This window comes from Eucalyptus grandis, chromosome 2 (assembly GCF_016545825.1).
Source record: "Eucalyptus grandis isolate ANBG69807.140 chromosome 2, ASM1654582v1, whole genome shotgun sequence".
Taxonomy (NCBI): Eukaryota; Viridiplantae; Streptophyta; class Magnoliopsida; order Myrtales; family Myrtaceae; genus Eucalyptus; species Eucalyptus grandis.
In genome coordinates this window covers 26206555-26278643 of record NC_052613.1, presented here as the reverse complement: position 1 = coordinate 26278643, position 72089 = coordinate 26206555, and the positions used below count along the sequence as shown (strand labels likewise).

Here is a 72089-nt window from a genome sequence, read left to right as displayed (position 1 = left end):
CTTTTTCTGATCCACAATCTGAACCGAGCTTTCCACGTACGACACTTTGTCATCCACGTCCAATTTCTCAAAATTAAGCATGTGGGTTGGGTCAGGCTCATACTTCTTCAACATCGACACGTGAAAGACGTCGTGCACTTACGCCAGTCTCGACGGCAATACAAAATGATATGCTAGGATCCTGATTTTCTCTTGAATCTCAAAGGGACTTACATACCTCGTACTCAATTTTCCCTTCTTGCCAAAGTGCGAAGTACCCCTCATTGGTGACACATTCAGAAAAACGTGATCACTAACTTTGAATTCCAATGTTCTCCGGCGCTTATTTGTGTAGTCTTTCTGGCGGCTCTGAGCGGTCTTTAGTCTACCTCTAATGATTGCGACTGCATCCAATGACTGCTGAACCAATTCGGGCCTGTGATCTTTCTCTCCCCGACTTCATCCCAACACACTGGCGTTCTGCACGCTTTGCCATACAACTCTTCAAAAAGAGCCATCTGAATGATCTGCTGGTAGCTATTGTTGTAGGCAAACTCGACAAGATGAAGCTATTTCTCCCAGCTTCCCTTGAAATCCAACACGCAAGCTCGCAGCATGTCTTCAAGGGTCTAAATCGTCCTCTCAGACTGACCATCCGTCTGAGGATGATATGCCATACTATACTGCAACTTTGTCCCTAAGGCAACCTGCAAACTCTTCCAAAAAGTAGCAGTGAATCTCGGGTCTCATCTGAAGTTATCGTCACCGGCACTCCATGCAGATGAACAATCTGATTTACGTATAACTTTGTGTGCCTATCCAAATCAAGGTCCTTTCGTATTGTAATGAAATAAGCCAACTTTGTCAATCTGTCGACCACTACCCAAATGGAATCATTACCTCTTTGATTCCTCAGTAAGCCTATCACAAAGTCCATCATGATATGTTCCCATATCCACTTTGGAATCTCAAAAGGTTGCAGAAGTCCTCCCGGCTTATAATGTTGTGCTTTCACTTGCTGACACGTCGGACACTTGGTGACATGCTTGGCGATGTCTGCCTTCATACCGGACCACCAATAGTGTTGACGCAGATTCTGATACATTTTTATACTGCTAGGATGAATGCTGTAATTGCTACATGAGCTTCTGATAAGATCTCCCCCTTAGCTTTGCATCATTAGGTACACACAATCGTCCTCAAAACCTCAATGTTCCGTCCTCGAAAATCTGAAAGTCAGGTTTTCTCTTTTCTGCATCTTCTTGCGGAATCTTATGAATTTCTAGGTTTGTCGGCTGAAGCGTCTTGATTCTGACCTGCACTTTCGGCTCAGTTTTGAGGGTGACCATAAGATTTGAAAGGTGGTTTACCTCAAACTTGAAAACCGAATCTCTAGCCTTCTAAATTATAGTCCATTTCTTAAGCACTATCTGTGCAACTGAAGACTTCTGACTCAGCGCATCAGCGACCTTGTTCGCCTTTCCTAGGTGATACAAAATATCACAATCGTAGTCCTTCAAGAGTTCCATCCAGCGGCGCTGTCTCATATTCAACTCTTTTTAAGAGAATAGATACTTGAGACTTTGATGGTAAGTGAAAATCTAGAATCTTTCTCCACACAAGTAATGTCTCCAAATCTTCAAAGCGAAAATGATTGTTGCGAGTTCCAAGTCATCCGTCAGGTAATTCAGTTCATGAGATCTCAACTGACGGGACGCGTATGCAACGACCCTACCATGCTGCATCAGCACGTAACCTAGTCCTCTGAACGACGCATCACTATAGATCTCGTATCCTCTAGGACCAGATGGAATCGTCAGCACAGGTGTGGTAGTCAGCTTCTGCGTAAGCTCTTGGAAACTACACTCACATTTGTCTGTCCACACAAACTTTTCTTCATTCTTTAGCAGTCGAGTCAAAGGCGAAGCTAATGCTAAAAATGCTTCTACGAATCTTCTATAATATCCTGCTAAACCCAAAAAGCTTCTAATCTTTGTCACTATCGTCGGTCTTGACCAGTTGATCACTGCTTCAATATTGGACGGGTTCACGGAGATTCCTTCACCTGAAATCACGTGGCCTAGAAAAGTAACACGAGTTAACCAAAACTGGCACTTGCTGAATTTAGCGTACAACTCATGAGTCCTTAGAGTCTGAAGTACCATTCTCAAATGCCTCTCGTGCTCCTCTGGACTTCTTGAGTACACCAGGATATTGTCGATGAATATGATCACGAACTGATCCAATTATTCCTTGAAAACTCGGTTCATCAGATCCATGAAAGTAGCTGAGGCGTTCGTCAAACCAAACGGCATTACAGTGAATTCATAATAGCCGTATCGAGTACAAAACGCTGACTTTGGTATATCTTCCTTTCTAATCCTCAGCTGATGATATCCCGTCCTCAGGTCAATTTTCGAAAATATCGACACTCCTCGTAGGTGGTCAAACAAGTCGTCGATCCTCGATAGTGGATACTTGTTCTTGATCGTCACCTGGATGAGTTGATGATAGTCGATGCACAGATGCAATGGACCATCTTTCTTTTTCACGAACAGAACTGGTGCTCCCCAAGGTGATGCATTGGGACATATGAATCCCTTATCCAACAACTCCTGCATCTACACCTTCAATTCTTTCAACTCAGACAATGCCATTTGGTAAGGAGCCTTAGAGATTGGCTTTATCTCAGGGGCTAACTCAATCGCAAACTCTATCTCTCTTTCTAGCAGCAGACTTGGCAATTCATTCGAGAATATATCTGGAAATTCTTGAACCACCGTAATATCTTCTATTTTCAGCTCCTCAACTGTTGTATCCACAACAGTTGCTAAGTAACCTTGGCAACACCTGTCTAACAAACGGGTTGCCTCAAGTGACGAGATCAAGGTAATCGAGGGTCCTCCTCAACTCTTAATAAATTCGAAACTTTCACCCGCTAACGAGTTAAACTGAATCGCTTTACGATAGCAGTCAATCTTAGCTCGTTGCTTGGTAAGCTAGTCCATGCCAATTATTACATCGAAATCATACATGGTTAGGACTATCAAATCTATCATCTCCTCTCGCTCACCAATCGCTAACTTGCATCTAGGACAACCCACTGTAGCTAACACCTCATCCTTTAACGATGTAAATATATTGATCACTAACTCCAACAACTCAGGAATTAATCCTACCAACCTAACATACTGCTCAGTTATAAATGAATGAGTAGCTCCAGGGTCAAATAGAGCATAAGCAGTGTGGTCATTCAACGAAACAATACCTGTAATCACATTAGGCGCATCTTCAGCTTATCCTTTGGTGATGGCGTACGTCTTTCCTTGAGCTGGAGGTCTGATTAATCCACCCTACTGTGCATTTGATGGCACGACTCCTCGAATATGACCCATCGGTGGCGTGGCAGCAACTGCGGTCCCATTTGTCTTTTGGGACAATTCCTAGCTATGTGACCTCGCTGGCCACACACAAAACAAACACTCGTCCTAGAAAGGCGCGGGGTTGATCCATGTCGTCCTCCGTAGGAACGACACACTCTATTCTAGCTCGCTGACTTTCCTATTCCACCCTTTTTGTTGGGCAGAACAAGGTACCTTTCTCTAGTCATCGGTCTCTTCCCAAACCAATTTCCATCCCGGTTAGAACTAAACCGCGATCCAGATGCGACGGCTCGTTCGTTCTGGTCTCTCTCTATCATATGGACCCGTTCATACAGGTCGTTGTAATTCCTCAAGTTGAGTAGTATCAACGGACTCCTCAGTTCCAGTCTGAGTCCATTTCTGAACCTTCTAGCTCGGTCTATCGAATCTTTGACTAACCTAGGGGTGTACTATGACAGTTCAGCGAACTTCGTTTCATATTGATCTACTGTCATCGCACCTTGGCGAAGGCGCTAGAATTCTGCCATCTTCAATTTTCTAGCAGTCTCATATAAGTATTTTTTGTTGAAGACCTCGACAATGGCATTCCACTTCGGAACCACACCTTTAGGAAATACCGTTCTTCTGGTGGCTCTCCACCATGTACTTGCAATTCCCTTCAATTGATAGGTTGCAAGTACAACCTTCTTTGCCTCGGTGTACATTAGCAGTGCAAAGACATTTTCCAATTCCTAGATTCAGAGGGCTGTAGTCTCGGGATCTCCTGCGCTAGTGAACTTTGGCGGATTCAACTTCAAAAACTGTTCCACTAGTTTGTGCATCGGCCTGACAGCGATCACATTCCTAGGTGGAACCTTAGCGAGTGCGGCGGCGGCGCGCAGCGATAGCGGCGGCGGCAGCGGCAGCGGCGGCAAAGAGCGCGGCGGCAAGCATTGGCAGCGGTAGTAGTGGCAGCTGTAGCAGTGGCGATAATGGCAGTAGCTTGATTCTGGGCCTATTGCCCCATCTGTGCTCCCATAACTTTGAGTGCCTGCATGATTCCCTCGATCCTGGGATTACTAAGGGCTACTACCCTAGCATCGACTGGAGGCGGTGCTACTCCACTTGCACTGGCTTCATCTTGCACTTTACTATGATTACCTCGGGTATCGACCATTGTCGGCGTCCTACCCCAAGTCACAGCTGCTATGGTCCTCTTTGTAGGAGTCATCTACTCCTGATCACTCATGCTGTAGACTTTCTACAAAACCTATTCCAAATTCCATATAGAATTAGAAATTGAGTGATCCCCATAAGCAAGTTACCAAATAGCTATCAATCACATGCATCTGTATGAAATAAAGGCTTTTCCTACTAACTATCCCAAGAACTCATCGCACCTTATCACTCCAAACACTGACCTACTCTGATACCACCTAAATGGGGATGTCACGCCCCGGTCCTCGAGCGTGTGCCCATCCCCTCATGGTCGATAAAATTTTGCGACTTCCCAGGATGAGTTGCCAACCCTTTCATTTTATTGCATATGCGGAAGCGAATAACAAATCCCCTGACAGTAACCATCTTAGGATAAAAAAGCAAGACAACACATTCACAAACAAACATGATTTTATAAACATATTGAGTCATGTACAAAAGTCTATACCCAAAAGATTTCAAAAGACTGACTCTTAAAAAAAAACTGTCCTATTTGACATACACTTTAGATCTCTTCAGTTTGGCTCCAGGTCCTCCCTATACGGTCTTGAAAATTTAAGCCAACGATGGGGTGAGATATGAATCTCAGCGAGTTCACTCTCTAAGCCCCAATTAGGAGGGTAATATGCCTAGAAGTGTCCTAACCATACAATTACACAATCACAGAGACTTACCTCGACTTAGATCCTTCCTGCACGTCAGCACAGTTCGTATCACAATGCATATAATTAATGCATATAACAATTGAAATGCCTCATCAACTCAATTAATCACAAGGGTCATGATTATAAGGCCAAACTGTTATGACACGTCCCATACCGTGCCACATAATTTTGTCTCATAATCAGGTACATCTAGCTCGATCAATCATGCATTCAAATTGTTAATTTCGCCCCTCGAGGGTACGGCCGACTTCCAAGTTCGGCGGTCTACTGACGTAGCCAGGTATCATCTCATCACCATTGAGCACGGCTCCATCTCTCAAAGATGACTTTTCTGAATGAGCGTAGGTCCAGAATCTACTGCGACTTGATACGCTAACGCATGGGTAACCCGAAAAGGGATTTAGTAACGTCTTGTGTAATCGCTCGAGACGGATTCTCTTAACTAGCACACGACCAATCAATCTCGACCTAGGACACTGTGCATTGCACTCAAATGCCTCAATTAAAATAGTGATCCGGCCTATTTTCTTTATATTAAAAATACCCGATGAAAATAGTTGTATTTGAGTACACGATCAAATTGGACCCAGAAAATTCATAACCTCCAATTTAAAAAATCCCACTATTTTATATAGTATATAAAACCATTTTGGTGTTAAAATCGACACTTGAGATTTTATGAATAAATATTGAAATTCACAAATTTCAGAATTAAATACTCAAAATTCCAATTAGCACTTAATTTGCACCGTTAATATCTAATTGCATAAAATGAACACACCATTGCAATCGAGCACGAAATTCCGATCATCGACTATCCCGATCTAATTTCCGAAAAATAATTAATAATTAAATAAATTACCGGCAATTAAATAAATTATAAAATAAATAAATTAAGCACTTAATTAAATTAACCTAAAATAACCAGACTAATTAATTGAACTAACAATTACATCTAACCATTCTACCTAATTCAATCTAATTACACTAATTATATAAACTAACTAATTCATAACTAAATCCACCTAACTATTCTAATTGAACTAACTAAATAACCAACTATCTACTTACTCTAACTAAATCATCCTAAGCTTAATTAACTTAACTAACCCACTAATTAGCTAACTAATCCACTTCTAAGTGTCATTAGCCTACTAATTAGGGATTAGAACACGAACTCACCGGTTTAGCATGAAAACCGGTTCACGGCGATAGCGGCGCGACGATGGCCGAGACTTGAGCTCACGGCGAGGCCAAGGGAAGCTTGGACCGGGCTGAAATCGGCCTTGCAGTCCACGGCCAAGGACTGTCTTGGCTCTACGGAAGGCTGAAACGTTGCTGGGCTACTCAGTGGGGGTGGGTTGACGAAGATGGAAGGATCGGTGGGCTAGGCTGCTTCGGTGGCAGAAGTGGAGAGGTTGAGGCGGCGCTGGATGGCTTCGGTGGATGGAGAGGCTAGCGCACGAAGAGGAGTCAACACCAAGAAATTCTATGGGACGTTGGTGCTGATTGTTGACTCGGTGAAAGGAGGAGGTGTCGTGTGGCAACGTGAGATGAGGGAGGGAGTTTCGGTGGAGATTTCGGGCAACGGCGTTGAAGAAGCTGTTGGTTGACTCGAACGTGGCGGCTTGAAGGAGTGTGAGTGGAGGGATGGAGCTGCCGACTTCGAAGGAAACAAATGAAAGCAAGGCGGAAGCAGATGGGGGATTGTGGAATCGATGAAGCGGACGCACGAAGAAGACCGAAGCAGCTATCTTAGCATGCTGAAGAAGCTGTCGGCTGAGGGGAAACAAAAGTCAACAATTATCCAATCCATTAAATGTTTGATCCCCCTTAAAGTCATCAAGTATATATTTAATGTCCCCCCATTACTTTCTTGTAATTTATCTCACAAATTACTCAATTTTGGTGCTAAAATTGCAGCCCCCAACCATAGCTCCGAATTTCCTCAAAATAAACTTTGATTTCTTCTCCGATTTTCCCAATTTGATGTCCAATTTTGCTGAAGAAAAAGCCCACAAAATTTATATAAGTTCCCATCACCAACAAGCTCGATTTGGAAGCCAAAATTCCCTCAAATTTGGCCCATCCGAATTTTCGTTCGTTTTCCAAATTGTCCAAATTGATTTTCCGTAAAAATCCTGGAATCGCCGAAAAATTCTTGAAGGATGAGTCGATGTTCCCAAAATGAATTGTGACACGATAGAACTTTCAATTTCTGAGATCGAGTTCAAATTCGCGGTTAATTTCAATCTGACGCGATTTTAGCGCGTCCTAATCTACCGGTAGATTTTAAGAATTTTTAGTACAATTAACCCGTGGTTGATTATTTTCGAACCACAATGTACATTTTCAATTTATTGGCAACTCTCGGTTATCGCGAAAATCTCGAGATTTCAAATATGGACATACGATACGAAAATGACAGAAAAATCGGTCTAGTGCCGTTCAACATAAATTTTGCAATTAGGTGGAATCACCCGTGCACTAATCACATACTCCTATCGAATCGACCTATCTTCGGTCTCTGATCAATTTTGACAGTGCCGTAATAACCATTGCAGATTAGCACGGCCGAGCAGTCAATTCTTGGTCGAATTCTCAAGTCTATTGCGTTTAGATTCCTTAACGGCTTCACTTGATAGGTTAGTTAACTTATGAGTGGCTAACTCAAAGAAAAGGCTATAGGCACGTCAATGAAAAACCCATTTCATCTCATCGAAATCATATTTGAAAATTAGGTTGTCACATGTTGTCTAGTCAAGCTTGTGCTCGAACCAAGCCATCTTGTGAAATTTCTGCTTTGTAGGTTTGTTCATCGTAAGCACCACCACGAGCAACATCGAGCACCACCACATTGTGTCGCAAGTAGCCGTTCGAGGATCGGAATTCGGAAGCCGATATTCGAATTAGGTAAAATTTTTGTCTATTTTGATTTTCGAAAATTCGTTTCTTTATTTGAAATATTTGTTGATGCACATGATTGAAATTTCCAATATGCTATCATGTTTATAATCTCGAGTAGCCTTTTAAATTAGGAAATCTTCATAATTTCACAATGTGCATACGATTGATAGTCTAATTTCACGCCCGAAATATGACTCACAATCACATGAAAAAATTGCCAATTCGATCTCACGCTCGAGATACGATTTGTGATTTTGTTAAAAATTAGCCAATCCGATCTCATGTGCGAGATACGATTCGTCAATTTATTAGACGGATATCAATCATACTCTGCCTGGTTTGCTGTCATATTGTTTGAACCGATTTTATTTCCGTAAAAGAAAACCCAAAAAAAAAAAATATTTGAGTTAGATTAGGTTCATGTTAGAATATCGCTTGTTTTAGGGCAGTTTGCATGTTCAAGATTAGGAAATTTATTTATTGCGATTTTTTTAAATAAAAATCCCAAAAAAACATTAATTTAGGATGTTATATTTTCTTTTCATTAATTTACATTGCACGTTTAATTATTGGACAATTTTAATTTCGAATTTTATAAAAAAAAAACATAAAAATTATGATGCATATGTCATGTAGAATTAGGCCATTCATTGCACGTCATCTAAATGTGTATATGTTAGAATAACTGCATTAATCTTTTCCTATTATTAGATTAGGTCACTTAATAAATGTCGCGTGACATATAGTTTGCATGTTAGACAGCACGTTGCATGTCATTTTAGTTTAAAATTTTGTACGTCATTGTATTGCATTGCACGTAATTTTCTATATTTCATTTAAAATAAGAGAAAATCTCAAAAAAAAAAAAATTAAATGATTGCATGTTAATTAGAAATCATATCTAGGATTGCTGATGTGAATTCTGATTTAACATTGCAGATGCTTTGTTGCTATGGGGTAAGTCCCGTAATTTATTCATTGTTTTCTTGGGTGTTAAATTGGTGATTTGCGCACCCACATGATCACTTCACATGTTATGGAAGTAAATTAAAATCAATTCAAGTTATGTGCAAAACATTTTTTTTCAAAATAAAAGAGAAAGGTACCGAAATGGCGTTAGAAAAATTTAGCGTAACCAAGTCCCGAACTCACAATCTCTGGTTCGCGGGAGTAAAGTAAATCTCCCGTTACTTTACTTGGGTTTCTAATCAACCCACAAAAAATAGTTTAGTGGCAACTCTTAATTAAATAAAATCAATCGCATATTAAGAACTTGAACCTAAGTCGCCAATTGATATGGTCTTGGGAGAGCTTGAGCTAAGTTTAGGCTTAGTAATTCATTAGCCAAACCTTAGGTGGTTCACCCGAGGTTAGGTCGTAACACCAATTGAGTCATAAACTTTTTATATTTGTATCAATTCAATCCATTTAGCTGATTTTGGCCGGTCGGCACTAACATGGACGCTAACCATCCTATGTGGTGCGACTAGCCTTGACCTAGATAATTTTAAATAATATTTCAATATTTTATTATTATTATTTTCCTTATTTTTTCTTTTCTTTCTTTTTTTCCCTTCCATTCATCTTCATCCTCTAGCTAGTTGTTAGAACTCGGCAACCAGGCCAAAGGTGAGGGCCGACAAGGTCAACCCAGCTGGCTGCTAGCGAGGCTAAGTCTCACCCATCTGTGGCGAGGCTCGACCTCACCCAGCCACTTGAGGCTCACCCATTCGGAGGTACTTATGTTCCTCGTCAATTCCCAAATCCTTAGAAAAGTTTGGTTGCATCACCTCACCAATCCCATGTCCGATTTCGTTTCCAATCTCTATACCCAACTCTTGATCGCCCTCGGCTCTTTTCAAGAGTGAGTTTCTCATCTTTAGTCCCGCTTTTCATGGAGCCCAGGTTTCTCAAAGTTTGAAATCTCGACCCAGTTTGTCAAAAGTGCATCCTTTGTGCGTTCGAGCGATTGAGCATCTTTTCCCTCTTTCAAGTTTCACCCTCCAATTGTAGAGGAAAGATGGGCAAATGGAGTTCACTGCACTCGGTGAGGATACTTTGGCAAGCCTTGCCCTTGTCTCACCCTGGCTAGCCTTTGCCTCTAGCCTATCACCGGGAGGGCTAGAGGAATAAGGGAAGAAAAAAAATGAAAAATCACTAAATATTATTAAAAATTATTTATATCAGCACTGGCCTCGCCACATAAAATGCTTGGTGGCCATGTCAGCGTCGACTGACCAAAATTTACTGAATATATTTAATTAACACAAATGCAAATGATTTATGACTCAATTGATCAAAAAAAAAGAAAAAAGATTCAGGACTAAATCGATATAATTGACTTTTTTTTTTTTTCTATAATTCTCTTGGTACAAACCATATAAGATGGGTTACAACTTGTTCATTGAAAATTCATTGCGAAAGTTTTCATTGACAAACAACAAAATGGACATAATTAGAAAGAGAAGTTTAATTACAAAATAATTTAGAAATCGAATAATTGATGCTGATTTATTAAAAATAAGATTTGACGGCACACGATTCAATTAAAGCTAAAGACAACCCACATTTGCAGGCGAAAGAGAATTTTTCTTTTTTTTTTATTGGTTGAAGTTGACGATTGAGAAAATATTGTGACAATCGACAAGTGAATTTGATTGACGCGGACGTTGAGGAGTACTCAATATTTATTTTTATTTATTAAAGGAGTGCTTATGCAGATTATTATTATGTCAAAATTATTTCTATTTATTTCTTTCAAAAAAAATGCACACCAAAGATAATGTGGAAAAACTTGAATAACTATAGCAATGATGAAGCTAATGAAACAATGAGAAACCTGCCATATAATTAGAAGTTATCAATCATTTTTGCATCAAAAAATGTGCAGATGAAGTCATTTTGGTGAGAGATTGATGCTAATATGCAAGTACATTAGACAAGTTGGATCACAGTAATCATTTTGTTTTCCTTCCATGCATGCACGAATTTTGTAGCTAATGCAGTATAAAAATTTGCATTAAGCTGGCCCCTTAATGAAAATTTGCATAAATTTGCATTGGCTAATTTTTTAAAACAATACAAACGATCATTTTGAAAAAAATATTTTTAAATTAATTATTTTTCGCAAAATACTGAAAAAGGTGATGTAGAAATAGGCGGATAATAATTGTACCTTTTCTAGAACCTACGAGCGGTTTACACAGCACTCCATCATGAGGGATCAAAGAGCCTTAAATCTCTCTATCCTTTTCTTTCAATCTATTTATCTTTTCAAACAGCTTAAGTGACAATTCTTCACATTTTCTCCAACCTCAATTGATATTCTTCCAATCAAAAAATAAAAAATAAAAATCAATTCACATACCTCCAAATAATTTCAAGAAAAATCGTTTCTTCACCTCATATTTTTCACGTAAATTTTCTCCACCTCCATTTTTCATCCAAAGAATTTGGGCAATTGAAACTTGTGATGATGATTTTCGTGTCACATTGCATTGTGCCAAGAAAAAGAACAATCATAACTATATTTATATTTATATTTAGGATTGATACCTTGAAAATCCTCAAACTAATTTTCACTAAAATCCCTAAACTAACATATTTCTAACAAATTTGCCATCCATTGGTTTTCATAAAATTAGATTAATATCATAAGGATAAATTCAAATCGGTATTACAATTGTCATCTAACTCAACAATTTTACAATTTTTTTTTAACAAAAGCTGATAAATTTATTACAAAATTAATTTTTTAATTTGATAAATTTATCGTAAGTATGCCGATTTGAGATTTTTCTTGATATTAAACCTAAATTTAAATTTAAAACAAATAGCTACTATCATCGTTTCAATAATTTTTCATATTATATGTTACATTAAGTTAATTTATAATGTCATCAAAAGAGTCCAAACTATAATCTATTTACATATTCAATTAGATTCATTTTTATTAAAAATTTTAAAACAATGATTTATGCATCAATTGTGACATATTATTAAATGTTTGAGATGGACTTCTCTGATACAATTCATGTGTGTGCCACAATAGATATATTGAACCATGACATTATTCTACAAAGGATACATAGGTGTGTTTGTATGTCCTACTACTTTTTAGTTTTTTTTTTTTTTTTTTTAGTTTTTTCTTTTTGCTTAACTAAATCTCACAATAGATGCAGTTTAATTTTTCTTTACCTCATGAGATCTAAAATTTGCACAATATATAATTTTTAGCATGTGAATTCACATGCAATTTTTTCATAATTTTACAAAATTCAAATAGTATATACAATTTTGATAGGAAAGTAAAAAGTTATTATTAATTTTTATCTAAAGACAAGCATGCCCTCGATCTCTTAAATGAAAAAAACCACAAATAATGACATGTCTTCTTTACAAAAAGAAAATCTTCCCCTTGTTGGTTATAATATAAGTTCATAAAAAAAAAAAAAAAACCTTTGCCATTTGCTAAGAGTATCAATTCACCAAAAAATAAACCCAATTGAGTATCAATTGCTCTCCCTAAACTAAACCAACCGAAATCGACTTAACTCTAGCAACAACCAGCCAATACAACCTAGCAATAAGTAAATATAATGTCAAAATGATAAGGAGACAAAACCACAAACAACACTAGGGTTTTACGTGGAAACACAATGCAGGAAAAATCCTGGACCACCCAAAAACTTCCATTAATCACTAAAAATAGTAGGATACACAAAGTGTTCTTTTTAGTCACATGCTAGAGGCTCACATCAATAATACAACCATATTTTCTCACCACAAAGGTGGATTAATGTAAAATAGTAAAAAACCCTCTCTGTAATTAGAGAATTCGAATAAGGTTCTCAATGAATGAAACCGATCAACTTGTAACCCTTGTCTCACGAACAACATACTTAAATTTGAGCAAATTCCATCAACATTTGGCCTTCAAATCGAGACCACAAAACTTTGCCCCCTTTCTTTTTCTTCTTGGCTTCCTCTTGGTGTGATTGTTGTCTGCACTGTTTGTTTTCCTCTCTCTTTCCCCTTGGGCTCTACTCCACGAACAAAGCAGCCACTTGCTTTTTCTTCTTTTTACCTTTTGACCTTTTGACTTTTTTTTTTAATTTTTTTTTTTATTTCAAGTTAATGTGATCTATGCCCACAAAAGGTGGACCTAGCCAATAAATCTTTCTCCACCTCATGTGGGAAGTTCCTCCATTAACAATACAATCATATTTCCTCACCAATATAAAGGTGGATTAATACAAATAGAGTAAGAAACCCTAATTGCAATTGGAAAATTTGGAGGAGGTTCTCAATGAACGAAATCAATCAACTTGTAGCCCTCGGTTTTATGAACAACATACTTAAATTTGAGCCAATTCCGTCAATGTTTGGCTTTCAAATAGGGACCACAAAACTTTGCCCCATTTCTTTTTCTTCTTGGCTTCCTCTCGATGAGATCCTTGTCTCTCAATGCACTCTTTTTTTGTTTCTCTCTTTCCTCTTGGGTTCTACTCCACGAACAAAGCAACCATTTGCTTTTTCATCTTTTTGCTTTTTTACCTTTTGACTTTTCTATTTATTTTTATGTTAATGTTGGAAAGGCCCACAAAGGTGGACCCAGCCAACAAATCTCCCCCTCCGCCTCATGTGAGAAGTTCCACCATCAATAATATAACCATATTTCCTCATTAATATAAAGGTGTATTAAAATAAACAGAGTAAAAAAACCCTAACTGCGATTGGAGATTTTGGAGGTAGGTTCTCAATGAACAAAACTCATAACCCTCGGTCTCACTAACAACATACTCAAATTTGAGCCAATTCTATCAATGTTTGGTCTTCGAATCGGGATCACAATACTTTGCCCCTTTGCTTTTCTTCTTGGCTTCCTCTCGATGAGATCCTTGTCTCTTGATGCACTGTATATTTTTCTCTCTCTCCTCTTAGGCTCTACTCCATGAACAAAGCAACCACATGCTTTTTCTTCTTTTTGCTTTTTGACCTTTTGACATTTTTTATTTTGTTTTTATGTTAATATCAACTAGGCCCACAAGAGGTGCACCCAACTAATAAATCTTCCCCTTTGCCTCATGTGGGAAGTTCCACCATGACCGCTTTGTTTCTATAGGAGTCAAATTTCACCATGGGCAAGACTTTAGTTATCATATTGGATTCATTGTTGTCGATATGGACTTTTCAAGTAGGAAGAGCTTCCTTTCTAATTTCTCCTAGATCCAATGATACTTCACATCAATATGCTTCAATCCTAAATGCAATACTAGATTTTTGCTAAGATAGATAATATTCATGCTATCACAATACATAACAAATTTCTCTTACTTTAAGCCCAACCCTAGTAGGAATTTTTGCATCTACAAGAGTTCATTTCCTCCTTCAATGATAACAATATACTTAATTTTGATCATGGACAAAACAACAAAGTAACACATTTTTGCAATCTTAATTGCCACGAAACAGCTCCTCCTATAAAGGTCATCATGTAACCTAATGTTGATTTTCGAGAATCAACATCACCGACATAGTCCGCATCCAAGTAGTCACTTAATTCAGGCTTCGCATTTCCATAACACAAAGCAAAATCTAAAATTGCCTCTAAAATACCTCAAAATCCAATTAACAGCGATTAAATGCTCCTTACTTGTATTTGCGAGAAACCTACTCACAACACTAACTACATGACAATATCATGTCTTATTCAAACCAATGCATACATCAAACTACCCATAATCAATGCATATGGAATGTTCATCATCTCTTCTTTCTCTTTCTCATTTATAGGACACTCTTCACTACTCAACTTGAAATGGCCTAAAGTGGAGTACTTACTAGTTTGTATGTATTCATCTTCAATCTCTCTAGCACCTTTTCAATGTATTTCTCTTGAGATAACCAAAACTTCTTGTTCTTCTTATCACGAGTATTCTCATGCCAAGGATTTGCTTAGCCAGTCCAAGATCCTTCATTGCAAAAGCTCTACTCAACTTATGTTTTAAGCTCTTAATCATGTTAGTATCATGCCCAACAATCAACCTATCATCTACATAGAGTAGGATGATAAGATAATCATTATCTAAGAATCTTTAATGAAGACACAAGAATCGGAGTTGGTCTTACCATATCCATAATCTTCTATGAATGATTCAAACTTTTTGTACTACTGTTTTGACGCTTACTTGAGATCATATAAGCTTTTTCTCAACCTATGTGCAAGATGATCCCTACCTTCAATTTTAAAACCCTCTGATTGTTCTATATATATTTCTTCTTTTAAGCCTCAATGAAGAAAAGTTGTCTTTACATCAAGCTATTCAATTTCACTAGTTGTAAAAATGTCTTTCAAAGTTGATTCAATTATTTTGACGAAGGCTCTTCAGAACAAGCCTAGCCATGTATTGTGGTTGCAAACTACTTTCTTCCGTTTTCAACTTGTGCATCCACTTATTTGTGAGTGTTCTCTTATCCTTAGGTAACTTCACCAATTCAAATGTATTGTTATCATGCAAAGATTTAAGCTCCTCTTGCATGGCTTTATGTCGCTCATTTTTTTAATTGCATGACATAGCTTATTCATAAATTTTTGGCTCTTCTGCATCTGTGAGTAACATATGCGGTTGATATCTTTGTGAAGGTCTATGCTCTCTTTTAGATTTTCTAACTTGAGGAAGGACATGTTCTTACTCAACTATCTCAATGGCTTGTTCTTGCTCAACTGATTGTTCTGGTTAAACTATTTCACCTGTCTCAACCAAAAAATCAATATTATATGAGAATTCACCATCTTCATGATTTCCATGCACTTCTCCCCATGATTTTTTTCCCAATACAATAGGAAGATTTGGGTTGAAACTAATAAAATATTGAGTTACATTCCTTGGCCTCCTTGACTTGTTGATGTGTTCAATGGTTTGATGTTCAAAAAACACTACATCTCCGCTTCTAATGACTTTTTTTGTAACTGGATCTCATAATTTGGAAAGTCTTCATAATTTGTTAGACTTATCAAAGTTTTGACTTTTTTTTTTTTGGTGACCCGGGGATGTCCGTAAGCCAATAAGATACATTACTTAGACTTGTCATCAAATTTTGACCTTTCATCTCTTGAAACATGCACGAATGCCCATCAACATAACACTTTTGAATGATTGTAGAAAATATCTTTCCCATCTAAATCCTTTGTGAAGCATCCCCTTTAAGAGGAACCAATGGAGAATGATTTAGCAAATATATTGTTGTTCTCATCACTTCACCTTAGAATGACTTAGGCAACTTCGCATGAGAAAGCATACACCAAATCCAATCATTAATTGTCCGGTTCATTCTCTCTGCCACTCCATTTTGTTGTTGTGTTTTTGGAATAGTCTTCTCAAGCTTGATACAATAATCCCTGTAATAATATTCAAACAAGCCTCTATATTCACCATCATTATCAGCTTGAACACATTTCAATTTCTTCTTAGTTTTTCTTTCCATATTAACATGAAATTGTTTGAAAACAGCAAAAACCTAGTCTTTAGATTTCAAAGCACATCCCACACTTTTTAGAGTAGTCATTAATAAATGTTACAAAGTATAATGCACTATCAAGGGTTCTAACATCCATGCAACAAACATCAATATGTTAGATTTTGTGTGTGGAGAGGAACTATGAAATGAGAATTTATGTTGTTTACCTATTAGGCAGTGAGTATAATCCAAATTTCTCTCATTCAATGGTAAAAGGTTTTTTCTAGCAAGAGTATCAAGTCCCTTCTTGTTGAGATAACCAAGTCTCATATGCCATAGGTCAACTAAAGAATCCTCCACTGCACCCATGGATGAACCTCTCACGAGCATGCTGATGCTCATCCACGGGCGTTGTCAACATCGTTCGAGCATGCCATTGATCCCTAGGTATCCATCTTTCCCATTTAGCCATGGACGACACTTGCAACCAGCCATGAACGACTGGCTCACAAGTGACGCCAATGCTCATCTTTGGTTGTCCGCCACACCTGTAGCTGCCCCTGGTCCAAGAACAAGCCTATGTTTCCTGTTGTCGCCTCCTAAACCATTGCCAGATTTGGCGAAGGTAACCCTCGCCTTGGCTGCAAGGGTTGAGCCCTCGCTGAATCCAATGAAAATCACCTTGTTGGCCACAGGTGAGGGTCATGACACCCTTGCCAGCCCTCACATGTGGCAAGTCATAGGCCAAAGGAAAAGAAAGGAAAAAAAGAAGAAGAAAGAAATGGTGAAAAATAGAGAAAAATGAAGGAGAGAGGGGGCTTGCAGGTTTATTACAAAGGTGGGCCTGCGATTGATACGTTTTGCTTGTGGAATGGACTTATACATTGCTGAGGTGGCTATTATAGTTGCACCCAATGTTTTCTCATTAATACATGGGTTCCACACTTTAAGTTCCCAAATTTTGTCCCCTCCACAGACCACCCCCTTCCATGAAGTCATCTCCTAATCGTCCAACTTCAGATAGAACAGATCCTCTATATAATGAATCCATAACTTCACAACTCCATAGAACGAGATCATTACTTTCCATCCTTGATTTCACCGATCAAGCTCATCCAAAGTTAGAAGGAAGATTTAGAGAGGCTGCAAACAATGGATGACAATCAGGCTCTCATTCCACGGTGTACCCGAAGCCGAACTCGTGTTCATTGCCCGCCCGGCGCCACTCGCCGCCTTCTACAATGACCGGATCCGCCCCATGCTCGATGCGATCGACAGGCTGCGAAACCTCATGGTCATCGAAGGAGGGCATCCAGCTCCCCACCATTGTCGTCGTCGGCGACCAGTCCTCAGGCAAGTCGAGCGTCCTCGAGTCCCTCGCTGGCATCAACCTGCCACGGGGGCAGGGCATCTGCACCCGCGTCCCTCGTCATGCGGCTCCAGGACAGCCCTTACGCCAGCCGCCCCGAGATCTACCTTGAATTCAACGACAAATTCGTCCACACGGACGAGGACAACATCTCTGTGGCCATTAATGACGCCACCAACAAGATTGCGGGCCATGGGAAGGGCATATCGAACGCCCGGCTGAATCTGGTCGTCAAGAAAGACGGCGTCCCGGACTTGACCATGGTGGACTTGCCTGGAATCACGAGAGTGCCCGTGCACGGCCAGCCGGGGAACATCTACGAGAAGATCTCGGAGATGATAATGGAGTACATAAGGCCTGAGGAGACCATCATCCTCAATGTCTTGTCCGCGACGGTTGACTTCTCCACTTGCGAGTCCATAAGGATGTCGCAAGTAAGTATACTCTAGACACGCTTGGCTCCCATATTAATTGAATGCTTGAATAGTTTATTTGAACTCAAGGTAATGGGTCTCTACCATGATTCGTTTTTATGTCGCAGATGGTGGACAAAACCCGCAAGAGGACTCTGGGCGTCGTCACAAAGGTCGATAAAGCTCCGGAGGGCCTGCTCGAGAAGGTGACGGCGGATGATGTCAATATAGGGCTTGGTTATGTGTGTGTGAGGAACCGGATTGGTGACGAGACCCACGAAGAAGCGAGGCTGGAAGAGGCGAAGCTGTTCGACACGCACCCTCTGCTGTGCAAGATTGACAAGTCCATCGTTGGTGTACCTGTTTTGGCACAAAAGCTGACGCAGATTCAAGCCATCATGATGGCCAAGTATTTGCCGGAGATCGTCCAGAAGATCAATGACAAGCTGAACGCGAATGTCACCGAGCTTAAGAACTTGCCGAAGAAGCTGTCCTCGGTCACGGAGGCCATGACGGCCTTCATGCAGATCCTGTGTTTGGCGAAGGCGTCGCTGAGCAAAATCTTGCTGAGAGGCGAGTTCGATGAGTACCCAGAAGAGGAGAACATGCACTTTGCGGCCAGGCTAGTGGAGATGTTGAACCAATACTCCGATGAGCTCCAAAATTGTGCCGAGAATGACCCGGGGACCAACTTCCTTTCGGAGGAATTGAAGGTCTTGGAAGAGGCCAAAGGGATCTGGCTCCCGAACTTCCTCCCTCGCACCGCCTTCCTCACCCTTTTCCAGCTGAAGGTGAAGGGGATATCAAGCAAGACGCCGAGTTTTGTGGCTCGTGTTTGGGAAGACATTGAGGCGGTCGTGATTCGGGTGTTGATGAGACACTCGGAGAATTATCCTCAGCTTCAGTGGTCGATGAGAAGAGCAGCGTCCAGTCTGATTAACAAGATGAAGGAGAAGGCGCTGGATAGGATGATGGAAATTGTCGAAATGGAGAAGCTCACTAATTACACATGCAACCCTGAGTACACGTTGGAGTGGAACAACTTGATGTCCCAGCAGAACAGATTCATGGACGTGATCAACAACGTGTCGAATCCTAGCAAAATTGTCCTCAGGGGATCGGGGAGGTCGACGTGGGCAACCTGAGGCATCGTCGCAAGCAGCAGATTCAGGAGGCGTTCGATCTGAAGATGAGGATTACTGCGTACTGGAAGATTGTGCTGCGGAGGTTCGTCGACTCGATGGCGCTGCATCTGATGTTCAGCTTGCAGAACCTGTTGAACAACGAGATGGAGGAGGAGATTATGGGGGAGCTAATAGGGCCCAATGGCAGCGGCGTCATCGAGAAAATTCTGGAAGAAGCGCCGTCGGTGGCGATGAAGCGTGTTAAGCTCAACAGAGCATCAAGTTGTTGAGGGAGTCTGCGGAGGTAGTGGCCAAGAGCATGGACCGGATTGATACAGATGGTGACTTCAGTGATTAGTTAATGTTGTTCTAGTGGATTTTCGTTTTTTTTTTTTTCAAATGAGTGTGTTAATGTTCCTGCTCTTGGAATCAGCTTCTAAATGATGTTTTACTGGGTATTTGTGCGTCTGCAAATGGGTTTTTATCTTCGTCGTACTTGCAATGGTTCTATCCATGTTGTGGACTTAAGAAGAAACATGAGTGATGCGCCAATCCAACCCACATTCAATTACATGGCGCTGTCGTAAAATGATGTTGATCGACATTCCTGCGATGAGGCCCCAGAGAATTCGATGCCCAACTTTTCCGTCCGTCATTGTGGAAAAAATAAAATAAATTATGATATGACGAATGAGATGCGTTGCAATCTATGAGGACTCGTTCATTTAAAAGCTACCACTAACATAGCCACCGACTCTGTACCATGAGAGCATTTCAAACTTCCTAACAATCATGAGCCATGATGATTAGAAAGAAACGGGGTACCAAAGTAGGAATAGACCGATGCTTGGACATCGCTTGATCAAAGCCTTGAGGTTGAATTTGTTGTGTAAGGACTTAAATAAATCTTGATACAACAAAATTAGATGCGCTATGAGTTGTTATGATTAGTTCATTGGAAAGTCATTACAAAATATTTAATTGACTTATGATGAAATGACCACAATTATAAAGTGTTGCGACCTAAAAAATCATGAGATTATTTTTCGAATTTCCACAACTCTCAAGAACCATGATAAATTCAAATTAATTGGGTGGAAAAAGTAGGAAGCCTTCCGGTTCTTGGACATGGTCGATCGATCTTTAAGAGCAAATCTATTATTTCGTGATGAAGATAAACTATAGTACGACAAAATGATATGTGTTACGATCTATTAAAATTTGTTAATTGAAAAGCTCTTATATTCACTTACCAACACAACGTGTTATTTTCTCAAATACTACAAGAGTATTTCAAATTTCCCTAACAATCATAAACCATGATATTTACAAGCAAGTGGACTACCAGAATAGGAATCAACAAATTATGCTTGGACATTGGTTCATCCAACTGTTGACATTGAATTACTCTGCTACAATTGAAACAAACTGAGGCATGGCAAAATTAGATGTGATGCAACTTGTTACGACTTGTTTATAGAAAAATCATTATGAAAGATGCCATTGACTTATGACAAAACAATTGCAATTATGACATGTTACAATATAAAAAATTATAGGAGTACTTTTTAAAGTTGTCTAGCTCTCACAAATCACATGTTGACACCTAAATTTTGGCGATCGATTTAGGTATTATTTGCATATAAAATTCGTGATCGACCCCACCCTAAACAAAAAAATTAATTTGCATATAGATATTAGGAGCATTTACATTAGTAATTTGATAAGCTTATAAATTTCTTTTAAATTGGACCGTGGCAGATGGATGATTTTGGATTAAACTAGGCTCGCTTAGTTTTCTGTTATGACCAAAAACGTCACATGAATTGCACATGGGGCACTCAATTAAGAAAGATTAATTTCTTGATTAGACTTGAGAAGCGATTAGGTTATTGCCAAAATTTTGGTCATATGGCAGCAAAAGGCAATCAGCATGATTATCCAAGATTGGCGTATCTACTCATGCAATACAAGTAGGGGTAAGCATCGGTCCAGGGATCAATCTGGCCCAACCTTAGATTGGCCCAACTTAACCGGTCCTGGTCCGGTCCTTAGGGGGATTGGGTTGGTCTTTGATCCTAGGACTTTTGGACCCTGCACTATGTAGGTTGGTCATTGATCCTGGGAATTTGGGGTTGTCCAACTATGTAGGTTGGTCATTGATCCTGGGAATTTGGGGTTGTCCAACCTGGACAAACCGTGTCCATAATATATATATATATATATATATATATATATATATATATATATATATATGCTTTTGTCTACTTTAAATTCTAGCATCTCCTTTTCTATTCTCTTCGCAATTTAATTTGTCATATAAATTAGAAAGTAGAAAGGTTGACCAAATTCAACCAAAAAATAAATAAAAAATAGAAACCCTCTTTACTTGCCTTGGCTTCGCTCACCCGCCTTGGCCTCACTCACCCGCCTTGGCCTCACTCCCCTTTCTCACGACTTGCCTCTCTTCACTTGCCTCACTCGCCTTGTTGCTAGCCTCTATTCACTCACCTCGCTACTCGTCTATTCTCTCGCCTCGCATGTTCGTTTTTATGGTTTGTTGCTTTTAGCAAGTGTAAGTTTATGTTGTTACATTATCTAATCTTTATGTTTAATATGTGTTGGTGTCCATAATTTAGTTGCCCAATGTCGCATTGTTAATGAATATGTAATTTGAAATAGTACATTTGTCATTTGAAGAAATATAAAAAAGATAACAAAAAAATAAATGGTTATTCCGGGTTGACCCTAGAACCAAATCGGACCTATAGGGTCGATCTGATCGTCAATCTCAAGCTTAACAGGGTTGGTCCTCGGTCTCAAAAATTGAGAACCAACACATCGTGAATTGGTCTCTGAGTTAGATGTTGGATCAGTTCACCCTGGACCATGGTCACCTCTAACAATGATGATGATGATAGAGCAGTGTCTCCACTGTTGGTGTCCACGCTGCCTGACGACACCATGCTCGGCGCGATTGACTCTTACCATCCTCGACACCAATCCGACAAGGAGAATGCAGTTTCTCCTTGCATCAACCCTACCGAGCAACCCCTGCACCTCGGACGATCCACGATCTGCTGCTGCTGCTATACCCCGGATCAGCACACCCCAGGGTCGCCTGAACTGCCATCCCCATAGTTCAAAGCCGGCGAGACTCCTGCAGATTTCCCATCCAGACCGACGGTGTCCTGAAGTGTTTTCCTTGATTGTTCCAACAGCACTGGCGATCACCCAACGAGCTCTTGAGGCTTTGCTCGTACTCTCTCTTTTGCAGGTTCCGCCGAGGTCCTGCAAGGCCGATATCTCTCAATGTGTGGCGACTACAGATTTTCAGGGGAAGATAGATAAACAACATCAAGCTACCGCCGTCAGCCAAGCCACACCGCGCACCACCACCAGCCCTTTGCTTGCTTGACCACCCCAAGCCGCCTCATCCGCAATCTGAGCCGCCAAATTATGTAACAATCCCTATCCAATTTAATCTGAATATTTTACTGCTTAATTTGGACTGATTGTTATCTAATTTAATCTTAATTGAGACTTAGGCATTATCCAATTAGGGCCTTATTGATAGGGGTTGATTTAATTACAAATTTGATCCATAAAAATATCGGATCATTTTTTTAATTATTTCTACTTAATTTTGGATAATGATGGTGCCGAAAGATAGTGATAATCTTTAATTTAACCTTGAGACCAAGGTTATCTTTTAGATTAGCTCAATCTTTTATGTAAAATTTCCGTGGATTGCGCCTGTGGATTAGGTAAGATTTTATCTTTGATTTAGAAAATTACCACTTTTTAAAATATCAAAAAATCCAAAAAGGATTGCATTGCATAACATGTAGATTTAGACAGGTATCTTCCTAATTAAAATTAAAATGCATGTTTAAATAATATAGGTTTCTAAGATAAGATAGGAAAAATTAAAAATTAAAAAATTAAAAATTAAAAAATTAAAATAAAATTTAAAAATCATTAGAATATGTCCATGATAATGCGTTCGTGCCATGGCATCTACACCACTAATATCTAGCTAAAACGCCCGTGCCACAGTGTTCACATCAATATTATCTAGCCAAAATATTAAATTGATACTAGGTCAAAGGTTTATAATTAAATTGAGATAATAAAAAGATTTAATACTAAATTAGCATAAATATAATAGGTTTAAGATTTTTATGACATTTTTTCCACTGTCTTTTGCAAAGGAAAAAAAGAAGAAGAAGAATTTTCCCATTGGTGCTAAACCAAACCCCTCCATAAAATATCAATATAAGCAGCTTATCGTGGAAGCTATTTCACCGATCAAACAAATCCAAGAAAAACACGAAATTTCGAGAGACTGCAAATAGTGGGTACGACTGGGCTCTTGTCCGCCGTGAACCCGAACCCCTGTTGGTTGCCCACGCGCGGGAGAAAATATTAGGTACCCTAACAGTGCCACGTCATCCGTGCTCTGAACCATTCACTCAGAGCCCGCCACGTCTGCTCTCTCTTCTCTCCATCTTCTGCGCTTCTTTCTCTCTCCTCTCTCTTTTCAGTCTGTCCCGAATAACTCTAGACTGGTGGCTCGGCTCGGTGCGGCTGGACTGGCAGAAGAAAGGACTGACTCCCGCTTAAAATTTCTCTCTCCTCATTTAAATATTTTGGATTTTCTCTCTCTCTGCTCGTGGAAGAGCAGGCAGAGAACGAGCTGCACTTCCTCTGTTTCGTTCTCAGCGCATCCGCCTCCGCCCTCTCGTCTAATCTTCCGTCGACGACTTGCTTTCCGCTCTGCTCGAAGCTGGTCCATCCTGGTCGGTCGTCCGTCATCATCTTCACTCCGCTGATTCGAAGATCGTAGAAATCGGAGACGCCGGCGATTTGGTGATGAACACTTCAAGGGAAGGAGCTTCGATCGGAGATGGCGGCCAATCATCGCAACGAGGCGAGCGGCGGCGGCGTCGGCAGAAGGGGAGAGTCGGTGGTCGTGGAGGGCGGCGTGGAGTGCGGCCGGCCGGGGAGCTTTTGCGAGTACTGCAGATCGCCAAATGGGTCCACCGTTTCTCACGGTCCGTACGGTTTCTCCTTCGTTTCTCGTGGTTTTATCCCTCCCGTGTCGTTGAGTACGGTTTTTGCCCGGGCTCCGGTGGCTCGGGGATTTTGGGGTCGCCCGGGACTGGAGATGCCGTGCTTCGGGGTTTGTCTTTTCCGGGCTTTGTCGTCTGTTGTGACGTTCACGATTGATGGAATTGCTGATTTGCGTTTAGTCTTTAGTAGTTCCAATCGGTCGCTTCGTTGCGTGCGTCGGCTTGCGCTGATGATTTTTTCCGTTTCGGGTTGTTTGTTTTTTAACGTCTCTTCGACTTGGATCGCGGAGCCTGACTGTGGATGACTATCAAGGTTGGTGTGCAATTCCCTATTTTGAGAGTCTGGGCAGCTCTGGCCTGTTGATTCGCTGTCACTAATTGGCTCTCGACTGATGTAGTTTCATTATGTGCATACATCTGATTGAAAGAACTAGAGAAATTTCGAATGTTTGATCCGTATTGAGGGAAACTTATGCGTACTCATTCTATCAACTGTTAATACATAGACTTATTTTTTCATATGTGCGTATTTAACTGCACGACCTCAGAGAAACCATGTGGGAGCTATGGTCGATGCTGAAGTTCCGACTTGAGCCGTTTCTGCGCCTGTGTCTTCCCTTTTCCTTTTATTCTTCTTTCGAATGTACCGGTTGGATTTCTCTGCTAGTTTTCAGCTACTTTGATCAAGTCTCTTTTCTGAAGGGTTTATGATCAGTTCTGATGCAAATGACTTTGCAGGATGGGCCACTAGTTTGTCTGCTTATGAAAGCGTTGTGGATTCAAATATTCCTTTCTTTAATGTTGTTATTGAGATGACTGATGTTGGTCACGGTACGTTGTTCTGTTCTGGCTATTCTTGCCTCTGGGCGTTTCTCTGTTTTTCTTTCAGGTCATTTGCAAAAAACCATTCTCACCAACTTAGGGCTTTGCTTATTCCCTTTGGCAGAAACTCGGTCGTGTAAGAAAGCCCAGATTATGAGGCTTGAAATTCTAATCATGTATTGCACCAAAAAGCAGAGCACATGCAAGATATCATGGGATTGCTCTTTAAATACATTGACATCTTACACCAGTCTGGCGTTTGCGAGTGGATTTATGACGAGGTATAGATCCAAAATACCTATTTAGGACTATGAGTTGCAAATATGATAAGTTCAGGATACTACTTGCAGCTCATCCTGTGCAAGAGGACAACCAGATGCTCTCTGGACTCTTTGATGGTCGCCTTGCGATGCCTTTACCTGCATTTTGTTTGTGGAATCACTTAGTCAAGAATGAGAGAAGCGATTATTGGGCCAAATTTTGGACTTTCAAAAATTTGTTGTAATTGGCAAGAGTTGACCCTTCTTCATCTCATACCGTTCTTTTAGTGTATTAGGGATTGATGAGCATCTTCGTGAAAATAACTAAAAAAGACAGCTGAGTATCTGGAGTGCAGGTTCAATATGTGCCCGATATCCTATAAGTTAAGAAATAAGTTGCACAGTTCTCTATTATACTTGTGTCAATTTCCTATCCGCGGCCTCATTTTGTCATGCATGATTGCCATCAAACTAGTTTCATTTTCTATCAATAACTGCTGATTCCTGGTTAGTTTTAGCACATTCATCAACTGAGGTAAGAGTGGAATGATATACAATGCCTGCATCAACCTATAGATTTTTTGCTTGTGGCTATTGGTTATTCATTTTTTCTGTCCCATGCCAGCATATAGATACTTTATCTTGCTACAGAAGGCCCCAGCCCACTACCCATCCAAGGTTTCTTGAATGTGTTATGAATTATTCTGACTATCTGATTTGCCTGCCTGGGTGAGAGAATCAGCTTCTTTTATGTAGAGAGTTCTAGCCATAGGAAAAAAATACACACATATATGTACATTTATTTTGTGTGTGTATTTACATACATATACAAATCGGGCATTGATTCAATGCAGAAATATTTTTTCACATCCTTATTCCTCCAGTAAGTGGGGTTCTCCATTTACAACATGCTCACTCTTTTTCTGATTTTCTTAAGCTGGAAGTCAGTGGCTATTAGCACAAGTTGCGGGTATCATTGGATACCATCCTGAAAGCAATGGCAGATTTTGCAGTGAAGCCCGAAAGAATTTCTGTGATCAAGGTAATCATGAAATTTATGCTGCAGAAAGAAGCTTATATCAGTTCCTGTGTATCAATAATCTTCCATACGCTTGGTTGAGGAAAGCTAGATAAGTGCAGGCCAGAAGCAGCAACTACTTTTTACATTTTTTGACTTTTGTTATATGATCTACCAAAACATTTGCATTAGTTCCTGTAAGGACTACAAAATAATTTTTTTTTGGAGCCCGGGCAAAAACCGTACTCAACGACACGGGAGGGATAAAACCACGAGAAACGAAGGAGAAACCGTACGGACCGTGAGAAACGGTGGACCCATTTGGCGATCTGCAGTACTCGCAAAAGCTCCCCGGCCGGCCGCACTCCACGCCGCCCTCCACGACCACCGACTCTCCCCTTCCGCCGACGCCGCCGCCGCTGCCTCGTTGCGATGGTTGGCCGCCATCTCCGATCGAAGCTCCTTCCCTTCAAGTGTTCATCACCAAATCGCCGGCGTCTCCGATTTCTACGATCTTCGAATCAGCGGAGTGAAGATGATGACGGACGACCGACCAGGATGGACCAGCTTCGAGCAGAGCGGAAAGCAAGTCGTCAACGGAAGATTAGACGAGAGGGCGGAGGCGGATGCGCTGAGAACGAAACAGAGGAAGTGCATGCCGAGATGGCCGAGCAAGCTGCGTTGGTTGTTCAGCACGTCGAGCAATGTCTGTTTTCCGATTCGCTCGAGATTAGGGACTACCTAAAAGCGATCGAGCACTTGAGCTCTATGCGACTCGGATTCAAGGACGTCGAAATGTTTCTGTTCAGGCCGGAAGTGAATGTGCTGCTGAACTTGGTCGGCTTGCATTACTGAATGCACTGGCTTGAAGTGCCAGTAAGCAACTGTTTACTTTTGGGCACCGAGAAAAGACGCACATAACTGCCAAATGGGCATTTTGCTTTCAATTACTGTCGTTGAGCAGACTTTGATGTTTCGGCTTTGCTAGAATGTGGTGTGTAGAACTTTTGAATGGTGCTAAAATGTCCAGAAACAAAAGCAGGAATTTGTGTTTGTTATGGCTGTAGCATTTTCCTTCTCCTCTTACACTAGGGGGAAAGATCTCTTCAGCAAGTCATCTCATCTGTTGGGAAAATGAAAGATTGTGTATATGGTATAAACCTTTCCTCGCAAATATTGTGCATCACTTTATGAGAGAACTTACTTTTTGAAGATTGTATTTGTGTCAGTCTCAAATTTTGTCAATCTCGAAGTTGATATTAATAGCTTGATTGTTCGTCTGGCCTCTTATTTAGCTACATACTGCTGAAAAGAAGAATGATAAATGAAAATTTTAAATTTGCATACTATACGTAATGCCCTGCCTTTGAATATGAGTTACTTGGTTTTGATTTGTGGAATCGCACCATGCAGATGAACAGATATGGGCTAATCATAATGGGATTCTTTACTAATTTGCCTGTTGGTTTCTGTTTTGTTAAGGGTAGAGGTCTCATTCTGGCTTGTCAGTTAGGAATATCACTCTATCATTATCCAATGCATTAAATCATGTCGCAGAGACTCCGGAGATTGGTTGGAGTTTACTCCATGGTGAAATGATCATAGAAATTTTGCAGGCTGAGTATGTCATGGAAGCGCTTCAGAATAGCAAGATCTCACAACATCAAGTGAGTGTCAAATGGTGGAAGCTCAGCAGATTATTCTATGGCTTCCGAATGCGAGACGAGTCTCATTCTCGTTCAGTTTCCCTGCAAGATCTAGCATTGCCTCAGGAAAATGAAGTCCTCAGCGTGCTTCATTGAGGTGCCATTCCAGAGGTCCTTCGCGTCCAAATTTCCGTATTCCATTCTACTAGCACTTCCTAGTCTTTCCCGGAGCGCGCAAGTCTGTGATCAATGATGATTGATATAGACATCTGGTTGTACCACAGAAGTATGATCATGGTATGTGCTGGTGTCTAAGAAGATTGGGGTTTGTGCATGTTAGTGTGCATACCTGTTTAGTGTGCATATCTGCGGCCTCATTTTGTCATGCATGATTGCCATCAAACTAGTTTTATTTTTCTATCAATAACTGCTGATTCCTGGTTAGTTTTAGCACATTGATCAACTGAGGTAAGAGTGGAACGATATACAATGCTTGCATCAACCTATAGATTTTTTGCTTGTGGCTATTGGTTAGTCATTCGTTTTTTCTGTCCCATGCCAGCATATAGATACTTTATCTTGCTACAGAAGGCCCCAGCCCACTACCCATCCAAGGTTTCTTGAATGTGTTATAAATTATTCTGACTATCTGATTTGCCTGCCTGGGTGAAAGAATCAGCTTCTTTTATGTAGAGTTCTGGCCATAGGAAAAAATACACACATATATGTACATTTATTTTTGTGTGTGTATTTACATACATATACAAATTGGGCATTGATTCGATGCAAAAATATTTCCTTTTTCACATCCGTATTCCTCCAATAAGTGGGGTTCTCCATTTACAACATGCTCACTCTTTTTCTGATTTTCTTAAGCTGGAAGTCAGTGGCTATTATCACAAGTTGCGGGTATTATTGGATACCATCCTGAAAGCAATGGCAGATTTTACAGTGAAGCCAGAAAGAATTTCTGTGATCAAGGTAATCATGAAATTTATGCTGCAGAAAGAAGCTTATATCAGTTCCTGTGTATCAATAATCTTTCATACGCTTGGTTGAGGAAAGCTAGATAAGTGCAGGCCAGAAGCAGCAACTACTTTTTACATTTTTTACTTTTGTATTAGTTCCTATAAGGACTGCAAAATAATTTTTTTTGTGGGGGCCATCAGGAGTGCAGAATAATAGGAGAAGCATCTTGTTATGTGGGTTTTTTATTGGTGGAAATTGCGGATACTTCTGCTAATTGATCTAAAAGCTCAAGGTATTACGTGAAGGAGTATTTTACTGTTTAAATGTTTCAACACAACAACCCCACATGCATAGGCTAAACTTTGACCTAAGACTGACGCGTGGAAATTGACTACGATCGGGGGGCTCAGGAAAGGTTTGTCAGGACCTATTATAATACCATGTTGAAATTGCAAGACCATGTAAGTTCAAGCTATTAGATGGAGACATAACTTAAAATTTTAAAATTCTAACAAGTTTAATGTATTGAAATACTTTAAGAAATGTTGATATTATCTTTGCCTTATTCATACTCTCAAAGTGCATCTTGGCACAAAGTGCCATAAACTTGACAATCCATGTTCTCTTCGTGATCACATAGCTTGGAGAAGACCAATTAATTGTGAACTCTGGTCAACTTTTCTCAAGAAGCTTCCACGACATTAGGCAAAAATGCCAATTATTTTGCAGAGTAATGTTTTTACCTGGTCATATAATAGATTATTATTATTTCGAGTACGCCGAATCTAATTAGGAAATCTCTTCGTACATGACTAAGTCGTGAAATTGCAAAGGGTCAAAATACACTTTGCTGATTCAAGCAATATCTCTTAAAAAGAACCGCCACTAGAGCAGTAGCTTCCAGATTGGTTCTGTTATGCTTTGACCTAAAAAACGTCATAAAGTAATCTTATTTGTCAAGTTTCCTGAGCTATGTGCCAGCTGCACCAATTACTATTAAGACTCATCTTTTATTGTCTTCCAGGAGAAGTTGACAAAAAGTTATCAGAATTTCAAGTTTGATGAGCCAAGATGTCACGCCCCGAACCCCGAGCGCGCGCACATCCCACTATGGTCGATCAAAAATGCGACATCCCAGGATATGTCGCCGACCCATTCATTTATTTACGCATGTGGAGCGAAACAAATCCCCGACAACATTTAACTTGGGATAGAAAAGCAGGCAATCAATCACAATACCAAACACTCATTTACAAACACAAAGGGTTTAAATACAACACTTTGGACTTTCTACAAAATAGACCATTCGACAAAAGGGGACTATCCTACAACCAACTAGCGGACACGCTCTCAACCCTTATGACTTCACCTCTGCAACTCCTCAAGGCCAATCAAAGCTATCGCCGCTCCGTCCACCAGGGGACTGAAATTTTAATCCCACAACCGGGATGAGACGATGTCTCGGCAAGTTCAACCCCTAAACCCCTATTAGAAAGAAAATACGCCCGGTGGCCTAGCCACATCACACGAAAAGACTTACCTCGCCTCGGCCTTTATCTCGGAGTTAGCACAATTTATATAAACCAACCACGTGCAATTATGATAACCAAACAACCATGGCACAATCACATTATCAAACCATTCAACCACTTGGATCGTCTCAGCGATCAATCGACTCAGCCGATTACATGTCATTCTAGCAAATCAATCATTGCTCTCAATCACGGCCCTACTCGGCAACATTTGAATCAGTGGCATCACGGCCCCACTCGGCGCAACCTTTATCAGGTGGCAATTCACGGCCCCATTGGGCGCGACCTCTAATAGGTGGCATATCACGGCCTCACTGGGCGCGACCTCTATCAGGTGGCATATCACGGCCCCACTGGGCGCGACCTCTATCAGGTGGCATATCACGGCCTCTCCAGGCACGACCTTTCACAGGTGGTTTATCACGGCCTCTGCAGGCACGACCTTTCACGGGTGGTTTATCACGGCCTCTCCGGGGCACGACCTCTAATAGGTGGTATTTCACGGCCTCATCGGGCACGACCTCTTGTAGGTGGTTTTCACGGCCTCATCGGGCACGACCTTTCCAAGGTGGTTTATCACGGCCTCTCCGGGCACGACCTCTAATAGGTGGTATTTCACGACCAATCTCCCATCGGTTTCTACACTTAGGATTTCATAAAGAATCCCTATAAATCACAATCACACTCAATTCATCACAATCATCAATTTCAAATTCTACTAGCACAGAACGATCGGCACGGAATTACGAGCAAATAAGGTCCCAATGAAAATTTTCGAATTTAATAAATAATTAAATTTATTCCGAAAATTAATTAAATAATAATATCCATAGTTTTCGAAATCCACACTCAATTTATAATATCCAATCATCAATTTCAAAATCCGACTACACAGCAACGATCGGCACGAAATTCGAGAATTTAAGATCTCGACAAAATTTTCGGAATTTAACAAATAATTTAATTTATTCCGAAAATAATTAAATAATAATATTTTATTAATTTCGAATAAAATATATTATTAAATTATATGATAATTTCGAGACCTTTAAATAACTCAAAAGTAAATTCATTTATGTCACATCAATGCTTTATATTAAAAATAAACACCCACTTAACTTTAAATTAAACACAATTTAAGTTAATCAAGCACATTAATATAATCTACACTTAAATAAATTAAACTAACCACCTAATAACACTTAACATAAACTAAGCACACCTAAAGCATAATTAACCCTCTAAGCGAGGTTTAGTGAGTTAAACTCACCGGATTAGCGAACCGAGCGGACCAAAGCACGCGGGGACGCCGAGGAGAACAACTTTCCTCAAAGCGGGCCGAGCATCCGGGCTCGGGAAGGCGGCCAAAACGGGCCAAGACCGAGCTGGAATACCCATTTTTCCAGCCACGATTTGGGCCCGAGAATGGCGGATCCGGCGTCGGAATGGGCGGAGGAGAGGGGCGGCAGCTCGACGGTGGCTCGGACGGGCGAGGCGGCGGCGGGGACGAGCTCCGGCAGCTCCTGAAACACGCGAGCAGGGGCAGACGGAGGCGGCGGTCCCGGCGAGGCGCGTGCGGGGCGGCGCACGGGCGCGCGGTGCGGGACGACACGGGCGGCGGCGAGCTCGGCGACGCATGCGGCGTCGACCTCGGCTGGTCCCGGTCGAGCTGCTGCAAGAGATCTCGAGATCTGCTGGGGAAACGGGCTAAGGCGGAGCGGCGAGCTGGTCGGCGGCGAGCGGACGGCACAAACGGCGGCGGCGAGCGGCGGAGGGGCCGACGGACGGAGCTAGGGGCTGCTGCATTTCGCTTCTTCCATTGTTGGGCGTGCCAAGAAGGAGAAGAAGATGGAGAGAGCTGAAGAAGTCGCACGGTTGGGAGGAAGAAGAGAGGAGGAGAGAGAGAGATGGGACCATTTTTCTTTTCTTTTTCTTTTTCTTTAATCCCACAAAATGCCCACCATGACCTAGGATGACATCACACTCCACTATCTCCCACAACCTCTTCCAATGGGTTCACTTGCAATTTCCGCCGGGGCATGAAACTTTGTACATCCAAATTCTTCAATTCTCATCAATTCTCTTCCAATTGAATCAAATTGAAGTCCATAAAATAAATCCAATGTCACCACACTTCAATTCACATCTTCACTTGTCCATAGAATCAACTTAAGTCCCAAAAGCGCGATCAAAAGCGGCATACTAATTTCTCGAGCCAAATTAGCCATTTTCGATTTAATTGTTGAAAAACTCGGCTTGCATGAAAAATATTCCGAAGATAAATCAATGATCCTAAAATAATTTGTGACACACCCAGACTTCCAATTTCTGAATTCGATCTCAATTCCACGGTTAATTTCACTTTGGCACGATACTAGCGGCCCAATCTACCGGGTAGCCTATAGAAATTTTCACGCATTTGACTGTGGTTGATCATCTCAAGCCACAATGTACATCTTTGAAACATTGGTGACTTTCGGTTGTCGGGGTAATCTCAAGATTTCAAATACGAACACAGGGTACCCAATCGATAGAAAAGTCGGTCCAGTGTTGATCGACAAGAATTGTGCGATCTTGTGGAATCACCCACACTCGATCACATGCCTCCTGCAGTCGAGTCAACCTATCTCCGGTCTCTAATCGATTTTTATTTGTGTCGTAATGACTCTTGAAGATTAGCTCGGTCGAAAGGTCGCTTCCTGGTCAAATTCTCGAGTTCGATGCATTAGAAACTCTTAACGGCTTCACCCGATAGACTAGTTTTCACATGAGTGGCAAACTCAAGGAAAAGAACTATATGCGTGCCAACGAAATGCCCGTCTCAATTTATTGAAAATATGATTGGAAAATCGGGATGTCACACAAGATATCATGCCTCATATTATCTCTCTTTAATATTAAATGACCATTCACGGCCTTGTGAGGAAGATCTAGAAATACTTGAGACCCTTCAGCCTGAAGACCTTTCTCGGTTTGCACCTACAATGCTCTCGAGAGCATTCTTAGAGTGTTACATAGCAGGTTCAATGATTTTAGAAGTTATTCCTTTCTTTTTTAAGTTAACTCTCTCATATTTTGAATCTTGATCTACTTTTATTTTGTCATCACTCACTAGGGAATATAGAGCATGGTGAAGCAGAGTCAATTGTTCATCATGTTGAAGATGTTTTAATGGTTCTCATCCTATATGCAAGTGTCACGGGCCAAAAGATGGACGACCCGAGAGGTTCCCCAGAGTCGGCCCTGACTCGCCCGTGGACCTCCTGCTCTCCCTCGGATTTCCACCAAGTCTTCTCCCCGAAGTTTCCAAGGGAGGACGACACCGTCATTTTGCCTGATTCCAAAAGTTTCCGTTATTAATGTCGGTAGATGGTAGTTAAGTACTTATGTCGGTAGTTGAGGCGGTCCCGTCGGATGAAAAGTAGATTAACAGATGTAATCCGAGGCTCTCAACTATAAAATGGGTGTCCTCCTTCATTTGTAATCATCCACCATTTCAGAAATATCAAAGTTCCATTCCTTCTCGAGCTCCTCTCTCTAAACTTTCTCAACGATCCGGGTAAGCGAGCGGGTAAGCGTTTGATCGAGCAAGGCTTGGCTTGGGTGATCCCAAAGTTGCCTGAGTTGCCGCGCGGTCACGATCCCAATCGATCGGCCCGTGACAAGTGGTATCAAAGCAAAAGAGAGATCCGTTCGAGAGATCAAGGAGCACTAACTGTTCGAAGGAATGTCGAGCCAAGAAGCTGTCATGGTTGGAGAGGCCGCACAAGTCAACGAGAACTGCGGCCGTGCAAAGAAAAGAGACGCCTCGATGGATGTTGTAGCTGCGTTCGACGAGAAGATCGGGAAGGTCCGGAGCGCCGTGCTCGAACTCATGGAAGGTCTTGACGATGTGCGAGACCGGATCATGGAGGGTTGAGAGTTCGCTCCGTGAAGACTTCACGTCATGCCTCAACGAAGCTACCACGCCATTACACGACAAGGACGAAGCCCTTGATGTGACATCCTGATTTTTCAAATCTGATTTCAATTGAATAAATCGGGCCTTTCGTCGACACGCCTATAGTGTTATTCTTTGAGCCGATCACTCATGAGATAACTAGACTATCTGGGAAAATTATTAGGGGATTTTAACGCAAAAGGCTTGAGAATTCGACTAGGAATCGACTGCTCGACCGTGCTAATTTGCAAGGGTCATTACGGCACACTTAAAAATCGATCAGAGATTAGAGATAGGTCGTTTCGATTGAGATGAGTGATCAAAATGTGGGTGATTCCACATGATTGCAAAATTCTCATCGATCGGCACTAAATTGATTTTCTATCGTTTTGGGTACCCTGTGTCCGTATTTGAAAATCTTGAGATTTTCACGACAATTGAGAGTCGTCAATGTGTTGAAGATGTACATTGTGACTCGAGATAATCGATCACGGGTCAATTGCATTAAAAATTCCTAAAAGCTACCCGATGGACTTGGTCACGCTAAAAGCGTATTTGGATTGAAAATAACAGTGAATTTGACCCGATTTCAAAATTGAAAGTTATGCGGTGTCACGAGCTATTTGAGGAACGTCGACTCATTCTCCGAAGAATTTTCGGAGATTCCGGGATTTTTGCGGAAAATCGATACGGACGTTGCGGAAAATCGGCGGAAGTCGAGATGGGGTAAATTGATGGAAATTGGGACTTAGCCGCGCATGAGTGTCGGGAATTTATAGAAAATCATTCGGGATTTTTCTTCATCGAGATTTGACCTCGATTTGGGAAATTGAGTGAAGAAATTTATCCAAAAATTAGTGAAATTCGGATCAATAATTGGGGATGGAATTTTGCACTTAAATTGAGTTATTTTGGTGGATAATTGATTGGAAAGTAATAGGGAACATCCAATTAATGGAGTGGCTAAGGTTGTTGACTAATCTTCCCTTTTTGGCTGGCTTCTACCTCACGATTCACCCCCTCCTTCGGACGCTCACAGCCGCACACTCACCACAGCGTCGATCTCTTCTCGTCCGTGTGCTACTTCACTTTCATTTTCATTTTTTCAGCTTCTGCATTTCGGTCTTCTCCTCTGCAACGACACCCCCACCGAAAGCGCCTGCCCATCCACCGAATTCCCCTCATCCTCGCCACTTGTCCCTCAACCAGCAGCTCTTGGTCAACCTTCAAGCCCACGAAGCCCAGCAGTTGACCGCTTGTAGCCCACGCCCGCGCCATACGTCCGTCTTCTTCATTTTCTTCGGTCAAGCTCCACGTTCCAGCAAGTGGCCGAAGCTGCTTCTCTGTTTATTTTCAAGCGAGGCCACCTGGTTGACTCCGCAAGCTGCGCGCCTGCCCCCACCTTCTTCGTGTCCTTACTTGGACGGCACGAGGTCAAAGTCTCCAATCAGAGGCCCATCTTCACAGCGTCTTCATCTTGTCCTCGCGAAGCCAATGACAAAACCCTGCTGCTTCATGGTCGTTTGTCTTCTACCACCGACTCAGCATCTCCATTTCGCCAACTGAAGCAGCCAGCAAAGCCACGATCTTCTCCTTCGTTCGCAACACCTCATCAGCGAAGCAGCATCATCGTCCGGAGCCGTAAGCCCACCGAGCAGCCCAGCAATTCTAGTCCTCGAGCCAGCAATTTGGCTTAGCTTCTTCAGCGCAAGTCAGGCCAGAACTGGCCCAATCCAGCAGTCTCCAGGCCCGTGTAAATTGCAGCATTTTGGCCCAAAGAGCCAGCCCACTCAGTCCATTAAGTCAGTCCAGCAAATTCAGCCCATTTGAAGCTTAGTCCCAGCAAGGCCCCAGCAGCCCTGCAGGCCCAAGAACTAAACTCAGCCTTGTGTTGGGCCCGTTTTAGGCCCGGTTCGAGAGTTCGCCGACACCGCCGGAAATTAAGATTTCGGCCGCCGTCGCATCGTCGTCGCGGTGAACCGGTTTTCGCGATACACCGGTGAGTTTATACTCTAAACTCCGCTTAGTAGGTTAATGACGTTTAAGGGGTGTTAGATTTATTTTATTAGGAATTAGGTGGTTAGTTAGATTAAATTAGAAATTGAATTATTTAATTGAGCATGTTAGGTGGTTAGCATGGTTTAGCTAAAGCCTAAATAAATTGTACTATTTATCTAGAAGGGTTCGGGAATTTTCCGAGTCCGTGTTGTTATTTAATTTAATGATTCGCCTAGGTTAGTATTTTTAGAATTGAAATTGATTTATTTAATTAATTTCAGTAATTATTTAATTATTAATTATTTTTTCGGAAATTAGGCCGGAATAGCCGGTGACTAGAATTTCGTGCTTTGATTGCAATTGTGTGGTTAATTTCTGCAATTGAGTGTTAAATTATGCAAATTGAGTGCTGATTGGATTTTTGGTATTTAATTCAAAAAATTGTGAATTTCCAATATTTATTCAGAAAATCCCAGGTGTCGGGTTTTGATACCGAAAATGGTTTTTTGTACTATATGAAATAGTGGGATTTCAAAAAGGATGAATATCAATTTTTCTGGATCAAGTTGACCGTGTCCCCACACACGAGTAATTTCATGTGAATTTCTAATACGAAGAAAAAGGCCTGGCTCACCATTTTAATTGAAGCATTTGAGTGCAATGCATGGTGTCTGGGCCATATTTGAGTGATCGTGTGATGGTTATGAGAAATCGTCTCGGGTACATTGGTGGATGTTATCCCAATGTGGGATACCCCATGGACAACGGGAAGCCGGTCGCGATTGATTACGGACCCTATGCTCCTTCGGGAAAGCCGTCGATAAAGAGACGTGCCGTGCTCAATGGGGGTGAGACGATGCACAGCAATGCCGAAGACCGCCGGAGTGAGAGTAGGCCGTGCTCTATGCCGAGATCAAAACTAGGAACGCATGATTAATTGAGTGTGGCGTTTGATTATTTGGAGCTTATTGTTGCTCATGCTTTTATGTTATGTCGTGATATAAATTATACGACTGCGAGTGGATCGAGACGAGGTAAGTCTCATTGATTGTGTGATTGCGTGCTTAGGACGCTTAAGGGCGTATTTCCCTCCTAATTGGGGTTTAGAGCTTAGACTCGGCCGAGATGATATCTCACCCGTTGTGGGACAACATTTTCAGGGTCGTCGAGTGGAGGATGGGAGGCGAGAGGAGGTGATCGGAAGTGTAGGTCGGTTAGGCGCTTCTTTTTGGAAGGCTAGTCTTTTATAGTCTTTTGGCCATAGACACACATGTACATGACTCGGTGTATATATAAAAGCATGTTTGTTTGTGAATCTATTATCCTGCTTTTCTATCACGAGATGATTCACGTCGGGGATTTCTTTTCGCTTCCGCATGTGCAATAAAATGGAAAGGGTCGGCGACTCGTCACCGGGAAGTCGCAAATTATTATCGACCGAGATAGGGATGGGCACGTGCTCGGGGTCGGGCGTGACACTTGAAGCATCGATCGATATGTTGAAGAAGCGTGTCCAAGTGGTCGAGGAAGAAGCTCCGCGTAGGGACGAGGTCGAAGCCATGAAGGCCGAGATCCAAGAGCTCAAGATCGAGCTTGCCCTGTGCAAACTAAGCATCACCAATGGTGCTGTGCCGAACCAAGCGGTGCCCAAAATCGAGGTGCCAAAGCCGAAAGAATTCAAAGGCGAACGATCCGCCAAGGAGATGGACAACTTCGTCTGGAGCATGGAACAATACTTCGGTGCCGTCAACATACACGACGAGACGACCAAGGTACGAACCGCTTCCATGTTCTTGTCTGATACAACAATGCTATGGTGGCGCAACAGGTGTGACGAGGTTAAACACGGCGCTCATCCCGTGTGCACATGGGACGACTTCGTGAAGGAGTTTCGGGACTACTTTTTCCCCGAGTTCGCTCAGCAAGAAGCCCATAGCAAGCTCCATCGCCTCGAGCAAAGAGGCACGATCCTAGAGTACGTGAAGGAGTTCACGGAACTCAAACTCCAGATTCGCAACCTAAGTGAAGAGGAGGCTCTCGGAGCGTTCATGGATGGGTTGAAGCCATGGGCACTTCTCGAGCTCAAGAGACGGGACGTGAGTAGTCTTGCGCGAGCGCTAAGCGTGGCAGAATCACTTGTCGACCTCACCAAGACTGAACCAAGGAGTTGACAAAGAGATTGGAGGTCGGATCGACCCTGCGAGGATGAAGCACGAAGCACTCCCCGGGTTGCGCATGATCAAGGCGGTCGAGCCAAAACATGGGGAGAAGGAACTTCCAAGCCATCCTTCCAAAGGGGCCGACCACCGACGGACTACGCGAGCAGGTTTGATCAACCCCCGCCTTCTCCTTGTTTCATTTGCCAAGGTCCGCACTGGACCCAAAAGTGCCCGAAGAAGGGCCGAATCAACGCCCTCCTTGCGATTGAGGAAAAAAAGGAGGAATCCAAAGAAGAAAAGAGACAAATCCGACTTGGAGCCGTGAAGATGATCAACTCCGTCCAAGCTCGGTCCAAAGAAAAAGAAGCTGTGTCGGACACAGAAATGTTCTTCGTGCAAGTCGACGTGTGCGGCAGAACGCTATACGCCTTGGTCGACACAGGTGCGTCGAACATGTTCATGTCGAAGGAAGTGGCAAAGGCCTTGAACCTTCGTGTGGAGCCGACCGGGAATACCTTCAAGCTGGTCAATTTGGAAGGTGTCCGTGGCGTAGGATCGACTTCGGATGTGGACGTCAAAATTGGCGATTGGAGAGGCAATATGGATTTCGAGGTAATCCCGCTTGATGATTATGATCTCATTCTTGGTATGCAATTCTTCAATAGCGTGAGATCCATGATTGACATGAGGACCAAATGCCTCATGATCCTCGACCCGGAGTACCCAACGACTGTCCCAATGATCAAAGGGGTGGTCGACACAAAGACCATCGCGTCAATCCGACGCCTTGACAAAAGCTTGAAGGCCGTCATGCGCATCAACAAGCTGTCCGAGGTGAAGCCGAAGGTCAAGTTAGATCCTACTCCAACAAATGCCATGCCAATCCAAGCGCTCTTCCCCGAGGTTGAGTGTGCACCGCACGCTCCGTCCAAGCCGAAGACCGAGCCGCGTGCAAAGTCCGAGTTCATCAATGAAGGTTGCGGTCCATCATATGAGAGTGTCCGCACCAAACAAAACAAGAACAAGAGAGCCCACGTCAAAGCCCGTGCTCGTGCCAAGAAGGCCAACCGCCGAGCTGTGAGCGACGAGGGCGTCGCTCGAATGAGTGGGGGAGAATGTCACGGGCCAAAAGATGGACGACCCGAGAGGTTCCCCGGAGTCGGCCCTGACTCGCCCGTGGACCTCCTGCTCTCCCTCGGATTTCCACCAAGTCTTCTCCCCGAAGTTTCCAAGGGAGGACGACACCGTCATTTTGCCTGATTCCAGAAGTTTCCGTTATTAATGTCGGTAGATGGTAGTTAAGTACTTATGTCAGTAGTTGAGGCGGTGCGATCTCGCCCATCGGATGAAAAGTAGATCAACGGATGTAATCCGAGGCCTTCAACTATAAAAGGGGTGTCCTCCTTCATTTGTAATCATCCACCATTTCAGAAATATCAAAGTTCCATTCCTTCTCAGAGCTCCACTCTCTAAACTTTCTCTCTCAACGATCCGGGTAAGCGAGCGGGTAAGCGTTTGATCGAGCAAGGCTTGGCTTGGGTGATCCCAAAGTTGCCTAAGTCGCCGCGCGGTCACGATCCCAATCGATCGGCCCGTGACACAAGCCTATGGTCCAATCTAGCTCATGACAAGCAGACTTGTCACACTCGACGAGGGTGTAAGTTACATCTACTCAACTGAAGGCCTAAACTCAAATGATGAGAATTCTACATTGCTTCACATTATTCAGGTACTTTTACTCAACAATATTAATGAAAAGAACAAATTTCTCTCCGCATAACTTTGTCATGAAATCTTCTGGCCTGTCTTTTGCCTGAATAGATGTTCAAGATGACTCCTGGCTCCAATGAACTTAATTAGCCTAGGCCACCTTAATTATCTTCATGAAGCTGGACATGCAAAGCAACTCACAAAACTTCACTTCGTTTGCATTGCACCAGGTCGCAACGTTAAGGAAGCTGGCAAAACAAGAATTGATAGCTTTCTTCAACGAGCACATACGAATTGGAGCGCAGGAAGGTGCTTAGTGTACGAGTTTATGGGAGCAAGCATACATCAAATTTTGAAGTGGATAATAATGAAGCAATTGGACCAAACACAATACGAATAGATAACATTTTCAGCTTTAGGGCATCACAACCTCTTTACGGTTCACACAGAAGAGGGTATGAACATATGGAAGTTCACAGCAATTCTAAACAAGCTAGAAATGAGGATCTTGGATAATGTGCTCCTAAAACATTTCTCCAAAATCTATACTACCACGCCACACTTGCCCTGTGGCATTTGTACCTTATAGCGTTTTAGTGTTTGGTGTGTGTAAATGACTAAAGGTATTACTTGGGATTTTACTAGATAACGGAACACAAGAATAGGTGTTTGCTCCAGCTCAATGTTCCTAATCGAGTGAGCAAAACTGTTGGTGTTGGAGTTAGGGTGTAATGCATATACGGATCTATACCATTGAGAGTTTCATAGCAAAACAAGCTTATAAACTATGAGAATTTTCAAATTAAAGAATGTCCTAGTTGTCAATTCTCTGTAAAAGCATACTTGCTCTACAGTGAAATGCTGGCTCTTCCCACAATTAAGTACTAGAGTTATCTGAAAATACCGAGAGCTTGGCCCCTCGGCTCCATAAAACATTATCTGACTCGTTCAGAGCACTAATAACGTGGTCCCTTTAGGGTACCCAATATTTTCTTGTGAAGCTATTGGACTGGCTTCGTTTTTCCACACGTGATGCACCTCAAAATCCTTTTTTGGGGACAAAAGTTGCCGGATGCTTGAATGAGTTATGCATCCGACGCATCACGTGTCGCTGACATGGCGTACCATGGCAAGTTAGGTGATCTTATTACGTTCATCGGTATTCAAATGAGGATGACGCGATCATAAGCGTTAAGCGTAGGTATTCGAATGAGGATGATGCGATCATAAGCGTTAAGCACACTCTGCAGCTTAAATATTGCATCACGAAACTCTTACTTGGTATCCATAGACTTAGTTGATATGGGATTATAGTAATGAGGCTCTGACATATGATTTCATGGCAATTTCCGCGCCTGTGCACCAGGAAAAAAAAAAGTTATCTGATGGCCATGTATCTTACGGATGCACAATCACTTTTCTTTAATTGGTTTGTTTTATCGCATAACGTTTGGTTACCTCCTGCAAACCCCACTACTAAACAGGAAAATCGCATGAATCAGAGAGGATGTAGGCCTAAACTTGAGATGTTAGGTCTCCATAATCCCCGATTAGAGCACATCGCAGTGGATTTGAACTTACTCCAAGTCGTCCAAAGACAAAAGGAAGCTGATCTCCTCGAGTTAAGATTAGAGTGCCAATAGCAGCAATTCCCTAGCTAAAGGGCCGTCGTAAGTGGCTAATATATGCCTCATCTCTATAACAGTCACTTGGCAGATTGAATCAATACAGCAAGCTGTAAAGTGAATGAATGAATGAAAATCATGACATGAGTTGAGTGCCAGCGATGAGGATGGGGAGTATCGATATCATAAGAAAGCGTATTCTCTTTGGCGTGTACTGATAAGAGGGCAACTATCCATTGCTCCTCCTGTCAGGAAAAATCTACCACCTTCCGGCACCAAATCATGTCATATGCCATGTTCAAATAAGAGACTAAGATGAAGACTATTAGGCAAAAAGCTACGGAAGATAACTAGAGCGATTAATTGATGGCTGTTATGTAGCAGACCATATACATGTGAGACTGTAAGATGGCCGATCAGTGACTAGCTCCACCTATTGCTGTACAGCATACAATGCGCCACATTGAGGCAGCCCTGGACTTCTGACTAGTCAGCTCCCAGAAGCTATAGACGGAAGGAGAAAAGAGAGGCTGGTTCGAGTACTTCAGAGAGTTCGTCAAAAGGTCCGCAGAAAGAAAGCTCCATTTTCCAGTATGTACTTGAATTGGATCAGAAGATATCTACTTAATGAATTATGAATACACGTCCAAAGGGAACCTTTCCCTGCAAAACAACACCAAGGAACCGACATTGTTACAGAGTATATAATGTATGTTTAACATGCAAATCGCATGATCTTTTCCGAGTTAGAAACTTAGATGTGCAGTTTCGAGTGAAGCTTTCATGCCCCCTAGATAGACACGTAGCAGATCAGGCTCATAGACGGAACATCAAGCTTCAGAAGACGGATACCAAGAAGCATAAGCCTGGCTTCCCCCTCCTCAACAGTACAAATGCTGTCTTGGACCAGTACTTCGTCAGTGCAAAACCCCAAGTGGATCCACACAGAAGATTGAACATCTAATATATGTAGCAACATCTTTTTTTGGGCAGTGGAAAAAGTTCATTTTACAGGGGAACACAAAACTTTCTGAACAGTGGCACTAAAAGAAAAACCAAACAACAGCACAGCAAATAACACCACTTCGCTGACACATCATTTAAATGGGCAATGAACAAGACAAGAAGTTTGGAAACCAAAAAAACATATGCCTGTCCTGTCAAGGTAGATGGTGTTTAAAATAACCCAGGATAGATAATTAACGCATCATCATGATACTTTTATCTGAACAAGAAAGAAGATTATTGGCACAGCATGAAAAAGAGATGGTACAGAATAAGAAAAGCACTTCCACTGATTTCTTCTAATTAACATTGTTGACAAATTGATATAACATCAAACTTCTATTAGCCTTTCTCATCAAACCAGGCAGAATTTGATGCTTGTCAGGTGGACCTTTGATCTTATTGAAGAAGTATATCGATGTGCATGATGCTAAATGGAAAATTTTCACATCCACGAAATGCCGTCGTTAAAAGCACAACCAACCAAACAACCCAAACCCTTCAGTTTTAACAAGCTGATACATTTTCTTTTTAAAGAATTGATATGCTCATAATTACCTTCTGATCATATCTCTAAAACAGGCTTCAAAGTCATTCTCCAACAGAAGTTTTGACATGACACAACCAAGAACAGATTCTGATACCAGAAACATCTCATGAAGCACCTTTTCTATTTAAATATATTGAAGTGAAAAATACCTCTGGAAAGATGCCACTAATTCTCATAATTCCATGGTTGCGACAAGGAAACCTCTGCAGTTGATGCTTCAAGTCCTTTTTGTCATGTATAGCACATTTGAGAATATTATATTGCGCAGTAATACTCATAAAGAGCCCGTGCATATATCTCCTTCGCCTGCAAAGGGAATGAGGACATGTCAGGGACCATGCTTGGAAGACGCAACGAGTGTTAAAGAAAGGAAAGAGAGAGCATTGGTTTTCTCATTGGTTACCGACCAAAAAAAAAAAAAAAAAAAAACGTTTTTGAATTTTCTGACAGTACCATAATAGCATGTAAAGAGTCACACCAGCTTAGTCTTTTCACAATAAAGATTATTGATTTTCACTTGAGCAAGAAAAGAATCTAAAAATGGAAGACCTGGAAAGATCTGTATAAATACCACTGCATTGGCTTCTCTATGCAAATTTTCTGACATCACTAAAACAATGCCGATACTTATTGCCATCCAACTATTGTAAATCAAACCAAACTCACAAGAACAAAAACATTATACAATTAGGAATTCAATTATTTTAATTTAGAAGAAATCTGGAAAAGTAAGGTAGATATATTCCAAAGAGAAAATACACACACTGGTCAGTTGCAACAAGTAGTGATAAGGACCTGTTCACGAGTCAACATAAGCACCAATAATACTTGCTATAGAAAAGCATAAAAGGATAGAGACTATATATTAGAAAAGTTAAGGCATATCAGGGTAAAGTAATAAGGAGTAACCTCCTCAGAGTCGTAACAGGTGGAAGTAACTTCATTGAATTTAATCTCCGGTCCAACTGATAACCCAGCACCGTGGAAAGTAATCACTCTTTTTTCACCAATTTCTTTCTCCACCTGTAAAGTTGCACCTTATGAGACAGAATAAAGATGTTACAATAAGAGATACGTACATCATGTAGATTCCCAAACCTGGGGTGGAGGTGGCATGATATCATAGCACAATAATGCTAATGGGTAGAGATGTCCTGGCACGGAAGAATGTTCTACAAGCCTCCTCATATTGTCTACCACAGCAGAATCAAAGGGTGCCTGCCCACTCTTTTATATCAGAATCACTGAAAATGGCAGATGACAACGACCAGAGAACTAAATGGATTTTAGTGAGCAGACCAAACTTTTCTATCTTCGAGTGGCAGAATGAAGTAAACACAAGTGATTACAACTATGGTACTGTATGGAAGTTCGGTAAAGCATATTTGACATACTCAAGAAAGAGCAGCAGCAGAAAAGGAACTCTGCTGCACAATCCCAGAGAGCAGAGTGAAAACCTACCGGATACCATTCTCCTGTAAGAGGATCAGGACCATCTCTGCCACCACTTGGCGCAATCCACAGTAGTTGTGATCCACCCTGCAATGCTCAGGCATAACTAGCATATCATCTCACTTGTAGTAAGAGCATTGGTCTACTTATGAACATGAAGAATCAATGTAAGGACAAATAGAGGAGGCAAAAGGTGACCAACTGTTCACATTAAATAGGATCTTTACCATCAGTGCATTTTCACAGGAGCTGAAGATACATCACCGTTCAATTGTTTTCATATATGAGATTGCATTCATATGAAAAGCTGTGAACGTAGTACCTTAAAAGCAAAGCCATTTCCTTCAAGCTTCGTGTATTTGATCTCCTTTTCATCTCAACAAGCTCTGGAACATCAAACATATGCTTTTTGAATATACACAAACAAGGTTCCTAGAAAAAAATAGAAGATTCGAGTTATGAGCTTGCCTAATCACTCATCAGCATGCTAAACTTTATAACTACTCATAAGGATAGAGATTTTAAGCACCTTCCCATACTGAAGGGCTTGCAGAGTGGATCTGTTACAACTCTATCTCCAGCTACATAAGTCTACACTAGAAGATAAAAGATATGTTCAAGCAAGTGGCCCACTTGTGGCCTATACTCACGAATGAGGTAATAATCAAGTCTAATAAAAGATAAAATCTGTACCACATTCTCTGCAATATGTGAATGTGTTCCTTCAAGAAGCAGAGCAATAACAGCTGGATCTGCTTCCGTTTGGTGGTTGGATATCAAAACGAGCGTTGTGGCCCTGCAATTTAAGATATAAATTAGCATTGTATAACAGTTGGATCCTCTTCTATAGTGATCTGTTGCCTCTATTTACTTTGTGAAGCAGCTAAAGGTCAAATTTGATGTGCATGCATACAATAAACCAGAATCATTTATAAACAGTTTCAGATCATAATTCTACATTACAAGCAAGCAGAATGCAATCTACTGAATGGTAATTTCATTCAGTGAAGAGCAATAGGAAAGGCCAAAAGTGAAATATATAAGAGTCCAAGCTAACACTTGAATCACAGAAAATATACTGTACAAAAAAAGAACAAGAGGGATATACTATGGCTTTCAGTTATTCTTTAGACTAACAAAAACAATTTCAGTTTAAGAGGCAATGTGAATGCAACAGGTTTCAGTAAGACACCGAGTCATCATCGGTCCATCTAAAGGAGAAGGGTAACAAAAGAACTATTCACCTCCTGAAGTTTCTCACGGATTTCATCAAAAACAGGAATGTTTCCAACATATGAGTTTCTGCAGAAAGGAAAATCAGAAGCAAAGAGCAAATTAAGAGATATGTGAGAGTAAAAACAACTCAGAAATGCTAAGAGATATCTAGAGGAAAGTAACTAATTAGTCAAAGGTCCAATGAGAAAAGCTAGCGCAGGAGCTTTCCCTGTTTAGGGATAAGTCCATAAAAACCCTCTGAAAACAATTTAGGAGTTTGCAATTCATATATTGAGTTAATAACAGAAGCATAATTCTTAGTATTTTATGCTCCCTAGTATTCTGAATTATTATTTAAAAAAGAGGACAGAAGGGACAGTGTTTTTGCACTTTCCTGGAATGGAAATCAATTTTTCCTAAAGCAATTAGGGCTGAAAGGGGAGTAAAGGTGGAAAAAAGACGTCATGACAAAGTGGCAAGTTTCCTAGAAATGCAAGTTAATTAAAAGTAAATGTGTAGGTTCATCGCTAGAACGTCATGGACCTTTGACATGTGAAGACAAGCCAAGCAAATTATAGAACATAAATAATTAGAGTGCCTTTTAATATTCTTCAGCGAAGCTTTGTGAAGGAAGTGAGCACAATATTATCGATGAACCTGAAATCAACCAGAGGATGGATGTAATTTTGACCAAACATATAGTAGTCAAAAGGCTCCCTTGCTGCTTTGTGGTATGGAGGGAAGATAAAAGGATCCTGAAAGATTACTGCTTTCTGTCAGATCAAAAGTTTTACACATCCAAGAACGAGCAGATAACCAGCGAAGCTCACAATCATCCTAGCCTTCAAAATGCATCGGCGATTATACTCTGGCAGTTACCTTTTGACAGCGAGAAGTCCGAGAACGAGCAACAGCAAAGGAGAACTGTGACACATGGAACCTATGGAAGGGATCAAAGCATCAAACAGCGACACACCAGTAGGCAAACAAGCAGCTTCCTTCCTACAGAGATCGAACAGAGCCGAACCTGCGTAGGGAGACATCACCGACTGCTTCAACCAGAAATCATATAAGAAAATGGACCTCCAAGATTTTAAAGAGGAGGGGGCGGTGGATCGGGGATGGGGATGGGGAATCGATTGACGGAGCGAAAAGAGGCGGCGTTACGGCAGCGAATGCTGGTGAGAGGGTGGCGACCTCGGGGCTGGTGGACAGGCGGAGGTTCCTGAGGAGGTAGACGAGGGCGAGCCGGAACGCGACCGACGCGATGACCCATGTCCAGAACCCCGAGCGCGCCCGCTTCTGCTTCTTCGTCTCCATCTTCTGCTTCGTCGTTTCTCTCTCCTCCATTTTCGCCGTCGTGGTTCGACGCGTTGGTGTCGGGCGCGTAGGCGGAGGTGGAGGAGACAGGGGTGACGGACTCCGACGCCGACGGAGGCAATCAGCGGAGGGAGTCGGCGTCGGGGTTTGCTGGAAGAGAGGCGCGACTTCGAGGACGAAAGAGAGAGATTGGACAAGAGGTCGCGAGAGGGAGGCGGAGGCTGCGTCGGTGTCGGCGTCGGAGTCGAGGGCAACAGAGGCAACCGGCGGAGGCGGAGGTGGAGGGCCGTCGGCGTCGCGTTTCGCTAGAAGAGAGGCACGACTTCGCAGAGGGGGAAGAGAGAGAGAGAGAGCAGAGCGGACGTCGCGAGAGGGAGGAGGAGGAGAGTCGGCAGCGTCGGCGTCAGGGTGGGGGGCAATGGAAGCAACCAGCGGAGGCGGAGGGGGAGAGAAGAGAACGCAGGTCTCGATCGTTCTCTGTTTGTTCTCCTGCGAGGAGAGAGAAAGTGAGAGAGAGAGAAAATTGCAGAAATTTCAACTGAGGAGAGAAAAATCTTTTAGGCGGGAGTCGTGACTTGTCTTTTCTTTTGCAGCGAGCCGAGCCAAGCCGAGCCGAGCCCGCTCCCTATTTTCTCGTGAGGAGAGAGGAGAGAGACAGAAGCGCAGAAGACGGAGAGAAGAGAGAAGACGTGGCGGGTCCCGTGGACAGGTGTCGACGCCTGAATGGTTCAGAGCACCGATGACGTGGCACTGTTAGGGTATCGAGACAGGAGACTGAAAAGAGAGAGGAGAGAGAAAGAAGCGCAGAAGATGGAGAGAAGAGAGAGCAGACGTGGCGAGCTCCGAGGACAGGTGTCGACGCGTGAATGGTTCAAAGCACGGATGACGTGGCACTGTTAGCATACCTAATATTTTCTCCCATCGTCGTTGTCAGCGACCAGTCCTCTGGCAAGTCGAGCGTCCTCGAGTCCCTCGCCGGGCATCAGCCTGCCACGCGGGCAGGGCATCTGCATGCACGTCCCCTTCATCATGCGACTCCAATGCCGGCGTCCCGCCAACAGTCCTGAGCTCCACCTCGAGTTCAACGGCAAGATCGTGAATTGTCGACAATGAGGACCATGTCTCCGACGCCACGAGATTGCTGGCTCTGGCAACGGCATATCGAATTGCCCGCTGACTCTGGTCGTCAAGGAAGATGGCGTCCCGGAATTGACCTTGGTCGACTTGCCTGGAATTACGAGACTGCCTGGGCACGGCCAGCCCGAGGACATCTACGAGCAGATCTCGGAGATGATCATGTACTACATAAGGCCTGAGGAGAGCATTATCCTTGACGTCGTGTCAGCGACCACACGACCGTTGACTTCTCCACCTGTGAGTCCATGAGAATGTCACAAGTAAGTATACTCCAGCCATATCAATTAAAAACTCGAATGATTTATATGACTCTAGCAAACGAGTCTATGCAATAATTTGTTTTTGTGTTGCAGATGGTCGACAAGACCGGCAGGAGAACTCTGGCTGTCGTCACAGATGCTGATAAAGCTCCGAAGGGCTTGCTCGAGAAGGTGACAGCTGATGATGTCGATATAGGGCTTGGTTATGTGTGTATGAGGAACAGGATTGGTCACGAGTCCTACGAAGATGCGAGGCTCGAAGAGCGAACTGTTCACTGTGCACCCTCAGCTGTGCAAGATTGACAAGTCCACCGTTGGTGTGCCTGTCTTGGCACAAAAGCTGAAGCAGATTCAAGCCAACATCATGGCAAAGTGCTTACCCGAGATCGTCGAGAAGATCAATGACGATCTGAATGCCAACGTCGCCACCGAGCTTAAGACAATGCCCAAGAACCTGTCCTCAGTCGAGGAGGCCATAATGGCCTTTGTGCAGATCATGGGGTCAGTGAAGGAGTCGCTGAGGAAAGTCCTGCTGGGAGACGAGTTCGATGAGTACCCGGATGACAAGGACATGCACTGCACGACCAGGCTGGTAAAGATGCTCAACTGCTACGCCGATGAGCTCCAAAACTGCACCGAGGACGACCTGAGGAGTAACTTCTTGTTGGAGGAAATGAAGGTCTTGGAAGAGGTCAAAGGGATTGGGCTTCCAGACTTTCTCCCTCGCAACGCTTTCCTCACCCTTTTGCAGCGGAAGGTGGGGGGAATATGAGCAAGCAGCTGAGTTTCAGGGTTCATGTTTGGGACTACATCAAGGGAGTTGTGATTCGGGTCTTGATGCAACACAGGGAATTATCATCAACTGCAGCCATCGACGAAAGGAGCAGCGTCCAGTCTGATCAATTAGATGAAGGGGAAGACGATTAATAAGATGATGATGATGCTTGAAATGGAGAAGCTCACTGACTACACTTGCAACCTTGAGTACCTGTTGCAGCAGAACAAGTTGATGACCCAGCAGCGCGGGTACATTGTGGTGATCCATCGGAGTTTTGATAACGAGTTTGTCCTTGAGGGAATCGGGAAGGTCGACGTGTGCCGATTGAGAATCACAAGCAGCTGTTTCAGGAGTCGTTAGATCTGAAGATGAGGATGACCGCGTACTGGAAGATTGTACTGAGGAGGTTTGTCGACTGGATGGCGCTGCATCTGCGGTTCAGCATGCACGACTTGGTGAACAGGGAGATGGAGAAGGAGATTGGAAGCGAGCTGATCGGGCCAACTGGTAGCGGCCGCATCAGTAGGATGCTGGAGGAAGTGCCGGAGGTGGCGGCAAAGCGCGAGAAGCTGAACAGGAGCATCAAGCTGTTGAGGAGTCTGCGGAGGTGGTGGCCAAGATCATGGACCGGATTGCTACTAATGGTGACTCCGATAATTAATCAATGCTGTTTGTTCTAGTGGGCTATTTTTATTTTAATATTTTTAATGAGTGCGTTGTTGTTTTTTAGGTGGTTTTGTGTTGGATACAACTGGTCTTCAGTTAGCTTATAATGAGTAGCTGTTTTTCCTAGGAAGGGAAAATGACCTCCTTAATAGTTGTTTGATGGCACTCAAAATCTTAATTACCTCGCTTCATCACTTACTGCATAAAAAAATTAAAAAACAACCCGAACTTTAAACAAAAATATCATCCGCATACACATAATATTTAGATTTCAGGTAGCATTTTAGGTCAATCTTTGTTGCAAGGAGCAGGAGATGTTATCGATGAGTAGTCCAAAGAGATATCCATGATCGAAGAGAAGAGATGAGGGTGAGATTAAGAATTCCAATATAGTTTGTCGACTCTCGGTATCACTTAAAAAAAGAACAAAAGTAACAAATAAATAAAAAATAAGAAATAAATAAAAACCAAAATAATTATAAAAAAAATCAAAGAATCAAAATGATTAAAAATGTCCACATTAGTCGGTTGTGCCACGGGAAACTACTAGTGTTTACATTGGCAATTTTTTTTATTAAAATTGACTGGATAGACTTAATTGGCAGAATGTGAAAAGGTTTGAGACTTGATTTGCATAATTGAAAGATTTAGAGCTGAATTGGCATAAATATAATAAATTTTAGACTTTTTTGATACTTTTGCGTTGGATAGTGGTGGGTTGACCACACCAAAGGCGACAGATGGGGCACAATGTCCATTTGTATGATAGGCGGTGGGTCAATTTCAATGACAGTGCAGGATAGACCAATCCTAATGATAACACCACTTACAAGCGAATATGTAGCAAAGAGCTTACAGTATATTTTTGTTGACACCAAAAAATGCCTAAATATTCAATGACGACTTAGTCATTATAGGCTAGCTAAAAGGACAACAGAGGCACAAAATTGCTAAGTATTGAGAACCGTTAGTCGACAAAAAAAGGTTGTTCGATGGGAAAACCTGGATTGAGTTGATGGGAATATTAGTGAAGATGGTTGTATTGAAACAAGGAGTCGGCGATGAGCACTAACTCAGTCGATTAAGGAGATAAACATGATATAATTGTTAAGGAAGTGGCAACAATATGATTTTCAAGTAGTGGAGCTGATTGTCAAAGAAGTAACCATCAAAGAAGCGGAGACAATGTAATCCTTGGAGGAGTGGAGGAGATATAACAGTCAAGTAATGGAGTCGATGACTTCAAGAGTTAAATGTTTGTGAATAAGGATCACTAAATTTATGAGACAGTAGAGCATGTTTAGTTTTAGTAACTAGCAATCCACGCTTCAAAGGTATTTCGTCATTTCGAGTGACACAACTTCAAACAACATAACAAAAATGAGCATAGTAGGCGAAGTGACATAAAATCGAATAGAAGGAAATGCTTGACTTCAGAAGGAGAGAGAGACTGAAATCCCCATCTAGCCCAGGCTCTCGTCGGCTTTATCTTAATAATTTGTATGAATTTAGCTTCTAAATTCAAGATCAAATTGCATGATCATAATATGTTATGACCTATTAGGACTTGTTTTTTGAAGAGCTATTGTCAAATATACTGACCTACGGAAGATGAACACGATTATGACATGTTACGACCTTAAATACCGTGACAGCATTTCAAATTTCCCTAACAATCATGAATCGTAAAATTTAAAAACAAGCGGACTGCCAAAATAGAAATTGACAATTGATACTTGGACATCCGTTCATCATACTCTTCAGATTGAATTTATTCTTTTAAAATTGAATCAAATCGTCATACAACAAAATTAGATGCATTATGACTTGTTACAAACAATTCATTGGAAAGCCAATATGAAACATTTCATTGACTCACGACAAGATGATTGCAATTACAACATGTTACTACCAAAATAACTATAACCATATTTTCAAGTTTGTCCAATTCTCATGAATCATGATGATTGCATATCAATTGGGTGGAAAAGGTAGGAAGCGAGACGATACTTGGATAGATCGATCAATTGATTTGTTTAGAGAAAATCTCAACAACAAGAATTATTTATGGTACGGCATAATTAGATGTGTCATGACCTATCATGACTATTACATTGCAAAATTAGGACGAAATTATTCGTTTAAAATTATGATAAGACAAACGCAATAATAGCATGTTATGATCTCAAATATCATGAGAGTGTTTCAAATTTTCCTAACTGTCATGATTCATGATAATACAAATCAAGTAGATGAACAAAATAGGAATTGGTGACCGATGCTTGGAGATCAGTTTGTCGGTCTATTGAGGTATATTGAGCTACAAGTAAAATGAACTATGGTACAACAATATTAAATGTATTATGACTTGTTATGACTAGCTTATTGAAAAATCATTATGAATGATTGCAATTATGACGTATTATGACCTAAAAAACCACAAGGGTATTTTTTAATTTGTCCAACTTGGGTGGATAAAAGGTAGGAACCAGTGAATATTAGACATGTAGACTGATTTCTAGACAAAATCCATTATTTTGCGACAAAAATAAACAATGTCATGACAAAATGAGATGTATTACAACTTATTGCTCATGCATTGAAAAATTGCTAGGAGAATTTTCATTGACTTATGACAAGATGAATAGAATAATAATGCGTTACGATCTTAAATATCATGAGAGTATCTCAAATTTTTGCAACCATCATAGAACCATGCAAGTGGTCGACCAATATAGGAATTGACCGTCAATATTTGGATATCGGTCGATCGGTTACTTGAGATCGAGTTTATTGTGCCACTACCAAAGTGAATGATGGTGCACAGAAATTAGATGTGTTATGACTTGTGGCAACTAATTCTAAAATAAGGTTCTAAAGACATATTTCACTGACTGATGAGACAATGACTCTAGTTGCAATAGCAAAAACCAAAGGATGTTTTCAAATTTCTCCAAACTCTCATAAACACTAGTTCAAATCAATTGAGCAAAAAAAAGTACGACCGGGTCGACTAATTGTGGTACTACAACATAAGATTTAAGACGTGATCATCAAAAAGTTATGATGAAAATTTTGATGAAATATTTGTTAGGGAAATCCCTTATGATGTTTTGAAGATGACAAAATAAATCAAAGGCTACTAACATGTTTAATGGTTAAGTAATAGACCATGCAGATGATAGAACATGTAAATGATATTGTCAAAGTGTGAAGATGACCAGAAGACTGAACGTAACATATGTCCAAAGTATATTATGAAGATTTCCAGACTTCTGTGTCAAAGTCTGAAGACTGCCAAACTCAAGACTCAAAGTCTGAAGACTGCCCAGGACTTTAGTGTCAAAGTCTGTTCTACATCGAAGTCGATCATTCGACAAATTCCGGGCGAACGTAAATGATGAACCGAAGACGGACTCTATGCTGAAGTTGAACTGGGTACAGACCTTAAAGCTAAATCTGTTCAAAAGCAGATATGTTCAGACCCAGATTGTAAAGTCTACAGACTCATATTGTAAAGTATATTGCTCTCAGACTTTACATCCAGATTCGATGAATCGTAACTCAAGCCCAATCATATAACAGCTAGTGATCTGGTTTGGATTCCACATCAAGATTGATTTGATTGATTCAATCTATTTGATGGACGATTGGATCTTGAAGATAAGAACTTTCTATACGAAGAAGCTTTACTTATGGAAACTAAGATTTCGTTTGTATGGGCGATCGGAATCATTTTGGGATTTTACCTTTGTCACTCAACGGCTACCAAATCTTCTAGATACAGAGCTGTCCAATGGGTATATTGGAAGATGATTCTCCGGGATATTGTCCAACAGGTAGTTTGGAAGTGGAGGAGTATTTAAGGAGATCATGAACCGATGAGCAAGTAAGAGACGGAGCGTAGAATTTATAATTCCAAAGTCCGAGCGATCTTTGTTCATATACTTGTCTCTTGAGAGCTTAAACGTTTGTGATCGTGAGAGAAATACCAAGAGAGTGACTTAGTGAGATAGTGTGATCTACTACTAAGTGTTTGCACTCGAAGTTGTAATCTCTTGTTGATTGCATAGTGGAATCCAGCCAAGAAGGCTGTTAGCGTGGGAGAGTGGACGTAGGCTTGGATTAAGCCGAATCACTATAAATCTTGTGTTCTTATTCTCTTCCCTAACTCCTTTGTTTGAAGTTTATTTTATTTCGCATATATTTGCCAAGGTTTATTTTATACACCTATTCACCCCCTCTAGGTGTTCATACTAGCACTCTCAATATTCAATAAAAAGAATGCAATTATGATGTGTCACGACCTCAAATAACCTCAGTAATTCCTAAGCAAGTATGCGATCAAAATAGGGATCGGCGGCTTATGCTTGGTATGTATGGAGACATGGATTCAATTACAATGCATTGTAACCTTGATCTCGAAATGACTAATTTCCACATTGAGGTCACGTTCTTGAAATCTAACAAGTATGAAACCAACCCAAATCCTCATTGCTTCTAATTATCTCTTGATATCTTCTCTCTTTTTTTTTAAACTCTACAAATAATGGGTTAGAAGTCTTTCGTGTTAAAAACCTTTTTAATCTATTTTTTTTTCAAGAGCCGAAAGTACCAGAAAAAAAAAAAGAGTAAGAAAAGAGTTAATCCAGCAGCAAAGTAAAGGCGCACCGACGAAAGCCAAAGAAGTCGAATCTCCTTGCTTTTATGCACGGTCTCTGAAGTCCAGTAGCAGAGGAGAGGAGCCTGTCCAAGAAGGCTGAATGTAATAACCAATTTGATGTGATCTTCTTCTTTTATTATTTTCTTCCCTGCTAATTGGTAACCTGTGCCTTTAATCGGTTTGTCAACTTAATACCCCCGACAAATAAAAAAAATTTGAGGAAATTGAACACAATCTTCAGAGCATTGAGCTACATAATATTGTAGATGAAATCATTTTTTCTTTGACGACAAGGTCGGGTGATCGGCCGGCGAGAGACCGATGCTAATACTGTATTACATTTGATAATTTGTATCACGGAGATGAAAAAAGAATAGCACATCCTCGTGAATCGTAATCATATGATTTTTATTTTTTATTTTCTACCTGTACATGCGCAAAATTTTAGTAAGTGTGATATAGAATGTTAAGCCCATTAAATGGGTGAATCGAAATAGATTATTGATCCAAACTAAATTAACTCGTTTATTTTGCGTTGATTTTTTTTACATTGAACTAACCTATGTTTGGAAGGCTTGGAAATTGGGGGAGACGATAATTGGACCTTTTCCCCAACATATGAAACACAACTCCATCATGAGGGGCAAAAGATTTCTTGGTCGTTGTCCTTTCCTTTCAACTTTTTATACAATCTTTTCAAACAACTTATGTTGCATTTGGTAACGTTTCTCTTCAAAAATTGTTCTAGGGAACTCTATTTCTATTCTGGAGAACAATTTTTGAACAATAGAACGCATTTGGTAACTGCACAAAATTTATAATCTTAGAATAGAAAAATAACAGAAACACGTTTGGTAAACTTGTATAATTTTTTTATTTCTTTTAATTTTTTAATATTTTTATTTTATTATTTATTATTTATTTTGTCTTCCTTTTGGCCTTCATTGCCATCATCGATTGGCCAAAGAAAAAAGAAGAAGAAGAAAAGAAAGAGAAAGAAAAAATAGGATAGCTGCTGCCGCTGCAACCCCACTAGAATCTTATACTCGGCCACCATGAACACTACTACACACCTCGCCCCAATACTACTGACCAAAAACCAAAATTTCTAATCGCCTCCAACAAAGAAGCGAGAAGCATAGTCTTGAGCAAAAAAAAAAAAATCAAAGAAATGGAGGCTTTTGATGCAAACAACGAAGAGGGAATGTTGATGGATTTTGCCATGGTTCTATCCATGTTGTGGCACGAGTTACAGCTTTGAGCAGATCCCGGATTAGTCAGAAGAAACGGTGAGGGACGAGCGAATCCAACCCACAATCCATTTACATGGCGCTGTCGGAAAATGATGTTGATCAACATTCGCGAGATGGGGGTCCCAGAGAATTCGATGCCAACAAGATGAAGGAGAGGGCGATGGATAGGATGATGGAAATTGTTGAAATGGAGAAGCTGACTGACTACGCATGCAACTACGAGTACTTGTTGGAGAGGAACAACTTGATGTCCCAGCAGAATATATTCATGGAGGCGATCAACAACGTGTCGAAGCCAAGCAACATTGTCCTCTACGGGATCGTGGAGGTGCACGTGGGCAACCTGAGGCATCGCAAGATTGTGCTGCGGAGGTTCAGGAGTCGTTCGATCTGAAGATGAGGATTACCGCGTACTGGAAGATTGTGCTGCGGAGGTTCGTTGACTTGATGGCGCTGCATCCGCTGTTCAGCGGGCAGAACCTGGTGAACAACGAGATGGAGGAGATTGTGGGCGAGCTGATCGGGCCCACTGGCAGCGGCAGCATGGAGAGGATGCTGGAGGAAGCACCGTCGGTGGCGGTGGCGAAGTGCGATAAGCTGAACAGGAGCATCAAGCTGTTGAGGGAGTCTGCGGCGGTGGCGGCCAAGATCATGGACCGGATCTCTACCGATGGGGACTACAGTGATTGATTACTGCTGTTGTAGTCGGTTGTTTTTATTTTATATTTTTATGAGTGAGTTCTTTCTTGTTTAGGTGGTTTTATGTGGGATCAAACCGGACTCTACTTAGTTTATGTTTCCCCAGTTTCGGATCCTGCATCGAACTATTTTTCATCAAGTACTATGTTTTGGTTTTTATTAAAGGGGACTTAGGTTCTATGATAGTATTGAACAGAAATGGTCAAAAGCAAATAGATATAAATATTATATAATCTTGAGTATGGTGAAATCATTCAGTACAAGCTCGGAACTAATAATGATAAGTGCTGAAATCTAATCAACGGCTTAATTTAAACACCCTTCAATATATTGATGAAAACACACTAAGATCAAATGGATTACACAACGTCGAAATTTGATTAATGATGCTAGACAGTGAAAACAACACCACATTGCTCTTTTGACGAATTCGAGGACATAACATCAAAATCTAATCGACGATACTGGATGGTGGAAACAACACCAGGAAGGCACTACTCCTAGATGAGTGCGAGGACATGACATCGAAATCTAATCGACGACGCTGGATGGTGGAAACAACACCGGTAAGGCATTGCTCCTAAATGAATTTGAGGACAAAATGTCAGAATCTAATCGACAACGTTGGATAATAGAAACAACACCAAGAAGGTGTTGCTCCTAAATGTGTATGAGGGCACAATGTCAAAATTTAATCGACGACATTGAACATAGAAACAACACCAAGAAGGTACTATTCCTAAATAGGTATGAGGGCACAACGTAGGAATCTAATCGACGATGCTAGAAGATGGAAACAACACCAGGAAGGTACTACTCTTAAATAGGTTTAAGGACACAACGTTGGAATCTAATCGATAATGTTGGTTGGACGACAAGATGGCACTGGTATTTGATCAACAGCATTACCTAGAATATAGACACTCGACATAAATGAATCAACGACGGGAATCCAAAGCTACAGCTAAACTAGGTGAGGCTAAGGTAACTAAAGGATAAGATAAAGGATTTTGATGTGTTGTTCGAGGGGGGGGCCTCTTTGTTGGATTGTCTGCGGTTTTTATAGGAAAATCTGGTAACCACTAGTTAGTTGATCATTCCTTGAAAGTCGCTCCTAATTTATGCTACAATCTTTGCTTAACTGCTTTGTCCTCATCTTGTTGTTTCTTGACTTGTCGATGATGCTTGCACGACTTGTTCAGCAAGTAATAACCGCCCTTTTGATTTTGCAGGCCCTTTTGAGCACCAACTGTTCCTGCTTAAATCTCGACGCCAATTCTATTTGAATTTTACATCCTCAATAGTATCTATTGGCTTAAACACGTGGCAATCAACTGCCTTACCATCGAATCATACATCTCCATTTCTAGGCCCATCGACTTCCAGACCAAAGGTTCTTGAAAACCTTGACCATCCTTCATCTCTATGACTAATATGGGTTGGATGCTACTAATTATAACCAGCATGTGACAATGAGGATGATTTTGAATGTCAATATCCCTCATTACTAGCACGTAACAATGAGGGTAACTTTGGGTGTCAACATATTTCCCCTTTTATAAGAAGTAAATTGCATATTTATTTCTTTTAAAGGAAAGACCTCACTTTATGCACGATCTGCTATGGATGATGATCACGCCTTTCTGTTTTCTAACATTTCCTTTCCTTACACATAGCTAATAAGGATCAACAACTCCTATTATATCTTGACATGTCACTTCATTTTCTAGCAGATATCCTCATTTTTTTGAATTGTCGTCTTATTACTTCGAGTAGGAGTATATGCATGTTGTCTCTTTCTCTATATTCTTTTGTATTCTTCTTTAAACCCTGAGCCGTTGCATTATGTTCCTAAGCTTTTCCATGGCAACCGAAAGCTCCCAAATTCCTTTATGAATTTTTATCTCACATTCAAAAACCTTCATCGCAATGAAGAAGCTGATTATTGTCACTTTCGGTTGTTGAACACCATAGAAAAGCACTAAGAGTTACTACTTTTTGGGCTCTGTCTCTTAGATCATAATCATGTTCTATTGTCTCTCAAGCCCTACTTCCTCACTAGGAGGAATGAGAAACTGCCTATACAACACTCTTCCATCAAGGATATCTGGACATCTGTTGTGACACCCTGATTATCCAATTCTGTTTTTAATTGAATGAGTCAGGCATTTCATCGATGTTCCTATAGTTCTTTTCTTTAATTAGGCCACTCATGAGATAACTAACCTATCAGGTGAAGCCGATAAGGAATCTAAACATAATAGACTTGAGAATTCGACTAAGAATCGACTGTTCGACCGTGCTAATCTACAAGGATCATTACGACACAGACCAATTAGAGACCGGCAATAGGTCGACTCGACAAAGGTTTGTGATTAAGTGTGGGTGATTCCACTTAATTGCAAAATTCTTATCGATCGACATTAGATCAATTTCTCTATCGTTTTGATACTCTGTGTCTGTATTTGAAATCTCAAGATTTCCACGACAACCAAGAGTCACCAATGAGTCGAAAATGCACTCTGTGGCTTGAAAATAATCAACCACGGGTCAATTGCACTAAAATTCATAAAAGCTACCCGGTAGATTAGGATGCGCTAAAATCGTGCTAGATTGAAATTAACCACAAAATTGAACCCGATTTCAGAAATTGAAAGTTTTGTCATGTCACAAACCATTTTAGGAACATTGACTCATCCTCCAAAGATTTTTCTACAAACCGAGATTTTCGGCAAAAAATCCAAAGTTAGACTATATGGCAAGGAAAAATGTTGATCAGGATGTTGGCACCTTGGTTGGATTTATGGAAATCAAATTGAGCTTAATTGAAGCCAATTGAGGGAGGATTGAAGGGGAATTGATGGATTTGAAGAACAAATGTGCAAAATTCGTATGCCATGGGGGAGAGGACTTTCGGACCACTTGGGAAGCTTCTAAGGGAAGCTTGGATGCTGCTATTTGGCTGAGGATGACAGCCCAAGTGGTGGGGGCAAGCACTTGAGTGGAAAGACAAGTGTTGGAAGCCTTGGAAGTCTAAAGGGGTTCCCTCTCTCTCTTCAGCAGCTTCTCTCTCCATCCCTTGGCTGCTTTTTCCATTGTTGGTGTGCCTTGAGAGCTCAGCAAAACCAGAGAACCGAGCAGTAGCTTCCCCTCCATCGTCGCACACCCGCCGGACCAGCCAAGCCGCCACCGTCGACCTTTTTCCTCCCTTGTTTTCTCCTTCTTCCTGTTTCTGCTCCAACTAACCTTCCTATGAAAACCTGAGTTAAAAGTTACCTTCCCATGAGAATTAGCTCTTGTGCCACCCATCATCGTCTTCAGCACATCCAAACCATATAGGAGCACCTCCCGATCGTTGAACGGAGCCGCCGGCTGACCCACCTGCTGGCCGGAAGCTGCCACCCGCCAATCCGTCGGTCCGCTTGCCCGAGTGCATCGTTTCGCGTTTTCTTCATTTTTCCTCCTCGGCCGAACTAGTAGCTGGTTTCTCTTCCTTTGGCCCCGGTCAAAACTCGAAACCAGCAAGGGTTCTTAGTCTTCGTGGCTCATTTCGAGCCCTTCCCCGGCATCCGTTGGTGTCGCCGCTAAGAGGATTGTAGCCCACCTTGGCATCACTTTGTCGCCGTGGACTCACCGAAACGCTAAACCGATGAGTTTACTAACTAAACTCTGCTTAGGGAGGTAATGATGCTTATGGGGTATTTAGATTAGGCTAATCATTTTTAGGTGAGATTAGCTTATTTAAATATTAATTAGATTAGATGAATGATTAGTTTAGTGGATGGATTAATTACTTTAATTATGCAATTAGATTAGTGTAAGCATGATTAGACTTTTAATTAATTATTTTATTTATTTAAATTAAATATTATTTTATTGTATTATTTTATATTTAAATAAATTTAACTTTCGAAAATTAATTAATTAATATTTTCCAGAAATTATACCGGAGAGCCGCTCGCTAGAATTTTGTACGATCGCAATGGTGTGTTTAGTTTCGTAATTGAATGATGTTTTATGAAATTGAGTGATGGTTGGGAAACACAGATATTTTGTCCAGAAAATACCGAGTGTCGAGTGTTGACACCGAAAGTGATTTTTGAGTACCAGACTAGCTTAGGTGAGCATTGATCAGCTTCGGGGAGAAATATAGATCTTTAGCAGCTTCGGTGAGCAATAATACTTTAGTAACTTCAGTGAGCAATGATATTATAGCAGCTTCGGTGAGCAACATAAATATAGAGTAGCTTCGGTGAGCAATATAGACATCAGCTTTTGTGAGCAATGATATATGGATATATCTATCAGCTTCGATGAGCTAGACCATCTATTTCAGCTTAGGTGAGCAGTGTTTGAATCGATTGAATTTATAGATGGTATTGAATGTATCAAGTTGGTGGATTTCCTCTTCATTTGAGAGTCCTTATGAAGACGCTATCAAGACTGCCCTCCATCAAATAAAGCAATGCGGCTCAAAGCTGAAGGGTGTGACCAATAAGGGCAAGGCAGTACTTGACTATCATTCTAAACTTAATCCTCCAATTGTGTCGAAGGTGCTCAAAAGTGGGGTTTTAAAGAGTACTGATGATCATAAATCAACTTTACCACAACATGAAGATTCTTATGCAACAGAGACACCAGAAGAAGAGGATATTGGAGAAAAGTCAATCAAAAATCAAGTTGACACTGTTGAAAGTATTCCTATGCATTTCTCTCTGGTTTACTATACCTTTCTTGACTTTTGCTCCTCTGTTTGCTAGATGTGTCTAGATCTTCATCGCATATTGAAGACAAAGATACCCTAGATGTTGTGGTTTCCCAACTTAAGAGAAAGAAAAGAGCCTCTCCTTCTTTGATGAGGAAGTAACCCAAGTTGTTTGCTGAAAACCTAACTTTAGTTCCCTTCAAAGCTGGTTCTATCGGCACCAAGTCTTTAAATACTCCTTATGATTAGGGCAGCCCCCCACGAAGGAGGAATCCACCATTGAAGAACTTCGCCCCTCAATTGCTATAAACTCTGGAGTGGTGTTCACCCCAATTCCTTTGGCAATTTATGGTAAGTTCCTTTCCTTCTTCTTGTATATCTCCACTTGTTTATCTTAGTTTAATGTATTAACACAAGTCTGGAATGATAGCTACTGATGCATCAACTAGCAATAGTGGTTTAGCTCAATATACTATGCCCCAGCCTTTGCCTGAAGATACTAATGTTGCGAAATTTGGTACATATTGGTTCTTCCCAACCTGATTTAGAAAGTAACTTGATTTTGACTCTTTATTTCTTTTTCTTGAGGAAATGACAGCACCTGCACCCCAGACTCCATCAACTGTTACTCCTTCAGCTACTGATATCATTCAAAACCCACTGTTAGCTTCTCCTTCAACTCCTATTGCGTCGAAAGCCCACGTGGAGAAAAGAATTTCTCCAGCTATTCTTGCCAGGACAATTTGTGCTTTGGATGAAGCCTCTCATGTTCTAGCTGCTTATCCTCATGACTTGGTCTCTAGGAGTTCATCTTCGAGAGCAGCAAGTCGAAAAGTTAAGGATTAAGTTAGCACATTTTCTGTATCTTTCAAGTGGTGGTATACCCATGGTGATGAATAACCAAACTGCTCTTACTCAACTCGAATCACTAATGGGTGAACTTAGCAAAGATGATATTGGCAACCTCTTGCCTCTGGAACTTAGATCAGAACTCAAGGATTCCCACAACAGATTTTCCTCCATCTTTAGTGCTTAACGACACAGTTACATTTATCTAATGACTCTAACTTTCCCTGAAGAAAATTTCTTCGAACCAAGTGATCAAGTAAAAGAGATAGGGCAACAAGTGAGAGATAAGCAACGATATTTTCAAGCTACCATGAATGAAGCAACTGACCTTGAAAGAGAAGAGCTTGCTCTTGAGAAACAAAATATGGAGATTGAGAGGAGGTTGGAGGAGATACGTCGGAAACTTGAGACCAAGTTTGATGATAGGATCAACAGTGAAGACCAACTGAATAAATCCATAGTAGCTCTTAAGGACCTAAAGGCAGTGGATTATACTCGCCAGATGCAGTTAGAGTCAAAACGTTATCATTCCAAGAATGATTACTTGAATAAGAATCTCGGCCTTGAACGACTTGTGCTCTATATATAGCATGGTGTGAAGTCTCTTTTGTACCTGTTGCGACCAAAATTTCGGGTGAACCACCTAGGATTTGGCTAATGGATTACTAAGCCTTAATTTAGTTCGGGTTCTCCCAAGCCCATACCAATTCGCGACTTAGATTTGAGTTCTTAACATACAATTGATTTTTAACTAGGAGTCGCCACGAATCTATTTTTGGTGGGTCGATTAGAAACCCAAGTAAAGTAACGGGAAATTTACTTTACTCCTACGAATTAGAGATTGTGAGTTCGGGGACTTGGTTACGCTAGATTTCTCTAACGACCTTTCGGTACCTTTCTCTTTTATTTTGAAAAAAATGTGTAAGTCAGGCAGCTTGAATTAATTTTAATTTACTCCCTAACATTAACATGTGAGGTGATCATGCAGGTGCACAAATCACCAATTTAACACTCAAGAAAGCGAATAATAAAAATGCATAACTTACTTCATAGCAACGAAAACATTTGTGTTGTTAGATCAAAATTCACATCAACAGTCCTAAATGTGATTTTTAATTAACACGCAATCACTCAATTTTTGTTTTCACTTATTTAATGAGAATTCATACAATGTATGCTACTAATCTAACATGAAATGACATGGAAATATGACTTAAGCTATGTGACATAAATAAGCGTGCCATCTATCCTAAAGAATGAAATTGATTTATTCTAAGGCAATTTTTTGGTATTTTTCATGAAATTCGAAATCAAAGAAATGCAACAATTAAATATGCAATCTAAATTAGCCAATTGACATAATTCTAATGACGGGCAATTTCTAATCAAATGAACCTAGCAACAATCACTAAATGATAGGCATTTCATGAATCTAATCCTACATGATATATGCATGATGATTTTTTTTGTATTTTTTTAATGAAAATTCGTAATTAAAATCACTAAAAATAAAAATCTAACTAAAGTGAAAACTAAAGTTTAATGCTATCTATTCTAAATACCTTCCAAACATGCATTTAAAAAAAATCTAACTAACCTATCATGCAATCAATTCTAATCTACATGATATGCAAATGCAATCTTTTTTTGTATTTTTGGGATAAATAAAGCAATTAAAAGATAAGCACCAAATCATTCACGATCATCAAAGATATTATCCATCGTTCAAATTTGGAAATGATATATAATCAAACTTGATTATTTCGCTAATAAAATCGATAAATTGATCTTAAGCCTTATAGATCAATATACCAATTTCATTCCGCATGATTAATTATTCCATCTAAAATCTAAAATCTTATAAATGGAATAAAAAATCGACACGCGGTTGCGGATTAGGCAATAAATCCTAATTGAGAGATATGTTTATCACTTATAAATATAATAGACATATATTAGGCAATAAAATATCGGAATCAAATTTGGATAAAATAATTACCTAATGTTGCAAGTATTATTGCCAAATTTGAGCTCGACGGAATCGGCTCAACAAATGACCGGGAATAGCTCATGGGTGAGGCTCAGCACAGCAGATGGGTCTCGGCTCGGCACACGACAAGGGACTCGTGTGGTGATGACCTCAAGAATGGCCCGAGGAAGTGTCCACAACCACAACGAAGCAATTGGAGTAAGAACAAAGTCGCACCATAGGCGTCCTCAACCACCAGGGAATTTGCACACGGAGAAATTTCTGCACTAAACAGGTGTAAATGGACAATTGAAAGAGTTATATGTGTGTTGCTTGAGGTAGCATCATTATCAATGAGAAGCGGCAAGACGTCCAAATGTGCAAGTGACACCAAGGACAACACCAGGGACAGCACGCCAAGAGGAACGAAGGGGTTGAACCGGGAGTCGTGCGAGGCTCCGGAAGAAGAAGCGGATCGCCATTCGTGCAGGAAATTCGGAGAACGTCGTCGTTGGAGGGACTTGAAAGGAGATGGCAATGGCATCTTCCTCGAGCGTAATTGTCTGAGTTGAAGTGACGAACCCCAGAACGAGGAGGTCCGATCTCAGCTGCAGGGACTCGTTGTTGCCGGCGAGGATGATGGAATCTTCACGTTGCTCATTCGCTGGACATTCACGGCCTTCTCTCTCTTTCTCGTGTATCTTTATGTTGTAAACGTGTGTGTATTCTGTGTAGCCCCGCTTTTCATCAAGCGTCCATCTTTTATAGGTCAAAGATGTGACTGAAATTTCCCTGCCTATATTTTATTTCTTTCCTCTTTTCGCTCCAATGGACGCACCCTTTTCGAACCTACCGTAGTTTCTTCTCCAATGGGCAAAGTGTGGAATTGACTGAGAGGAGAAGAAACCCCCTTTTTGTGAAAGAAGCCCTCCTTGTCAATCAGGTTAGAAGATCTCAGGGAAGACAAGCTCCCTCTTTTGCCTTTTGGCCGCACGTCCACCCTCCTTCGTGACTGCACGCCCCTCTCTATTTTCTCTCTCACCTTCTTATGGCCATGTATGTCAATTGTGTGGCCACCCTAAAACCCTAGGCGTTTTAATTCATTTATAGGTCACAGATTAGGGTTTTAATTTTTCCAAATTGATATCCACAAAATTTCTTTTCCAAAAGCAATATTTGTTTTTCCAAACGCAATATTTTCTTTTCGAAACGCAATATTTGTTTTGAATTGGAATCTTACAAAGATAAATCCGTAAAATCTCCCCGATGATACGGGTTTAGGCCGATTTACTCCCGGGCTTGGCCTAACTCATCAAATTAAAGTTCTGAACCATCAATTCGAACCCATTTGTCACCGACCCATCGTAAATGCAAATTAAAAATAAATGTACATAAAACTACATGCTATGCAATTAATTAATTTTTTAGGGGTTAAAATCAATCCGTGATTTTTTTAATGTGATAAATGAGTAAATAAGTCGCCAAAATTTAGGTATCAACAATACCCAAAACAATCTCAATGAAATTATCCGATTTGTGTATTCTTTCTCCTCTCTTCTTCTAATTTCAAATTGTGGCATGTTCGTTTCCAACTTTTCTTTTCTACGCACCAACCAGAATTATTACGGGATTTCTAAATATCAATAATTCATCCACATCCCTCATGTCACGCCCGATCCTTGAGAACGCGCACATCCCGGCTTGGTTAATTAAATAGCGACGTTCCATGACGCATCGTCAACCCATTCATTTTAATACGCATGCGAAGTAGATATAAATTTCCAAGACAATAAAATAATGGGATAGGAAAGTAGGACCATATTTTTGAAAACCAACATCCCACTTATATATACATATCACAACCAGTTATAAACAATACAAACCGATATATATATATATATGTCTATATAAGTTCTACAGAATAGTATTTGGGGTCTCAAAAAAACTAAGGGTCCTTGTCCTCTTCTCCATCATCATCCACACTCCAACTGGAGCCTTTAGCAGACTGTACCGGACTTCCAAGGTCTTCAAATTTTAGGTCTACGACCAAACCTTGAGGAGGATCTATGGTGCCCTTTCCAAAAGCGACCTCCAAAACATATAAAGGTATCTCATACTTCAGTATGGGAGCCTCTCTCTAGCCATCCTGAGCCTAGCGGTACCATGATATTTATCAATGGGACACCTTGTGGGTGAGACCCGCATCGACTCAGATTATAGACCTAACCAGCTCATAGGTCTAGCCCCTAGGGCTCCCATGCAACGAAAAGTAAGAGGTCTGCTCTGTAATCTTCTTAGGCCGTCCTAAAAACTCATGAGATGCCATCTATTGACATGAAATGTTATCCCACAACGGGGTGAAATTACGTCTCAGCAAGTTCAACCTCCTAAGACTCGATTAGGAAGAAAATACGCCCTAAGGGCTGCCTAAGCACAATCATGAGTCAAAGGACTTATTTTGGCCTCAGTTCCTTCCTGCAAGTCAATTTAATATGCACTTCATTGAATCAATCAATAAATCAATTCACCACAATAGATCGAGTCATCGGTCAATCGACTCAGTCGATTAAATCTCAACAAGACTTTTCCCCGGTCATTTCAGTCAATACTATCTATAAGGTCCAACCACCTTGCGGACAGCTTACTCTAAGCTGAAAAATAGATAATAGCTAGCCTAAAGGCTAATAAATAATATATTGTTCCTTCTCTAAGATGACCTATCGAGTCATTGAGCATATATAGTATATTGTTCATTCTCTAAGATGACATATTGAGTCATCGAGCATATATAGTATACCGCTCCTTCTCTAAGATGACATATCGAGTCATCGAGCTTATATAGTATATTGTTCATTTTCTAAGATGACATATCGAGTCATCGAGCATATATAGTATACTATTCCAACCATTTAATCAATTCATCATTTTTATCATACTAGATAAAAATACCCGTGTGTGGGTACACGGTCGACCTTAGCCAAAATATAGTAATTTCCTTTTCATAAATCCTATCACTTTATGTGGTCTACTAAAATATTTTTGGCATTGTAAACCGACGCTCGGTTAATTTCCAATTAATTACTGAAATTAATTAAATTTAGGAATAAATTCCTAAAATACAAATCACACCAAATCTGTATAAATTAGAACTCAATTAAATAAACAGATCATACCACTGCAATTAGCATAAAATTCCGGTCACCGACTATCCCGGTCTAATTTTTGAAAAATAAATAATTAATTAAATAATTGCATAAAATAATTATTAAATGCAAATAAATCAAACTTAAGCCCGTAAAGCCTAATTGAACGCCGACACGGACTCGGAAATTTTTTTAATCACTCTAGATAAATACTAGAGTTTGTCTAGGCCCTAATTGCACTAACTATCCACCTAACATGCATTGGTAATTAATTAAATTCACTAATCAAATCTAACTAACCATATAATCCTAACTTAGTCTAAACTAATCAACCCTTAAGCGTCATTAACCTATTAAGCGAGGATTAGTGAGTTAAATTCACTTGTTTATTGAACCACTCGGTTCAATTCGATGGGGACGTGACGGGGCTCAACTATCTCTAAAGTAGGCTTAGCAAACAGGGTCTAGAACACCTCTAAAACAGGCCTAAACCTCTGCTGGAAACCCACACTTTCAACTACTATTTGGTGGCTGCAACAACTAATTGGAGGCTTGGTTGAGGTGGGAATGGACCGAGATGAGTTGAGGGGACCAAACCGGGTTCAAGCGATGGCGGTGGAAGCTTTGGCAGTGGCTCACGGTGGCAGAGGCGAGTTGGACAGCTCTGGCACGGATTGAGGCAACAAGCAGGGGCAGGGACGACGATGCGGCAAGGCGGAGCGCGTGCGAGGGCAGCGGTGGCGTCACAAGTGGTGAACAGTGACGGCGAGAGCTCCTTTAGCATCGAGCTGGCTTGCTCAAAGCTTGCTGGTTCCTCTGCAGATTTTTAGAAGCTTTCAAAGCACAAAGAAGAAGAAGAAGAAGAAGAAGAAGAAGAAAGGGGCTGGCCAGCAATAGGGATAAGGAGGGGGCAAGGGGCCCACTTTGGCTTCTTATCTCATCTTCTTGTCCCCTTGTTGGTCCCCACCATGCATGATGTCTTCCACTAGCAATTTCCAGCCCTCAAACCCTTCTAGAAGACCTTTGAAGAGGTCCAAAAGTTGTGGGTGGTGGGGGGCTACGAATTTGCTTGGTTTTCTCTTCAATTGGACTTCATTTCCTTCTTAATTCAGCATAAACCGACCTCTACAAATTCAACCAACACCTCATTGATCCAATTGGTATTTTTTCTCACCAATTGATCCATCTTGCTTCCGAATTTTATGATAAAAACGATTCCCGACATTTTCTAGACAAAAACGACCCTACGACGACTTTTTTTCAAAAAGTCTTGGTTTGCAGAAAAATCTCTAAAGACTGAGTCGACGTTCCTAAAATGACCTATGATGTGAAAGAACTCTCAACTTCTGAAATCAGTTTCAAATTCGTAGTTAATTTCACTTTGGTGCGGTTTTAGGGGGACCTAGGTTACCGGATAGCTTTCAAAAAAATTTAGTGCAAATGATCCGTGGTCGATTTGCTTCGAGCCACAATGAACCCACTCGACACATTGGCAACTCTCGGTTGTCGTGAAAATCTCAAGGATTCAAATACAGACACAAGGCACCAAAATGATAAAAAAAAAAAAATCAGTCTAATGCCGGTCGACAAGAATTTTGAAATTTGTTGGAATCACCCACGTTTAGCCACACATCTCGTTGAACCGATCTATCTCGATTCTCGATCGATTTTTAACTGTGCCGTAATGACCTCTAAAGATGAGCACAGTTGAATAGTTGATTCCTGGTCGAATTATCAAGTCTATTACCTTAAAATTCTTTAATGGCTTCCCCAAATAGTCTAGTTATCTCAAGAGTGATCGGTTTTGAGAACAGTCCTATAGGCGCGTCGATGAAATGCCCGATTAATTTAATTGAAAGTAAAAGTGAAAAATCCAGGATGTCACAACTCTTCCTATCTTATAAAAATTTCGTCCTCGAAATTTAAACCATTACAATACTTAAGCAAAAAGGTAGGGGTACAACTGTCTCATCGACTCTTCAGTCTCCCATGTTGCTTCTTTAGTACAATGGTCTTGCCAGATCACTTTGACCAATGGGATGGTCTTTGTATACAGAACTTGCTCTTTTCTGTCCATTATCTGAATCGCGCTTCAACGTATGACACTCGGTCATCCATGTCCAATTCTTCAAAATTAAGCATGTGGGTCAGGTCAGGCTCGTACTTCCTCAACATCGACACGTGAAAGATGTCGTATACTTGCGCTAATCTCGGTGGCAACGCAAGACGATACGTTAGGGTCTCAATTCTCTCTAGAATTTCAAATGGACCTACATATCTCGGACTCAGTTTTTCTTTCTTATTAAAGCGTGAAGTTCCACTCATTGGTGACACCTTCAGAAAAACATGATCACCAATTTGGAATTCCAATAATCTTTGACGCTTATCTGCATAACTTTTATGTCTGCTCTAAGCGGTCTTTAATCTGTTCTTGATCACTGTGACAGCATCCACTAACATCTGAACCAACTCGAGGCCAATAATCTTTATCTCCCCAACTTCATCTCAATACACTAGTGTCTTACACGATTTGCCATACAACGCTTAAAAAGGAGTCATCTGAATGCTCTACTGATAACTATTGTTGTAGGCAAATTCCACCATATGAAGTTGTTCTTCCCAACTTCTCTTAAAATCTAACACACAACCTCGCAGCATGTCCTCGAGAGTTTGAATTGTCCTCTCAGACTTAACATTTGTCTAAGGATGATAAGCCGTATTGTACTATAGCTTGGTACCCAAAGTACTCTGTAAGCTCTTCCAAAAAGCGTAGTAAATCTCGAGTCTCGATCTGAAATTATCGTAACCGACACTCCATGCAAGCGAACTACCTGGCGCACGTACAACTCAGCGTGCCTATCCAAATTAAGGTCCTTTCATACTGCAATGAAATGAGCCGACTTTATCAGTCTATCAACCACTACCTAAATTGAATCATTTCCTTTCTGACTCCTCGGTAGGCTGGTCACAAAATCCATCATGATATGCTTCCATTTCCATTATGGGATCTCGAGAGGTTGTAGCAGTCCTCCCGATTTACAATACTGAGCTTTGATCTGCTGACACGTCAAACACTTGGCGACATGCTTGGCGATGTCCGCCTTCATACCTGACCACCAATAGTATTGACACAGATTCTGATACATCTTAGTACTGCCGGGATGAATGCTGTAATTGTTGCGATGCGCTTCTAATAAAATATCCTCTCTAAGCTCTACATCATCAGGTACAACCAATCGTCTTCAGAATCTCAGTGTTCCTTCATCAGAAATCTGGAAGTTGGTTTTTCTTTTCTCAGTGTTCTTTTGTAGAATCTTCTGAACATCTTGGTCTATCGATTGGAGTAGCTTAAACCCGATCTGAACATCCGGTTCAATTCTGAGGGTAGTCATAAGACTTGAAAGGTGGCTTACCTCAAATTTGAATACCGAATCTCGAGCTCTCTCGATTAGATTCCACTCCTTCACCAGCATATGAGTAATTGAAGACTTTCGACTCAAAGCGTCGGTGACCTTGTTCGCCTTTCCAGGAAGATACGGAGTATCACAATTGTAGTCCTTCAGTAATTCCATCCATCGCGATGTCTCATATTCAACTCCTTTTGAGAGAATAAGAACTTGAGATTTTGATGGTCCTTGAAGATCTGGAATTTTTCTCCGCACAAATAGTGTCTCCAAATTTTCAACGCAAAAATAATTGCCGCGAGTTCTAAGTCATGCGTTGGATAATTATGTTCATGAGGTCTCAACTGACGGGAGGCATATACAACAACTTTGCCATGTTGCATTAGCACGCAACCCAACCCTCTGAACGACGCATTACTATAGATCTCATATCCTCCAAGACTAGATGGAATGGTTAGGACATGTGTGATAGTCAGCTTTTACTTCAGTTCTTGGAAACTACGCTTACATTTGTCAGTCCATACAAATTTCTCTTCTTTCTTCAAGAGTTTTGTCAAAGGCGACGCTAATGCCGAAAACCTTTCCACAAATCGTCTGTAATAACCTACTAATCCCTGAAAACTTTTGATTTATGTCACTGTAGTTGGTCTTGGCCAGTTAATCACTGTTTCAATCTTGCTCAGGTCCACAAAGATTCCTTCTCCTGAAATCACATGGCCTAAGAAAGCAACAGGAGTTAACCAAAACTCGCACTTGCTAAACTTGGCATA

General features: G+C 41.2%; 3 protein-coding genes and 2 pseudogenes across 4 annotated transcripts; 3 read left to right on the top strand and 2 right to left on the bottom strand.

Annotated features, from left to right (window-relative positions):
• Nucleotides 1–17605: 17605 nt before the first annotated feature.
• LOC104434786 (dynamin-related protein 4C) lies at nucleotides 17606–19971 on the top strand. Its single transcript, XM_010047653.3, is given in 6 exon segments — nucleotides 17606–17891; nucleotides 17893–18017; nucleotides 18019–18394; nucleotides 18502–19480; nucleotides 19483–19767; nucleotides 19770–19971. Coding segments are annotated over 6 exon segments (1995 nt in total). The 5' UTR covers nucleotides 17606–17747; the 3' UTR covers nucleotides 19856–19971.
• A 4111-nt stretch (nucleotides 19972–24082) lies between these two features.
• Nucleotides 24083–30364, top strand: LOC120286156. Of its 2 annotated transcripts, XR_005548143.1 has the most exons (5): nucleotides 24084–24554; nucleotides 25311–25403; nucleotides 25519–25675; nucleotides 26592–26696; nucleotides 30312–30364. XR_005548143.1 is itself a non-coding variant. In XM_039306149.1 (4 exons), exons 1-4 carry the CDS (start codon nucleotides 24407–24409, stop codon nucleotides 25788–25790), a joined length of 444 nt encoding a protein of 147 aa, XP_039162083.1. In that variant the 5' UTR covers nucleotides 24083–24406; the 3' UTR covers nucleotides 25791–26576. The 2 variants fall into 2 exon arrangements, 1 of the variants encoding a protein (XP_039162083.1); XM_039306149.1 differs by lacking the exons at nucleotides 26592–26696; nucleotides 30312–30364 and adding an exon at nucleotides 25745–26576 and having other exon boundaries at nucleotides 24083–24554.
• Nucleotides 30365–42922: 12558 nt separating this feature from the next.
• LOC120286422 lies at nucleotides 42923–45488 on the bottom strand (annotated as a pseudogene).
• A 976-nt stretch (nucleotides 45489–46464) lies between these two features.
• Nucleotides 46465–47823, bottom strand: LOC120290586. The gene is made up of 5 exons (XM_039306896.1): nucleotides 47641–47823; nucleotides 47501–47538; nucleotides 47353–47413; nucleotides 47131–47228; nucleotides 46465–46560 (listed from the first exon to the last, which is right to left on the bottom strand). Exons 1-5 carry the CDS (start codon nucleotides 47821–47823, stop codon nucleotides 46470–46472), a joined length of 471 nt encoding a protein of 156 aa, XP_039162830.1. The 3' UTR covers nucleotides 46465–46469.
• Nucleotides 47824–48659: 836 nt separating this feature from the next.
• Nucleotides 48660–57325, top strand: LOC104434787 (annotated as a pseudogene).
• The last annotated feature ends 14764 nt before the right edge of the window (nucleotides 57326–72089 follow it).

Bases quoted from the DNA above. Each gene is read 5' to 3' on its own strand.
- LOC120290586 (XM_039306896.1), bottom strand. From the start codon at position 47,823: ATGGAGGAGAGAGAAACGACGAAGCAGAAGATGGAGACGAAGAAGCAG. The intron at 47,414-47,500 runs GTTCGGCTCTGT...TCCCTTCCATAG, and splicing joins GGTGATGTCTCCCTACGCAG to GTTCCATGTGTCACAGTTCT. The intron at 46,561-47,130 runs GTTCATCGATAA...TCCTTTCTGCAG, and splicing joins CATCCTCTGGTTGATTTCAG to AAACTCATATGTTGGAAACA.
- LOC120286156 (XM_039306149.1), top strand. From the start codon at position 24,407: ATGGCGGCCAATCATCGCAACGAGGCGAGCGGCGGCGGCGTCGGCAGA. The intron at 25,404-25,518 runs GTACGTTGTTCT...TCCCTTTGGCAG, and splicing joins GATGACTGATGTTGGTCACG to AAACTCGGTCGTGTAAGAAA. The intron at 25,676-25,744 runs GTATAGATCCAA...TACTACTTGCAG, and splicing joins GCGAGTGGATTTATGACGAG to CTCATCCTGTGCAAGAGGAC.